A 72,089-nucleotide genomic window follows, 5' to 3' on the forward strand; every position below is an offset into this window, starting at 1 on the left:
CCACTGCGCCCACCTCTCTGGACATCGCCGCTGGTGGGTGCGGCGAGGCCTGTGAAAGGGTTGGCATTCTTATGAAGGAGGCGCTAGACAGCAGCAGCCGCCATCATTGGAGGATGTAGATAATGAGGAATATGGTCACGTCTGACCTGCAGGGAAGTGTGGAGCGACTAGATGCCCCGGCTCCAGAATTCTCCAGTAAGCGAAGCTTCCACCAACTGGACACAATAATCTCTCCTCTGAAGCGGAGAATTATTACAGCTTCTGACCGCCAGCCCCGAAGATATATCATCCCCCTACGAGGGTCAGAAGTACACCCTGGTGAGATGCAGCATGATCCACCACCAGCGGACAGCCATAGCACCTGAATGTGACCTGTCTGACCGCGTTCATTCACATTTTCATTTTCTGCCGTTTTAGAGGAACAATGAAAGGAAAAAAATTACGATCCAGTAAATGCTTTCAAAAATAAGTTTTTAATAATTTTTCCATATTTCTTGTAATAATATAACATTTAATTCATGTTCCTGGAGATTCATCCATCCACACTGACTCGTGGCTGGAACGTCAGACAGCAGCATCACAGAGACCACCCAGTGCTTAAAAAATGTGGTTAAAAATTTTTAAAAATTATGAAAAACGATTACAAAAACTTGAAAAATACATCTCATATATAAATAACAAAAAAATAATACTATAAAACTAGCGTGCGGCCATCAGGGGGCGCTCTGGGCAGAGTCTTTACTGCGCAGGAGGCTGGACTGCTTCTCCATCAGTTTACTGAACAGTCCGTTTGGGTTCTGTAGAAGTTGTGCGTGTTTCCCGCACTCCACCACTCTCCCCTGGTCCAGAACGGCCACCGCGTCTGCGTTCTGGATGGTGGACAGGCGATGGGCGATAATGAGAACCGTGCGTCCCTCCATCAGACGTTCCAGCGCCTCCTGAACAAGATACTCGTTTTCTGCATCCAGAGCGCTGGGCGGAAAGAAAAGCAAAAATGAAAATATGAAAATCACAGAAGAAGCAAAAATATTGGACGCACAGGATCCACATTGCCGTACTGCCGCGAGGCGGCCCAGCTAGTCCTCTGCCGTACTGCCGCAAGGCGGCCCAGCTAGTCCTCTGCCGTACCGCCACGAGGCGGCCCAGCTAGTCCTCTGCCGTACTGCCGCGAGGCGGCCCAGCTAGTCCTCTGCCGTACTGCCGCGAGGCGGCCCAGCTAGTCCTCTGCCGTACTGCCGTGAGGCGGCCCAGCTAGTCCTGTGCCGTACTGCCGCGAGGCGGCCCAGCTAGTCCTCTGCCGTACTGCCGCGAGGCGGCCCAGCTAGTCCTCTGCCGTACTGCCGCGAGGTGGCCCAGCTAGTCCTGTGCCGTACTGCCGCGAGGCGGCCCAGCTAGTCCTCTGCCGTACTGCCGCGAGGCGGCCCAGCTAGTCCTCTGCCGTACTGCCGCGAGGCGGCCCAGCTAGTCCTCTGCCGTACTGCCGTGAGGCGGCCCAGCTAGTCCTCTGCCGTACTGCCGCGAGGTGGCCCAGCTAGTCCTGTGCCGTACTGCCGCGAGGCGGCCCAGCTAGTCCTCTGCCGTACTGCCGCAAGGCGGCCCAGCTAGTCCTCTGCCGTGCTGCGGCTCAATGGTCAGTCTACCGTATTGCTGCAAAGACGAATCCAGTACTGCGGGCAGAGATCCCAGAGAGGGCCCGGCAGAGATCCCAGAGAGGGCCCGGCAGAGATCCCAGAGAGGGCCCGGCAGAGATCCCAGAGAGGGCCCGGCAGAGATCCCAGAGAGGGCCCAGACAGAGATCCCAGAGAGGGCCCAGACAGAGATCCCAGAGAGGGCCCAGACAGAGATCCCAGAGAGGGCCCAGACAGAGATCCCAGCGAGGGCCGGACAGAGATCAAACACGTCCACGGCTTTAACCCTTAACTCGTAGAAGACCAGCAATGATGAAAACTGTGTGCAGGACTGTGTAGATGACGAACCTTACCTTGTCGCTTCATCCAGGAGAAGGATTCGTGGGTTCTGAAGAAGAGAAAAATATGAAACAAACTATCAGTTCAGACTCCGAAATATGAAAGCTAAGATACTAAGTAATGTTATGTAGCTGCCTGATAATAAAGTGAATGAGACGGACTGCAATACCAGGCACAACCTGCAACCGGAGGGGCGCTGCTTCTGTAATAAAAGCAGAGCGCCTTGCTTCTAATCTCATACACATCACAGACACGGCCGACCCACCGTGAAAGTTTAAGGGCTGTGCAGGATCAAACACGTGGCTGATTTCTTGTAATAACAGCGCCCCTCCCTGACCACTGGTTGTGTCTGGTATTGCAGCTCAGCTCCACTACTGAGAATACTACTAATCCTCTTCACGAGCGCCTCCACCAAGATGATCTTCCTAATTAAAGAAACTCCAACCCCAACAACCTTTTGGTAATCAGATTGTGACCAGTCCTGAAACCTACAGGTGTTATCTGAAGACTCACCTTCAGTAACGCCCGGGCAATGGCAATTCTTTGTTTCTGTCCACCTGAAGAACAATACACGTGTACTTTAGCTCAACGCATGAAGGTAAAAAGGGGAACATGTCTCTTAATTTGCTTTGAAAGGGGCACCTCTCACCAAAATAAATTGTCCTGTTTTTCCTCCTATTTTATTCCCGTTGCTTGAGTATTTCACATTTGTTTATTCATTTTTAAAGATTTGTCATCCGGTTACAGAGATACAGGACTTTTCATGTATTACTAATTTATAGTGGGTGTGGCTCACAGATAAATTCACCTGAAGACACACCCCTGAGGATCCTGTGAGCCAATCAAGGGAGCATCGGGAATAAAATATCAGAAATAAAAAATGAAATTAAACAATATTAAAAAATATAAAATTAAAATGTAGGAGATACTGGAAACTATCAGTAACGCTCATGATAGGGAAATAAAAGAAACCTCCCAGGACAACCCTGAGCTCCTGATAAGATAATTCGTCCTCCCCGGACGCACTGGTTACGAGTAAATCCATATTGGTCGGTTCCTGGCAGGCGGCCGTACCTGACAGAAGGATGCCTTTCTCCCCAACCACAGTATTAAATCCTTCAGGAAAACTTTGAATAAATCCCATTGTGTTGGCGATCTCGGCCACCCTCCGGATCTGCTCTTGGGTGACTGTGGAGGGGTCTTCTGCCCCATAGGCGATGTTCTCGGAGATTGAGCAGGAGAACAACACTGGTTCCTGCACCAGAGGAAAGGCAAAGGCCATGAATCAGCAAAAACTTCTACGTGAACTTTGGTAATCTTTCAAATAAAAGATAAGAAAGTCACAAGCCGTGCACGGCTATAGGAGCCAAAGCCGCACAGCTAAAGGAGCCAACCAGCCGTGCACAGCTACAGGACCTAACCAGCCATACACAGCTACAGGACCTAACCAGCCATACACAGCTACAGGACCTAACCAGCCATACACAGCTACAGGACCTAACCAGCCATACACAGCTACAGGACCTAACCAGCCATACACAGCTACAGGACCTAACCAGCCATACACAGCTACAGGACCTAACCAGCCATACATAGCTACAGGACCTAACCAGCCATACACAGCTACAGAACCTAACCAGCCATACACAGCTACAGGACCTAACCAGCCATACACAGCTACAGGACCTAACCAGCCATACACAGCTACAGGACCTAACCAGCCATACACAGCTACAGGACCTAACCAGCCATACACAGCTACAGAACCTAACCAGCCATACACAGCTACAGAACCTAACCAGCCATACACAGCTACAGAACCTAACCAGCCATACACAGCTACAGGACCTAACCAGCCATACACAGCTACAGGACCTAACCAGCCATACACAGCTACAGGACCTAACCAGCCATACACAGCTACATAACCTAACCACCCATACACAGCTACAGGACCTAACCAGCCATACACAGCTACAGAACCTAACCAGCCATACACAGCTACAGAACCTAACCAGCCATACACAGCTACAGAACCTAACCAGCCATACACAGCTACAGAACCTAACCAGCCATACACAGCTACAGAACCTAACCAGCCATACACAGCTACAGAACCTAACCAGCCATACACAGCTACATAACCTAACCAGCCATACACAGCTACAGAACCTAACCAGCCATACACAGCTACAGAACCTAACCAGCCATACACAGCTACAGAACCTAACCAGCCATACACAGCTACATAACCTAACCAGCCATACACAGCTACAGAACCTAACCAGCCATACACAGCTACAGGACCTAACCAGCCATACACAGCTACAGAACCTAACCAGCCATACACAGATACAGAACCTAACCAGCCATACACAACTACAGGACCTAACAAGCCATACACAGCTACAGAACCTAACCAGCCATACACAACTACAGGACCTAACCAGCCATACACAGCTACAGGACCTAACCAGCCATACACAGCTACAGAACCTAACCAGCCATACACAGCTACAGGACCTAACCAGCCATACACAGCTACAGGACCTAACCAGCCATACACAGCTACAGGACCTAACCAGCCATACACAGCTACAGGACCTAACCAGCCATACACAGCTACAGAACCTAACCAGCCATACACAGCTACAGGACCTAACAAGCCATACACAGCTACAGAACCTAACCAGCCATACACAGCTACAGGACCTAACCAGTCGTACAAAGCTACAGGACCTAACCAGCCATACACAGCTACAGGACCTAACAAGCCATACACAGCTACAGAACCTAACAAGCCATACACAGCTACAGAACCTAACCAGCCATACACAGCTACAGGACCTAACCAGCCATACACAGATACAGAACCTAACAAGCCATACACAGCTACAGAACCTAACCAGCCATACACAGCTACAGGACCTAACCAGCCATACACAGCTACAGAACCTAACCAGCCATACACAGCTACAGGACCTAACCAGCCATACACAGCTACAGAACCTAACCAGCCATACACAACTACAGGACCTAACAAGCCATACACAGCTACAGAACCTAACCAGCCATACACAACTACAGGACCTAACCAGCCATACACAGCTACAGGACCTAACCAGCCATACACAGCTACATAACCTAACCAGCCATACACAGCTACAGGACCTAACCAGCCATACACAGCTACAGGACCTAACCAGCCATACACAGCTACAGGACCTAACCAGCCATACACAGCTACAGGACCTAACCAGCCATACACAGCTACAGAACCTAACCAGCCATACACAGCTACAGGACCTAACAAGCCATACACAGCTACAGAACCTAACCAGCCATACACAGCTACAGGACCTAACCAGTCGTACAAAGCTACAGGACCTAACCAGCCATACACAGCTACAGGACCTAACAAGCCATACACAGCTACAGAACCTAACAAGCCATACACAGCTACAGAACCTAACCAGCCATACACAGCTACAGGACCTAACCAGCCATACACAGATACAGAACCTAACAAGCCATACACAGCTACAGAACCTAACCAGCCATACAAAGCTACAGGACCTAACCAGCCATACAAAGCTACAGGACCTAACTAAACATACACAGCTAGAGGACCTAACCAGTCATGGGATTCTGGTCAATTCAAATTTGATTTGTTACAAATCCAATCGCTCATCTTTCGCCATGAGGTTAGTGGAGATTCCGCATTGTTTGGGTGGGTTATCATCAGTCTTATCAGCATTTCCATGCTCTACCTGTTTTTACGGTGACATATAGAAACTCATGGAAAGGACCGTCTCTGAGGAGCGTTAACATAAAGGGCGGACAGGTTACCTGGCTGACGGTGCCGATCTTCGACCGTAACCAGAGCGGGTTGAGGTTTTGCATGTTGTGGTCATCAATATGGATGGATCCTGGGAAAACAGATGGTGGATATTATCAGTGCTTGCAGGAGATTATGGTACGGCCGTGAAGAGCGTTCAGTGAGAGAAGACGACTATACCGGGCATTGCGGCCATCCCTGTTTGGTGGGAATAACACAACTAGACCCATAGGGACTGCTCACCCAGGCACTACCTGGCCATCCGGTCCTGCCAGTCTTGCAGTCAGTTATTACAGGATGTCCATTCCTGGATGGACCATTACCAGCCGCAGCAGGTCGTGATCCGTGAAGTGTCCAACATCTTACCTGTACTAGGATCATACAGCCTCAGCAGCAGCGAAACCAGGGTGGATTTTCCTGAACCACTTGGTCCCACCACGGCCATCACAGATCCAGACGGCACAGAGAGGTTCAACCCTTGGAAAATAGGAGCATCGGGCCGGCTGGGGTACATGAAGCCGACATCTCGGAAATCCAGGGCACCTCTAAACTTTTCTGGTGGGATCACTAATCCCTCTGGAATAAAAGAGAAACACGGCCCACCACCAGGATTATCAGAGATCGGTCATCACCAGTCACAGATCATCATACAACCATCATTCTCCATCATCATCCATCACTTCTCATCCAGATTCATCAGTGCATTATCATCATCGTCAATGACATCCGACTCATCATCCCTGTACTGGAGTGATCTTCATCCCTCCATCATCGCCTTCATCCAGCAGTCATCCTGCATGAACCATCTCCCACAATCATGATCCATCAGTATTCACCAACAGACGCCATTGTTTTTACAACACAGACCTGAGGAGGCTGCTGTACTTACTTGTGTGAAAATCCTTATTTGAATGGTCGTAAAATCCAGATATGAAGACAAGCATTTTCTGAGTCCAGTCAGAGAATGGGAAAACTCAAGTTTGAGTAGGTATGCTCAGTCCGCCTAGTCTGACTGACAGCTATTCAATATCCACCCACCCAACCTCACTGACAACTGCAGCTTGTACTGAGCAGTATAAGATCTCTGCATCAGTAGCAGGGAGGAGGGACACTGAGGAGCTGTCATTCAGGCTAGGTGGGCAGAGATTCAGCAGCAGGGAGGAGGGACACTGAGGAGCTGGCACTCAGGCTAGGTGGGCAGAGATTCAGCAGCAGGGAGGAGGGGCACTGAGGAGCTGGCACTCAGGCTAGGTTGGCAGAGATTCAGCAGCAGGGAGGAGGGATGCTGAGGAGCTGGCACAGACTAGGTGGGCACATATTCAGCAGGGAGGAGGGACACTGAGGAGCTGGTACTCAGGCTAGGTGGGCAGAGATTCAGCAGCAGGGAGGAGGGACACTGAGGAGCTGGCACTCAGGCTAGGTGGGCAGAAAATCTGCAGCAGGGAGGAGGGACACTGAGAAGCTGTCACTTGGGTCAGGGGTGCGGAGATCAAGTTAAAATTCCATAAAGCGCTATCCAGCCATTCTGACATGAATTTTTACAGAAAAGGATGCAGATTGCATTATGAAATCTGGAGACAGAACCACATTAGGCTATGTTCACACTTTGCGGGTTTTGCCGCGGATCCGCAGCGGATTTGACACTGCAGATCCGCAGCAGTTTTCCATGCAGGGTAAAGTACAATGTTACCCTATGGAAAACAAAACCCGCTGTGCACATGCTGCGGATTTCCGCGGAAAAAGCCGCGCGGCTTTTCTGCGGAAAAAAAGAAGGAGCATGTCACTTCTTGGTGCAGAATCGCAGCGATTCTGCACCCATAGAAATGCATTGATCCGCTAACTTCCCGCATGGGGCTGTGCCCACGTTGCGGGAAGTTAAGCGGATAATGTGCAGATGGTACCCGGGGTGGAGGAGAGGGTTGTTGTCCTGAACAGGACCTGTGGTGACGTCGCGGTCACATGACCGTGACGTCTCGAAGGTCCTTGTCGGCACAGCCGCTTGCAGCGCCGAGGAGATCGCGACGTCAGAGGGTGAGTATAGCCAATTTTTATTATTTTTTACATTACTATTGATGCTGCATATTGCTGCATATGCAGCATCAATAGTACAGGAGTAATCCCGCAGCGGAAACCGTGGAACAAACCGCGATAAATCTGCAGGGATAACCGCAGCGGTTTTGCCCTGCAGATTTATCAATTCCGCTGCGGGATTAACCCGCAGAGGAACCCGCAAAGTGTGAACGTGGCCTTAATCACAAGTCAGTTATCATCCATGATCCATAAATCGTCCCCCATCATCCAGCCGGTGATCATCCATCCCTCACGCTCCTCATACATGGCTACCGCCATATTACAGTCTCCTTCTTATCTTCTGTACTTTGATCTCACCATTAAAAGGCATCAGAGGTTTCCGGTCCAGCAGTTCCCAGATACGAGACCCTGCACCGAATCCCTTCATCAGCTCCGAATAGAAAGAGCTGAGCCCTGGAACACAAAGTGCGGCCATAAATACAGGATGTTCAGGTAATTACGGGCGCTGGAGATATGTGACCAAAGTATGTTCTGTATCTACGGGTCAGAGATTAATCTCCAGGGAGATCGGTCTAATGAAGGTAATTAACACTGCGCTCCTCAAAAATAAAGTCTCCAAGGACAGCCAGGACGCGGGGCAGCGAGATGCCGAACAAAAGTGATAATGTCCAATATTGCGAGTACCTCCAATGCTGATCCCCACCCAGAAGGCGTACATCAGGAAGGAGGACAGCTCGCCCACGGTCATGTGTGCCGCCCCGGTCAGGAGGCCGCCTTTATACAACACCGCCAACACAATGAGGTTTCCTGACAGGCCGGTCTGCAGAATAGAAGAAAGGATCTCAGGGTACAGGAGATGGAAGACCAGAGATGTCACAGTCATGGGTCAGAAAAGAAAACAGGGCACAATGTGGACATCGGGTCACTACTCACAAGACCAAAGAATCCGGCTCGGGCAAAGGCCTCCTTATAGGCCAAGTCAAGCACGTAGTCCACTTTACCATCATATTTCTCCATCTCCAGCATCTCTTTTCCAAAGGCTCGCACTGTCCGGATGTTCCCAATACGCTCCTCCGACAGCTGAAGACAGGAGAGCAAAGATCAGAACAGAAGGTGCAAAACTAAGGTCACGGACAAAAGGTCAGCACAAAAAGCTCACTAATGGGAGACCGCCACAGAGGGCAGCAAAAAAGAGTCATCAATAAAAGGACAGCGATAGAAGGACTGCATAAGGGTCACCAAGAAAGTCACCAATAAAAGGACAACGATAGAAGGACAGCACAAGGGTGACCAAAAAACGGACAACGATAGAAGGACAGGACAAGGGTCACCAAGAAAGGGACAGCGGTAGGAGGCCAGCACAAGGGTCACCCAAAAAGGAACAGTGCTAGAAGGACAGCACAAGAGTCACCAAAGAAGGGACAGCGATAGAAGGACAGGACAAGGGTCAACAAAATGGGGACAGCTACAGAAGGACTGCACAAGGGACACCAAGAAAGGGACAGGACAAAGGTCATCAAAAAAGGGACAGCTATAGAAGGACAGCACAAGGGTCACCAATAAAGTGATAAGAGATAGAAGGACAAGATAAGGGTCATCAAAAAAGGGACAGGGATAGAAGGACTGCACAAGGGTCACCAATAAAGTGATAAGAGATAGAAAGACAGAACAAGGTTGAACAATAAGGAGACAGCCATAGACGGACAGGACAAGGGTCAACAAGAAAGGGACAGCAATAGAAGGACAGGACAAGGGTCAACAAGAAAGTCACCAATAAAGGAACAAAAAACAGCACAAGGGTCAACAATGAAGGGTGAAGGATAGAACGTCAGCACAAAGGTCACCAACATATTGTCTAGAAAAAATAAATTCCTCAGCCAACAGGATTATACAAATTAGAGCATAAAAAGGAGGTGATGACGTTTAGCCGCTATGACGCATGCATGATCAAGCACGCATGCTGGTGGGTGAATGCTGTAGTGTAGGAAGTGATGGCATTGAAGCAAATACACGATGCACCAAACTGTAATGGGGCAATATTTTGCTCTTTTCTTTCTGGAGCGGGGAATGGGGCGCAGTGAGGCCCGTGAGCTAGATGAGTGGCGAAGACAGAAGCTGAGCTGGCATCTTGGCTGGTGCTACTGTGCTGCAAGTTTCTATGTAAAGCCTAGCAGTCACATGATTTTTCATCAGCTGCAGCGCTCTGCATAGGCAGTGACTGAAGACAAAGCCTGCACTCTGCTCTCTACAGGTCCCTATTTTTCATCTCACTTAGGATTTTTTGAGAAGAGAGGCAGAGAGCTCTGGACCGGTTAAATTGCAAGTAAATGTCAGATCTATTGCCACGTGTCCCACCGAGTTTTACTATTACCATGTGACTTGTGTCATAAATGGCGACAAACATGCGCCGGCCCCTGAACGTGGCAACACTTACTCCAGGACTCCCTTTATTAAGACTGACATAGAAGACACCAAACTTATTGATTCTGCGCCTAAGTTCTTTATATATTTTTTCTAACCCCCAACTGGGGTCATCATTAACGATAAAGGTAGAGCAACAAATTAGTAACAAATGTAAAAAAAATAGAAAAAGGTAAAAACATGAAACATTTTACTTTAGAAATTGTCTGACTTCAACAATAAGCAGAAAATTCCTGGAGGAGAAATTATATTCACATCAGTGTTTTCTTAATATACAAACCAAGTGGCAGCACCGGGAAAGAACCGAAACTACGTCACCAGCTGACATGAGCGGCAACAGGACCGCGCGGCAGCACCGGGAATGTACCAGCACTATGTCACCAGCTGACATGAGCGGCAACAGGACCGCGCGGCAGCACCGGGAATGTACCAGCACTATGTCACCAGCTGACATGAGCGGCAACAGGACCGCGCGGCAGCACCGGGAATGTACCAGCACTATGTCACCAGCTGACATGAGCGGCACCAGACCCGCGCGGCAGCACCGGGAATGTACCAGCACTATGTCACCAGCTGACATGAGCGGCACCAGACCCGCGCGGCAGCACCGGGAATGTACCAGCACTATGTCACCAGCTGACATGAGCGGCAACAGGACCGCGCGGCAGCACCGGGAATGTACCAGCACTATGTCACCAGCTGACATGAGCGGCACCAGACCCACGCGGCAGCACCGGGAATGTACCAGCACTATGTCACCAGCTGACATGAGCGGCAACAGGACCGCGCGGCAGCACCGGGAATGTACCAGCACTATGTCACCAGCTGACATGAGCGGCAACAGGACCGCGCGGCAGCACCGGGAATGTACCAGCACTATGTCACCAGCTGACATGAGCGGCAACAGGACCGCGCGGCAGCACCGGGAATGTACCAGCACTATGTCACCAGCTGACATGAGCGGCACCAGACCCGCGCGGCAGCACCGGGAATGTACCAGCACTATGTCACCAGCTGACATGAGCGGCACCAGACCCGCGCGGCAGCACCGGGAATGTACCAGCACTATGTCACCAGCTGACATGAGCGGCACCAGACCCACGCGGCAGCACTGGGAATGTACCAGCACTATGTCACCAGCTGACATGAGCGGCAACAGGACCGCGCGGCAGCACCGGGAATGTACCAGCACTATGTCACCAGCTGACATGAGCGGCAACAGGACCGCGCGGCAGCACCGGGAATGTACCAGCACTATGTCACCAGCTGACATGAGCGGCAACAGGACCGCGCGGCACCACCGGGAATGTACCAGCACTATGTCACCAGCTGACATGAGCGGCACCAGACCCGCGCGGCAGCACCGGGAATGTACCAGCACTATGTCACCAGCTGACATGAGCGGCACCAGACCCACGCGGCAGCACCGGGAATGTACCAGCACTATGTCACCAGCTGACATGAGCGGCACCAGACCCGCGCGGCAGCACCGGGAATGTACCAGCAGTATGTCACCAGCTGACATGAGCGGCACCAGACCCGCGCGGCAGCACCGGGAATGTACCAGCAGTATGTCACCAGCTGACATGAGCGGCAACAGGACCGCGCGGCACCCCAGGGAAAGTACCAACACTACATCACCAGCTGACATGAGCGGCACCAGACCTGCGCAGCACCACCAGGAACTCTCCAACACTACTTCACCAATTGATATGAGTGGCAACAGACCAGCATGGCAGGAGCATACCAACACTAAATCACCAGTTGGCATGAGTAGCACTAGCAGGAACGTACCAACACTACGTCACCAGCTGACATGAGCAGAACCAGACCCGCGTGGCACCACCAGGAACATACCAACACTACATCACCAGCTGTCATGAGTGGCACCAGACCCACGCGGCACCACCAGGAACATACCAACACTACGTCACCAGCTGTCATCAGTGGCACCAGACCCACGCGGCACCACCAGGAACGTACCAACACTACGTCACCAGCTGTCATCAGTGGCAACAGACCCACGCGGCACCACCAGGAACGTACCAACACTACGTCACCAGCTGTCATCAGTGGCAACAGACCCACGCGGCACCACCAGGAACGTACCAACACTACGTCACCAGCTGTCATGAGTGGCACCAGACCCACACGGCACCACCAGGAACATACCAACACTACGTCACCAGCTGACATGAGAGGCACCAGACCTGCGCAGCACCACCAGGAACGTACCAACACTACATCACCAGCTGACATGAGCTGAACCAGACCCATGCGGCACCACCAGGAACGTACCAACACTACGTCACCAGCTGACATGAGCTGCACCAGACCTGCGCAGCACCACCAGGAACGTACCAACACTACGTCACCAGCTGACATGAGAGGCACCAGACCTGCGCAGCACCACCAGGAACGTACCAACACTACATCACCAGCTGACATGAGCTGAACCAGACCCATGCGGCACCACCAGGAACGTACCAACACTACGTCACCAGCTGACATGACCTGCACCAGACCTGCGCAGCACCACCAGGAACGTACCAACACTACGTCGCCAGCTGACATGAGCTGCACCAGACCTGCGCAGCACCACCAGGAACGTACCAACACTACATCACTGTCAGGAAATATGAAGAATATCTGGTTGTCGCAATTACACTTCTGGAACTTTCCGCAGCATTCCCTGGTACAAGCCCAAAGAAGGCACCAGCCTGCATGTAATCCTGTCTCCCTCTACACAGACCTAATGGGGGAGGTAAAGTACACACGCTGCATCCCCGTACAGCCCCCTCAGTCTGCCTGTGTAATTCTCCCCACTCTCTTCCCCCTCCCTGTCTCTTGTTATGCAGCTGTGTAACCTGAGACCCCCAGTGTGACCAGTTAAATCCGGACTGCCGGAAACAAGTTCCTTTGTCTTTGAAAACGTATATATCCTGGCACCGATTATTGATATAGGTATGAAACTTACATTTTTGGCATTTGCTTCGATAGAGCTACCCACCCTTTAGTTTTCTAGACTCCAGCTTCAGCAGAATCTAAGAAATGGATTCCTACTTAACCGGGTCATACAGCTACCCCATGTTTAGACTTAAATGTAAGCTAACCTCTTGAGAAGACATGTAATACTTTTGTCATCACTTTACGAGCTTTCCAGCTTAAGTTATGACTGATGTGAGTTTGTAACAAGGTTTTGAGTCTCTTTGGAAGACGGGAGTGCACCCATAGCTCCGCCCACTCGGTAAGGTCACGAATCAGAGGGTATAAAATATGGAACCTCATTTTAGGAGTTGTCTTTTGCTAGGGGAACCAGCCAGAAGAGACTGTGCAATCTGACCTGATGATTTGGGGGGATGGTTCCCCTCCCACACCACATGGCAATCATGATATGAGATAACTGTAAGTGTTTTCATCTTAAGGGTATGTGCACACGCTGCGGATTTTGCTGCGGATCCGCAGCGGATTTGACACTGCGGATCCGCAGCAGTTTTCCCAAAGTTTACAGTACCATGTAAACCTATGGGAAAAAAAACCGCTGTGCGCATGCTGCGGAAAAATCCGCGCGGAAACGCAGCGGATTATTTTCCGCAGCATGTCAACTCTTTGTGCGGATTCCGCAGCGGTTTTCAACCAGCACCAATAGGAAAGTGCAGTTGAAAACCCGCAGAGGAATCCGCAGAAGAAACCGCGAAAAAATCCACAGTGAAAACCGCAGTGGTTTTGCACTGCGGATTTTCCAAATCCGCTGCGGAAAAATCCGCAGCAGAATCCGCAACGTGGGCACATACCCTTAATCTCTTTTCATTTGTAATTGTCTGTACATATTGTATTTGTCTCAATCTTTTTAAACTTTTGTAAACACTGCCTATTTCTTTTTGGAGTAAAAGTTATAATAATTACTAGTTAAGTTTTCCTTGCTCTAAAAAGCAGTCCCCAACGTCCTCTGAAGTAAATTACGCTACTGATTGAGTTGGCTGCTGACCCGCTATTAATCATAGCAATCGGAGCTGGTGGCAGCGAAGTGTACTGAGCTTTTGGGGAAACTGGCAGTGACGGACGGCGTTTGATAACTGCATTTCGCGCCTGAGCGGGAGTAGTTATATTGTCCTCGCTACAGTGTGCCCAATAGCCAGTACACAGCAAGGCAGCCTTTCTGGCGACTAATTACCCTAGGTGCAGTACCCTGACTGATCTGAGGATAAGGGGGCGCCAGAGACCTGCAAGTTCCAAACCGGGACTGGGAAGTGGGATATCAATAAATCCCCGATGAAGAACTGGGGGCAACCAAACAAACCCGGTTCATGACAGTCACCAGCTGACAGGAGAGGCACCAGACCCATGTGGCACCACCAGGAACGTACTGACACCGTCACCAGCTGACATGAGCGGCACCAGACCTGCGCGGCACTACTGGGAACGTGCCTACACTACGTCACCAGCTGACATGAGCGGCACCAGACCTGCGCGGCACCACACTGGGAACGTACCTACACTACGTCACCAGCTGACATGAGCGGCACCAGACCTGCGCGGCACCACTGGGAACGTACCTACACTACGTCACCAGCTGACATGAGCGGCACCGGACCACTCCTTTATCAAAAGGTCACTAGTGGGACCGGTCAGAGGCGAGCGGTGGAGCCTCCTCCAGAGAAGATTACCTGAGTAGCTGCAGCAAGCGAGTCCTGGGTCAGCATAGAAACTTTCCGTAAATATCTCCCATAAATCACAGCGACAACAGCGAGTGGAGGGACGATGCTCAGGACAAACATGGCCAGTTGCGGAGAGACGAAAAACTGCGCAGGAGGAGAAGAAAATCATGAGGAACAAAGGAGCAATATCTGTGCATGACTGTAGACGTGTGAGGAGACACAGGAGCGGATTCATGTAATGTTGTATCCAAACGATTTGAAAAAAAACCCCTGTTTTTCCCAGTATGCTGCTTCTCATAGCGGCAATTTTGCATTAACTCTAGATTGTTCTGAAGAGCGATCAGATGAATTTCAGCCCTGCCACAAAATTACCTGATGATATAATATCTGTGACCTTGCTAGCTCAGGAGGAAGTGTGAACAGGGACAAGGCAGCTGATGTCACTGCCAGGCTAACGTAAACTTTTTAAGTGTAGATTGGGTGTTTTAAAAAAGGATAAGGGGCTTCTCTTCCATGGAGGGGATCACTCACAATGTGCGGGGGCTTTTCATCCATGGGGGATCACTCACTATTACATCTAAGATCAAGGACATAAATACAGAACGGGATCTAATCCTCCCCCAAGAACAACTTCTCCCACCATCGGAACTGACGCTATGTGCCCGGACCCCGCACATCTATCCGGACTTATCCCCTCTTTCCTGGATGTCTACGGTGAGCGGTAATTACATATACTGCATACTATACACGTATTATACACTTGCAGGACGTGCGGCCATTACCATCATCCCCACTCCGACAGAAGCCTGCGCTACAGCTCTCAGTCCATCCGATAGATTCTCTGTGATCGATCTGCCAATCAAAACTGTGTCTGCCGACAATCGATTGATCAGCTCCCCGGTACGAGTCTGGTCAAAGAAGCCGACCTCCTGCCTGAGAAGCGAGGAGAAGAGCGAGGAGCGCAGTCTGCGGACGATCCGCTGTCCTGGGGGCAGAAACGTGTCCATTATGGAGACAATGTAACAAATTATGACATGTGATTCATTGTACGGTCACACGCTGGGTGCCAACTCGACGTACGGTCACACTCCGGGCGCCGTCTCATCATACGATCATACATTGGGTGCAGTATCACCGTACGGTCACATACTAGGCGACGTCTCGCCATATGGTCACACACTGGGCGCCGTCTCATCGTACGGTCCCACACCGAGCGCCGTCTCATCAAATGATCACACCCTGGGTGTCATCTCATCGTATGGTCAGACACTATGTGCCGTCTCATCGTACGGTCTCACATTGGGCGCAGTATCATCGTACGGTCACACACTGGCCGCAGTCTCATCGTACGGTCATACACTGGGCACCGTCTCATCATACGGTCACACATTGGATTAAGTATCATCGTACGGTCACACATTGGGCGCAGTATCATCATATGGTCACACACTGGCCGCAGTCTCATCGTACGGTCAGACACTAGGTGCCGTCTCATCGTACGGTCAGACACTAGGTGCCGTCTCATTGTATGGTCTCACATTGGGCGCAGTATCATCGTACGGTCACACACTGGCCGCAGTCTCATCGTACGGTCATACACTGGCACCGTCTCATCATACGGTCACACATTGGCTGAAGTATCAGCGTACGGTCACACACTGGGCACCGTACCATCGTATGGTCACACATTGGGCGCCGTCTCATTGTACGGTCACATACTAGGCGACGTCTCGCCATATGGTCACACACTGGGCGCCGTCTCATCGTACGGTCCCACACTGGCCGCAGTCTCATCGTGCGGTCATACACTGGGCACCGTCTCATCGTGCGGTCATTCACTGGGCACCGTCTCATCGTACGGTCTCACATTGGGCGCAGTATCATCGTACGGTCACACACTGGCCGCAGTCTCATCGTACGGTCATACACTGGGCACCGTCTCATCATACGGTCACACATTGGATGAAGTATCAGCGTACGGTCACACAATGGGCACCGTATCATCGTACGGTCACACATCGGGCGCCGTCTCATGGTACGGTCACACACTGGATGAAGTATCATCGTACGGTCTTACATTGGGCACCATCTCATCGTACGGTCACACTGGGCGGCAGTCTCATCATACGGTCATACACTGGGCGGCAGTCTCATCATACGGTCATACACTGGGCGCCATCTCACCGTACGGTCACACACTGGGCACAGTCTCATCATACTGTCACACACTGGGCACCATCTCATCGTATGGTCAAACATTGGAGGAAGTATCATCACATGGTCATATTCTCAGCACCGTACTTCATACCTGAGGTTTGCATGAGGTAGACGCGAATGCCGTTGGCCGCTGCCCCTAACAGGAAGACCCCGCTCAGTAAGGCACACAGTGATGTAAGGCTGGACGTCAGGTCCTGCGCGGGATTTGAGTAGATCACATCGATCACTTTTCCCAGGAAAAATGGAGCCGACATGGTGATGACACTGGAGACGGTGAGGAAGCCGACCGCGGCTGCAGGAATAAGGCAGAGAATAGGATTAATACTGAAGAGAACACAGATAGCTCTAGTTATCGGGGACTCTCCATAGGGGATCGCCTCGCCACCAGTTGATCATCTTTCCACTGGGGACTGGGGCTATCAGGGAATTGTCTTTGCATTGTACATTGGGGGATTGTCTCGTCTTCATGGATAGTCCAACATTTAATGCTGTAAACCTTTTCGACAAAGGCTACCGCTGCAGGGATCCTCCACGTCAAGGACAGGAACCCAAGCTCTCACCCTCACACGGGCAGCAGCTCTTCCCCAGATTAGGGGGTGGGTGACTGATGACTTTAGGACACAATTAGGGATAATGGAATCAATTGTTGATCATATTTACATGGACAGTGATGGATCCTTCATGAAAGTCATCACCCATGAGATCTGATCTGCCTGTGCTCCATATCTGATGTCCATGTGAAGGTCAGAAGATACGAGGCGCCTGTATACTGGGAGGGAAGCTGCTCGGTGGGGGGCACCAGGCTAGGGGTCTTCTAAGGATTACTGATCTCATCATAAAACTGAGTGTGAACATGGCTGACCAAACAGAATTTATTGCAACTCTTTCCAAAGCTGAAGATATCAGGGAGGAACAAAGATCTGCTCCTAGCAGACGCTGCAGACCACCCTTATCTCCAGAGCCAGGCACAAGCCCGCAAACTACATGCACAGCCTAATAAATGACGAGAATACTGGTCATAAAAAAAAGCAGGATGGAAAAACGAGCGCACATGAAATGTACAAAAATAAATATTCACTGGTAGAACAAAACTGAAAGATTAAAAACAGGTAAAACACAAGTAGCAAAATATAAAGGCAACAAAACAAGAGATGATACATGTAATCAGTACACAATGGAAACTCATGGAAAATGGTACAATAAACATCCACAGGTGAAGGTGTGAATCCCATACAGCTGGATACAGACGGGACAAGACCCCACTAATCGTACAGAGCGGTCATGGACGCCATATAATACCACAGGTGAGAGGGGCCGACCCTGCGTTGTGTGTCCAAGGGGCAAAGCCATACAGAATACACAAATACGGGAAATAGAACCAAAATATAAACAATCAGGTAATAATCAAAAATAGGAGAAAAGCAAAATCTAGTGAGAAGTCACAGCCCACATAGACCAGACAGTGTGATAATAGTAATACACCTTATATAAATCCTTAAGGAGCAACGCAAGTAAAGCGTATCCGACCCAAAGACATGGAAACACTCCCCACGCACATCGCTGGTCAGGCCAGATTAAGCAACTCATTTTTTTCAGTTTCTATTTTATTTCTCCCCACCCCTGATGAAGCTGGCATGACCAGCGAAACGCGCAGGGTATATGTCCACCTACGACTCCGGCAGCTCTGCTTACAATATCACATTGCTATGATCTCACTGCCCGGTGTATGACTGGTACATCACACCCCACATGTATCCTTGTTCTATTATTACCCCATTGGTTATTAAACATATTTGCGTATTTTCTTTGACTTTCCCCCTTGGACACAACATGGGTCGGCCCCTCTTATATGGCGTCTGTGACCGCTCTGTATTAGTAGGGTCTTGTATCCAGCTGTATGGGGGGTTCTCTCTTTATGTTCCTTATTTCACCGTTGTGTCGGCGCCCGGTGATCTCACCCGCGGCCTCCGCTGCTTTATCACCTTTACACCCGACACGTTGCTTTTATCTGACTCTCACACCAGTAAATATTTATTTATGTGCCCCTCGTTTCTGTTCTTCTTTTCTCCTTTTGCCCCCCATCTGCAGAAACAGAGGTCCTGGGGGAAGGCAGATATGGCCACGGAGGGAGATCCCATTGGAGGACACCATGAGGATCCTCCGTCCATCAGTCAAATAATCCAGACACTTCACATAGGAAGGAAAAGGCACAGAAATGTTCAAGAGAGAGATGGATCTCCAGCATTTCATACAGGATGGTAAAGAAGAGGATGACTGCTCTGGACACAGCGCCACTGCTGGGCACAGGTCATGTCTGGTATTGCAGCTCATTACCAGTTAATATAAATAATGCAATACCAGAGGGAACCTGTGAGCAACAGTGGCGCTGTGCCCGGATATTCTGTCAGGCTCTTGCTGTAAGACACACGGGTCACAAAGCTTTCTGTGCAGCTGTAAGGCGGACGCCGCTCCCTCCTCTGACACTGTACACGGGCAATGAATGAGCGAGTACCGCACATTATAGGGGGAGGGGGGAGATGAAGCTTCAGTTTTAAAAGTGCAATAATGTGACATAACAATCAGTTAACAAAACAATGTAACATCTGCAAGAATAACAAAACGCCGGACCCTGGAAGAGAAAGTCCAACACCCCCCATGGAGCGCAGGGTCCGCCGAGGAGGAGACTTTGGAGTTAGTGCAAAGGGCACCACAGAAGAAGACTAACAATGAGGCACTGCTGAGAGACAGGAGCAGCACAGGCCGGATCCTGCCGAGAGACAGGAGCAGCACAGGCCGGATCCTGCCGAGAGACAGAAGCAGCACAGGCCGGATCCTGCCGAGAGACAGGAGCAGCACAGGCCGGATCCTGCCGAGAGACAGGAGCAGCACAGGCCGGATCCTGCCGAGAGACAGGAGCAGCACAGGCCGGATCCTGCCGAGAGACAGGAGCAGCACAGGCCGGATCCTGCCGAGAGACAGGAGCAGCACAGGCCGGATCCTGCCGAGAGACAGGAGCAGCACAGGCCGGATCCTGCCGAGAGACAGGAGCAGCACAGGCCGGATCCTGCCGAGAGACAGGAGCAGCACAGGCCGGATCCTGCCGAGAGACAGGAGCAGCACAGGCCGGATCCTGCCGAGAGACAGGAGCAGCACAGGCCGGATCCTGCCGAGAGACAGGAGCAGCACAGGCCGGATCCTGCCGAGAGACAGGAGCAGCACAGGCCGGATCCTGCCGAGAGACAGGAGCAGCACAGGCCGGATCCTGCCGAGAGACAGGAGCAGCACAGGCCGGATCCTGCCGAGAGACAGGAGCAGCACAGGCCGGATCCTGCCGAGAGACAGGAGCAGCACAGGCCGGATCCTGCCGAGAGACAGGAGCAGCACAGGCCGGATCCTGCCGAGAGACAGGAGCAGCACAGGCCGGATCCTGCTGAGGCCTCAGACACCTCCACAAATCACAGCAGAAAGGTCTCGAACACAACCACGAAAAAGGTCCCCGAGGGCCGAGAACAGGGAGAATCAACGATGAGAGACACTGCACAGTGCCCATGTACACAGAAGAACAGCCAGGATATACAAAGAAGTGGTACTGTGCAGTGTATATATACAGGACGAGAGGAGTGGTACTGTGCAGTGTATATATACAGGACAGGAGGAATGGTACTGTGCAGTGTATATATACAGGACAGGAGGAATGGTACTGTGCAGTGTATATATACAGGATAGGAGGAGTGGTACTGTGCAGTGTATATATACAGGACAGGAGGAGTGGTACTGTGCAGTGTATATATACAGGAGGAGTGGTCCTGTGCGGTGTATATATACAGGAGGAGTGGTACTGTGCAGTGTATATATACAGGAGGAGTGGTACTGTGCAGTGTATATATACAGGACAGGAGGAATGGTACTGTGCAGTGTATATATACAGGACAGGAGGAGTGGTACTGTGCAGTGTATATATACAGGACAGGAGGAGTGGTACTGTGCAGTGTATATATACAGGACAGGAGGAATGGTACTGTGCAGTGTATATATACAGGACAGGAGGAATGGTACTGTGCAGTGTATATATACAGGAGGAGTGGTACTGTGCAGTGTATATATACAGGACAGGAGGAATGGTACTGTGCAGTGTATATATACAGGACAGGAGGAGTGGTACTGTGCAGTGTATATATACAGGACAGGAGGAGTGGTACTGTGCAGTGTATATATACAGGACAGGAGGAGTGGTACTGTGCAGTGTATATATACAGGAGGAGTGGTGCTGTGCGGTGTATATATACAGGAGGAGTGGTACTGTGCAGTGTATATATACAGGAGGAGTGGTACTGTGCAGTGTATATATACAGGACAGGAGGAATGGTACTGTGCAGTGTATATATACAGGACAGGAGGAGTGGTACTGTGCAGTGTATATATACAGGACAGGAGGAGTGGTACTGTGCAGTGTATATATACAGGACAGGAGGAGTGGTACTGTGCAGTGTATATATACAGGAGGAGTGGTCCTGTGCGGTGTATATATACAGGAGGAGTGGTACTGTGCAGTGTATATATACAGGAGGAGTGGTACTGTGCAGTGTATATATACAGGACAGGAGGAATGGTACTGTGCAGTGTATATATACAGGATAGGAGGAGTGGTACTGTGCAGTGTATATATACAGGAGGAGTGGTACTGTGCAGTGTATATATACAGGACAGGAGGAATGGTACTGTGCAGTGTATATATACAGGATAGGAGGAGTGGTACTGTGCAGTGTATATATACAGGACAGGAGGAATGGTACTGTGCAGTGTATATATACAGGACAGGAGGAATGGTACTGTGCAGTGTATATATACAGGACAGGAGGAATGGTACTGTGCAGTGTATATATACAGGACAGGAGGAATGGTACTGTGCAGTGTATATATACAGGATAGGAGGAGTGGTACTGTGCAGTGTATATATACAGGACAGGAGGAATGGTACTGTGCAGTGTATATATACAGGACAGGAGGAGTGGTACTGTGCAGTGTATATATACAGGAGGAGTGGTCCTGTGCGGTGTATATATACAGGAGTGGTACTGTGCAGTGTATATATACAGGAGGAGTGGTACTGTGCAGTGTATATATACAGGAGGAGTGGTACTGTGCAGTGTATATATACAGGACAGGAGGAGTGGTACTGTGCAGTGTAAATATACAGGAGGAGCGGTACTGTGCAGTGTATATATACAGGAGGAGCGGTACTGTGCAGTGTATATATACAGGAGGAGTGGTACTGTGCAGTGTATATATACAGGGGGAGTGGTACTGTGCAGTGTATATATACAGGACAGGAGGAGCGGTACTGTGCAGTGTATATATACAGGAGGAGTGGTACTGTGCAGTGTATATATACAGGACAGGAGGAATGGTACTGTGCAGTGTATATATACAGGACAGGAGGAATGGTACTGTGCAGTGTATATATACAGGATAGGAGGAGTGGTACTGTGCAGTGTATATATACAGGACAGGAGGAATGGTACTGTGCAGTGTATATATACAGGACAGGAGGAATGGTACTGTGCAGTGTATATATACACACAGGAGGAGTGGTACTGTGCAGTGTATATATACAGGATAGGAGGAGTGGTACTGTGCAGTGTATATATACAGGAGGAGTGGTACTGTGCAGTGTATATATACAGGACAGGAGGAATGGTACTGTGCAGTGTATATATACAGGACAGGAGGAATGGTACTGTGCAGTGTATATATACAGGATAGGAGGAGTGGTACTGTGCAGTGTATATATACAGGAGGAGTGGTACTGTGCAGTGTATATATACAGGACAGGAGGAGTGGTACTGTGCAGTGTATATATACAGGACACGAGGAGCGGTACTGTGCAGTGTATATATACAGGACAGGAGGAATGGTACTGTGCAGTGTATATATACAGGACAGGAGGAATGGTACTGTGCAGTGTATATATACAGGATAGGAGGAGTGGTACTGTGCAGTGTATATATACAGGAGGAGTGGTACTGTGCAGTGTATATATACAGGACAGGAGGAATGGTACTGTGCAGTGTATATATACAGGATAGGAGGAGTGGTACTGTGCAGTGTATATATACAGGAGGAGTGGTACTGTGCAGTGTATATATACAGGATAGGAGGAGTGGTACTGTGCAGTGTATATATACAGGACAGGAGGAATGGTACTGTGCAGTGTATATATACAGGACAGGAGGAATGGTACTGTGCAGTGTATATATACAGGACAGGAGGAATGGTACTGTGCAGTGTATATATACAGGATAGGAGGAGTGGTACTGTGCAGTGTATATATACAGGACAGGAGGAATGGTACTGTGCAGTGTATATATACAGGATAGGAGGAGTGGTACTGTGCAGTGTATATATACAGGAGGAGTGGTACTGTGCAGTGTATATATACAGGACAGGAGGAATGGTACTGTGCAGTGTATATATACAGGATAGGAGGAGTGGTACTGTGCAGTGTATATATACAGGACAGGAGGAATGGTACTGTGCAGTGTATATATACAGGACAGGAGGAATGGTACTGTGCAGTGTATATATACAGGACAGGAGGAATGGTACTGTGCAGTGTATATATACAGGACAGGAGGAGTGGTACTGTGCAGTGTATATATACAGGAGGAGTGGTACTGTGCAGTGTATATATACAGGACAGGAGGAATGGTACTGTGCAGTGTATATATACAGGATAGGAGGAGTGGTACTGTGCAGTGTATATATACAGGAGGAGTGGTACTGTGCAGTGTATATATACAGGATAGGAGGAGTGGTACTGTGCAGTGTATATATACAGGACAGGAGGAGTGGTACTGTGCAGTGTATATATACAGGACAGGAGGAATGGTACTGTGCAGTGTATATATACAGGACAGAAGGAGTGGTACTGTGCAGTCTATATATACAGGACAGGAGGAGTGGTACTGTGCAGTGTATATATACAGGACAGGAGGAGTGGTACTGTGCAGTGTATATATACAGGACAGGAGGAGTGGTACTGTGCAGTGTATATATACAGGATAGGAGGAGTGGTACTGTGCAGTGTATATATACAGGATAGGAGGAGTGGTACTGTGCAGTGTATATATACAGGACAGGAGGAGCGGTACTGTGCAGTGTATATATACAGGACAGGAGGAGTGGTACTGTGCAGTGTATATATACAGGGGGAGTGGTACTGTGCAGTGTATATATACAGGAGGAGTGGTACTGTGCAGTGTATATATATATACAGGACAGGAGGAGCGGTACTGTGCAGTGTATATATACAGGACAGGAGGAGCGGTACTGTGCAGTGTATATATACAGGATAGGAGGAGCGGTACTGTGCAGTGTATATATACAGGACAGGAGGAGTGGTACTGTGCAGTGTATATATACAGGATAGGAGTGGTACTGTGCAGTGTATATATACAGGACAGGAGGAGTGGTACTGTGCAGTGTATATATACAGGATAGGAGGAGTGGTACTGTGCAGTATATATATACAGGATAGGAGGAGTGGTACTGTGCAGTGTATATATACAGGAGGAGTGGTACTGTGCAGTGTATATATACAGGATAGGAGGAGTGGTACTGTGCAGTGTATATATACAGGATAGGAGGAGTGGTACTGTGCAGTGTATATATACAGGATAGGAGGAGTGGTACTGTGCAGTGTATATATACAGGATAGGAGGAGTGGTACTGTGCAGTGTATATATACAGGAGGAGTGGTACTGTGCAGTGTATATATACAGGACAGGAGGAGTGGTACTGTGCAGTGTATATATACAGGACAGGAGGAGTGGTACTGTGCAGTGTATATATACAGGATAGGAGGAGTGGTACTGTGCAGTGTATATATACAGGAGGAGTGGTACTGTGCAGTGTATATATACAGGATAGGAGGAGCGGTACTGTGCAGTGTATATATACAGGATAGGAGGAGCGGTACTGTGCAGTGTATATATACAGGACAGGAGGAGTGGTACTGTGCAGTGTATATATACAGGATAGGAGTGGTACTGTGCAGTGTATATATACAGGACAGGAGGAGTGGTACTGTGCAGTGTATATATACAGGATAGGAGGAGTGGTACTGTGCAGTGTATATATACAGGATAGGAGGAGTGGTACTGTGCAGTGTATATATACAGGACAGGAGGAGTGGTACTGTGCAGTGTATATATACAGGACAGGAGGAGTGGTACTGTGCAGTGTATATATACAGGACAGGAGGAGTGGTACTGTGCAGTGTATATATACAGGACAGGAGGAGTGGTACTGTGCAGTGTATATATACAGGATAGGAGGAGTGGTACTGTGCAGTGTATATATACAGGAGGAGTGGTACTGTGCAGTGTATATATACAGGACAGGAGGAATGGTACTGTGCAGTGTATATATACAGGATAGGAGGAGTGGTACTGTGCAGTGTATATATACAGGACAGGAGGAATGGTACTGTGCAGTGTATATATACAGGACAGGAGGAATGGTACTGTGCAGTGTATATATACAGGACAGGAGGAGTGGTACTGTGCAGTGTATATATACAGGACAGGAGGAGTGGTACTGTGCAGTGTATATATACAGGAGGAGTGGTACTGTGCAGTGTATATATACAGGACAGGAGGAATGGTACTGTGCAGTGTATATATACAGGAGGAGTGGTACTGTGCAGTGTATATATACAGGACAGGAGGAATGGTACTGTGCAGTGTATATATACAGGATAGGAGGAGTGGTACTGTGCAGTGTATATATACAGGAGGAGTGGTACTGTGCAGTGTATATATACAGGAGGAGTGGTACTGTGCAGTGTATATATACACAGGAGGAGTGGTACTGTGCAGTGTATATATACAGGACAGGAGGAGTGGTACTGTGCAGTGTATATATACAGGACAGGAGGAGTGGTACTGTGCAGTGTATATATACAGGACAGGAGGAATGGTACTGTGCAGTGTATATATACAGGACAGGAGGAGTGGTACTGTGCAGTCTATATATACAGGACAGGAGGAGTGGTACTGTGCAGTGTATATATACAGGACAGGAGGAGTGGTACTGTGCAGTGTATATATACAGGACAGGAGGAGTGGTACTGTGCAGTGTATATATACAGGATAGGAGGAGTGGTACTGTGCAGTGTATATATACAGGACAGGAGGAGCGGTACTGTGCAGTGTATATATACAGGACAGGAGGAGTGGTACTGTGCAGTGTATATATACAGGGGGAGTGGTACTGTGCAGTGTATATATACAGGAGGAGTGGTACTGTGCAGTGTATATATATATATATACAGGACAGGAGGAGCGGTACTGTGCAGTGTATATATACAGGACAGGAGCAGTGGTACTGTGCAGTGTATATATACAGGACAGGAGGAGTGGTACTGTGCAGTGTATATATACAGGATAGGAGTGGTACTGTGCAGTGTATATATACAGGACAGGAGGAGTGGTACTGTGCAGTGTATATATACAGGATAGGAGGAGTGGTACTGTGCAGTGTATATATACAGGATAGGAGGAGTGGTACTGTGCAGTATATATATACAGGACAGGAGGAGTGGTACTGTGCAGTGTATATATACAGGACAGCAGGAGTGGTACTGTGCAGTGTATATATACAGGAGGAGTGGTACTGTGCAGTGTATATATACAGGACAGGAGGAGTGGTACTGTGCAGTGTATATATACAGGACAGGAGGAGTGGTACTGTGCAGTGTATATATACAGGACAGGAGGAATGGTACTGTGCAGTGTATATATACAGGACAGGAGGAGTGGTACTGTGCAGTGTATATATACAGGACAGGAGGAGTGGTACTGTGCAGTGTATATATACAGGATAGGAGGAGTGGTACTGTGCAGTGTATATATACAGGATAGGAGGAGTGGTACTGTGCAGTGTATATATACAGGACAGGAGGAGTGGTACTGTGCAGTGTATATATACAGGACAGGAGGAGTGGTACTGTGCAGTGTATATATACAGGACAGGAGGAGTGGTACTGTGCAGTGTATATATACAGGACAGGAGGAATGGTACTGTGCAGTGTATATATACAGGACAGGAGGAGTGGTACTGTGCAGTGTATATATACAGGACAGGAGGAGTGGTACTGTGCAGTGTATATATACAGGATAGGAGGAGTGGTACTGTGCAGTGTATATATACAGGATAGGAGGAGTGGTACTGTGCAGTGTATATATACAGGACAGGAGGAGTGGTACTGTGCAGTGTATATATACAGGACAGGAGGAGTGGTACTGTGCAGTGTATATATACAGGATAGGAGGAGTGGTACTGTGCAGTGTATATATACAGGACAGGAGGAGTGGTACTGTGCAGTGTATATATACAGGACAGGAGGAATGGTACTGTGCAGTGTATATATACAGGACAGGAGGAGTGGTACTGTGCAGTGTATATATACAGGATAGGAGGAGTGGTACTGTGCAGTGTATATATACAGGACAGGAGGAGTGGTACTGTGCAGTGTATATATACAGGACAGGAGGAGTGGTACTGTGCAGTGTATATATACAGGACAGGAGGAGTGGTACTGTGCAGTGTATATATACAGGACAGGAGGAGTGGTACTGTGCAGTGTATATATACAGGACAGGAGGAGTGGTACTGTGCAGTGTATATATACAGGATAGGAGGAGTGGTACTGTGCAGTGTATATATACAGGACAGGAGGAGTGGTACTGTGCAGTGTATATATACAGGACAGGAGGAGTGGTACTGTGCAATGTTTATATACAGGAGGAGTGGTACTGTGCAGTGTATATATACAGGATAGGAGGAGTGGTACTGTGCAGTGTATATATACAGGACAGGAGGAGTGGTACTGTGCAGTGTATATATACAGGACAGGAGGAGTGGTACTGTGCAATGTTTATATACTGCTCCAAAAAATAATGGTAACACTAAAATCCCACATCCTAGATATCACTGAATGAAATACTCCAGTTGTTAATCTTTATTCATTACATAGTGGAATGTGTTGAGAACAATAAAACCTAAAAATTATCAACGTAAATCACAACTAATATCCCACGGAGGTCTGGAGTTGAAATGATGCTCAAAATCAAAGTGGTAAATGAAGATACAGGCTGATCCAACTTCAGTGGAAATGCCTCGAGACAAGGAAATGATGCTCAGTAGTGTGTGTGGCCTCCACGTGCCTGTATGACCTCCCTACAATGCAAGAGCATTCTCCTGATGAGGCGGCGGATGGTCTCCTGAGGGATCTCCTCCCAGACCTGGACTAAATCATCCGCCAACCCCTGGACAGTCTGTGGTGCAACGTGACGTTGGTGGATGGTGCGAGACATGATGTCCCAGATGTGTTCAATCGGATTCAGGTCTGGGGAACGGGCGGCCAGTCAATAGCTTCAATGTCTTCATCTTGCAGGAACTGCTGAGACACTCCAGCCACATGAGGTCTGGCATTGTCCTGCATTAGGAGGAACCCAGGGCCAACTGCACCAGCATATGGTCTCACAAGAGGTCTGAGGATCTCATCTCGGTACCTAATGGCAGTCAGGCTACCCCTGGCGAGCACATGGAGGGCTGTGTGGCCCTCCATAGAAATGCCACCCCACACCATTACTGACCCACTGCCAAAGCGGTCATGCTGAAGGATGTTGCAGGCAGCAGATCACGCTCCACAGCGTCTCCAGACTCTGTCACGTCTGTCACATGTGCTCAGTGTGAACCTGCTTTCATCTGTGAAGAGCACAGGGCGCCAATGGCAAATTTACCAATCCTGGTGTTCTGTGGCAAATGCCAAGCGTCCTGCACGGTGTTGGGCTGTGAGCACAACCCCCATCTGTGGACGTCGGGCACTCAGACCATCCTCATGGAGTCGGTTTCTAAGCGATTGTGCAGACACATGCACATTTGTGGCCTGCTGGAGGTCATTTTTCAGGGCTCTGGCAGTGCTCCTCCTGTTCCTCCTTGCACAAAGGCTGAGGTAGCGGTCCTACTGCTGGGTTGTTGCCCTCCTACAGCCCCCTCCACGTCTCCTGGTGTACTAGCCTGTCTTCTGGTAGCGCTTCCAGCCTCTGGACACTACGCTGACAGACACAGCAAACCTTCTTGATACAGCTCGCATTGATGTGCCATCCTGGATGAGCTGCACTACCTGAGCCACTTGTGTGGGTTGTAGAGTCTGTCTCATGCTACCACAAGAGTGAAAGCACAACCAACATTCAAAAGTGACCAAAACATCAGCCTGAACGCATTGGTACCGAGATGTGGTCTGTGGTCCCCACCTGCAGAACCACTCCTTTATTGAGGGGGTCTTGATAATTGCCAATAATTTCCATCTGTTGTCTATTCCATTTGCACAACAGCATGTGACATTGATTGTCAGCAGTGTTGCTTCCTAAGTGGACAGTGTGATTTCACAGAAGTGTGATTTACTTGGAGTTATATTCTGTTGTTCCCTTTATTGTTTTGTGCAGTGTATATATGTGTGTGTGGTGCTGTGCAGTATATATGTGTGTGGTGAAGTGTAGATAATGGGGGCAGTAGAGCAGCAGTGGGGGGGGGTCACGCAATATTTCGGTATCTGGGGACTTTGCTTTATGTCCACAGATGGCAAATATTGATGTTAGATTGTCAGTTTGTAACATGAGTGTAAATATTTACACCCCGTGGTATAAGCACCCCCCTCCCCCGGGTGATGTCGGCCCCTCAGTGACCCCAGTACCTGTCAGCCTCCAGCTCTCCGGTGCGGCGAGGCCCAGTAGCCTCCGGACGTCCTGGTTGGCCGGCCTCCTCTGCGGTGCGGTCTCTTCCCTCCGGACGTCCTGGTTGGCCGGCCTCCTCTGCGGTGCGGTCTCTTCCCTCCGGACGTCCTGGTTGGCCGGCCTCCTCTGCGGTGCGGTCTCTTCCCTCTGGGGGTCCGGCACAGACGCCCCCACTCCCTGGCTGCTGCTGCTACTGAAGCCCCTGGATCTGGCGGATGAGTGACAGGACCAAGCGCTGCCCAGACTGCAGGCTGCGGGGGTGGTCCGGGGGGCAGAGCGCGGGGGTCGGGTCCTGCTGACGGTTCTCTGGAGGTCTCTGCACAAAGTTCTATAGGAACAGGCAGTGGTATAGAGAGGAAGCCGGGAGAGCAGCCATAGCCGGCCCCCGACAGACCCCAGAGGGAGGCAGCGGGCCAGCATGGCGGGGGACAGCATGGAGGCAGCTCTCCCTCAGGTAGGGGACAGAACAGCGGCAGCTCTCCCTCAGACAGGAGCAGGTGACAGCACAGCGGCAGCTCTCCCTCAGGCTGGTGGCAGCTCTCCCTGCGCCCGGTAGCTCTCCCTCAGGCAGGAGCAGGGGACAGTTCTCCCTCAGGCAGGAGCAGGGGACAGTTCTCCCTCAGGCAGGAGCAGGGGACAGTTCTCCCTCAGGCAGGAGCAGGGGACAGTTCTCCCTCAGGCAGGAGCAGGGGACAGTTCTCCCTCAGGCAGGAGCAGGGGACAGTTCTCCCTCAGGCAGGAGCAGGGGACAGTTCTCCCTCAGGCAGGAGCAGGGGACAGTTCTCCCTCAGGCAGGAGCAGGGGACAGTTCTCCCTCAGGCAGGTGCAGGGGACAGCTCTCCCTCAGGCAGGTGACAGCTCCGGTCAGACAGGAGCAGGTGACAGCACGGCGGCAGCTCCGGTGAGGCGCTCGGCAGCACCTGAAGGTCACCCGCTGTGTCCCCTCCGGGCGCCGCGCTCCATGTGCAGTGAGGCCGGTGTCTGTGAGAGGCCCCGTGTGTGCGGCTGCGATAACGCTGCGGCCTCCGCCTCCTCCTCCCCGGGGGTGGGAGCCTCATATCTGCGCCGTCATCGCTGGGGCCGCGGGAGCTCCGAGCCGTCACCTCACCGTAGCCGGAGCCCAGCGCCGGCCCCAACAATCCCCGCCCCCAGACACTGCACGCCCCGCCCCCAGACACTGCACGCCCCGCCCCCCAGAGCAGGGCTTAACCCTCTCCTGACTGCAGGGAGGTCACAGGAACCGGAAACTGCCGCTGAGAGCGCGGTGTCCTCAGGTTAATGCCCCGGTGCTGTCCCCGGTGTGTGTATAGATATATATATATATACTGCCGCCTCATGTGAGGACGCTCGGTCCCTGCTCCGGCCTGACAGGTGCGGACAGCCGGGCGCGGACAGCCGGGCAGTGACGTCTCCGCTCCGTGCTGACACCTCAGTGCTCTCCGCTGTTCCGCGTCCTCCATAGACTTGTGTCAGTGCAAGAGTCCGATATCCAGTGCTAGTCCCAGCACATAGCGTCCCGGCAGCGCCCCACAGTGTAACATTAGGCCCAGCGCCATCTGAGGACCCCTCAGCACAATGATCAGCGAGCGTCAGACATAGTAACCTCGTTATCAAGGCCGGAAAAAGCCGCGTGTCCATCCAGCTCAGCCGATATTCCGCCACAGATCTACGTCCTTCTACAGAACCTAATAATTGTATGATACAATATTGTTCTGCTCCAGGAAGACATCCAGGCCTCTCCTGAACCCCTCGACTGAGTTCGCCATCACCACCTCCTCAGGCAAGCAATTCCAGATTCTCACTGCCCTAACAGTAAAGAATCCTCTTCTATGTTGGTGGAAAAACCTTCTCTCCTCCAGACGCAAAGAATGCCCCCTTGTGCCCGTCACCTTCCTTGGTATAAACAGATCCTCAGCGAGATATTTGTATTGTCCCCTTATCTATATCTATAATTGTCTAAGGGTCACTTCCGTCTGTCTGTCGGCAACTTCCGTCACGGTTATTCATTCGCTGATTGGTCTCGCCAGCTGCCTGTCATGGCTGCCGCGACCAATCAGCGACGGGCACAGTCCAATCAGTCCCTCCCTACTCCCCGCAGTCAGTGCCCGGCGCCCGCATACTCCCCGCAGTCACGGCTCACACAGGGTTAATGCCAGCGGTAACGGACCGCGTTATGCCGCGGGTAACTCACTCTGTTACCGCCGCTATTAACCCTGTGTGTCCAAGTTTTTACTATTGAGGCTGCCGATGCAGCTTCAATAGTAAAAACATCTAATGTTAAAAATAATAAAAATAACAAATCATTACATACTCACCTTCCGCCGCCTTTCCCGCTCCTCGCGACGCTCCGGTGACCGCTCCATGCAAGCGGCAGGTTCCGTTGCCAAGGATAGTCTGCGAGAAGGACCTGCCATGACGTCACGGTCATGTGACCGCGACGTCATCACACCCTGGGACCGGAAGCTGCCGCCTGCACCGCACACAGGCGACAGAACTACAAGCGGCCCTTGGAAGGTGGGTATTGGAGGACACGGGGTGCAGTCTTTACCTGGTTTACTGAGATGGTATTCAGCCTCAGTCCGGGGACCGGTAACAGGTGTAGCTGGAGTCCAGGCAGCCTGAGGACAGGAGGACTCCCCTACAGCCCACAGTCACCAAACAGCCACTTGAAGTAGTAGCTTTAGACCACGTGAAGCTACCTCCAGGCCGGTCAGGCTATGTCTATGCTCTGACCACTGTGGACCATTAATCCAGATTCCTGGTAGTCGTACCTGTCAAGGACCAGACAGCGAGGACAGCAGCCAAAGCCTCCCGGCAGCACTTCTGTAGACCACACGGATACCCAGAGAAGGTACTCACTGATCTAGGCCCAGCCTTTCAAGCGGAAGTGTTTCAAGAATTCTGCAACCTGTACGGATGCAAAAAGGTCAGAACAACACCGTACCACCCACAAACCAACGGAATGTGTGAAAAGATGAACCAAGTGGTGATTGACTTACTGAAGACCTTGCCTTTACATGAAAGAAACTGGTGGCCTGAATAGTTGCCAGACTTGGTAGACTTGTACAATCACATCCCAGTGAATTCCACCAACTGCACTCCAGCCTACCTGATGAGAGGAAGATCCAGCAAATTACCTGTTGATTCAGACATGGGAGTCCTAACCCCAGAAAGAACCTCACCAGATACAGATTGGGATACCGAGCGACAAGAAATACCGCCAAGTACAAGAGTGTAGAAAGAAGCTTGTCTCAGGAAAGACAAGAGAGAGACTATAACCAACGTGCCCCTGCAATTCCCTTGTCAACAGGTGAACAAGCGTTAATGTGAAAAAGGAGAATGCACAAACTCGATGACCAGTGGGAAGCAGAACCATATACTATCTTACCATCAAACTTTGACAATACTAAAGTCTGTCTAATCAGCAAAGATGGAGGAGAAACATCGACTGCAGTATCTAGAGGTCATCCCAAAGTATGCCCTGATAAACTGAGAGACAAGGAAAAGATCCAAGTACTACTCAACCAATGGCAGAAGAAGAGAAGAGAATCCATACTGTTCTTGGAGATTTTCCCCAGTCTTGGACTCAAGTACATCAGGCCATAGTGACACCTGTCTTGACTTTTCCCCAGCTGGAAATACCAGAACAAAATGTGATTCAAGACCTTCCTGAGACAGAAGAGACTTCACACCAGCGGGTTCAAGCAGCAAACGTCACCCCAGCAGTGTAACAAGAGAATCCACCCTCTGCTATCGATGAATCTGTCAGACCCATGGTGAATCTAAGAAGTCGCAGACATTTGCCCACTTTACCAATACGATGCAGGCCTAAAAGTAGCATAGACACTAGTGGGTTCACAACAGCACACATGTTAGACCAGGAACTACGCAGATCTATCCGTAGTACCAGAGGTCAGATCCCAGCCCGTTACAGGGACTGATGTCAATAACTGTTGTTATCTGTTTTAAAAATGTTTCTTATCCTTGTTGCAGGTTTAACCCCTTAATCCCATATGACGTACTATCCCGTCGAGGTGGGGTGGGCCCGTATGACCACCGACGGGATAGTACGTCATACGCGATCGGCCGCGCTCACGGGGGGAGCGCGGCCAGGTGTCAGCTGCATATCGCAGCTGACATCTGGCACTATGTGCCAGGAGCGGTCACGGACCGCCCCCGGCACATTAACCCCCGGCACACTGCGATCAAACATGATCGCGGTGTACCGGCGGTATAGGGAAGCATCGCGCAGGGAAGGGGCTCCCTGCGGGCTTCCCTGAGACCCCCGGAGCAACGCGATGTGATCGCGTTGCTCCGAGGGTCTCCTACCTCCCTCCTCGCCGCAGGTCCCGGATCCAATATGGCCGCGGCATCCGGGTCCTGCAGGGAGGGAGGTGGCTTACCGAGTGCCTGCTCAGAGCAGGCGCTGGTAAGCCTGCAGCCCTGCACAGCAGATCGCAGATCTGACAGAGTGCTGTGCACACTGCCAGATCAATGATCTGTGATGTCCCCCCCTGGGACAAAGTAAAAAAGTAAAAAAAAAATTCCCCACGTGTGTAAAAAAATAAATAAAAAAAATATCCTAAATAAAGAAAAAAAAAATATTATTCCCATAAATACATTTCTTTAGCTAAATAAAATAAAAAAACAATAAAAGTACACATATTTAGTATCGCCGTGTCCGTAACGACCCAACCTATAAAACTGCCCCACTAGTTAACCCCTTCAGTAAACACCGTAAGAAAAAAAAAAAAAGAGACAACAAACAACGCTTTATTATCATACCGCCGAACAAAAAGTGGAAAACGTCATCTTGTCCCGCAAAAAACGAGCCGCCATACAGCATCATAAGCAAAAAAATAAAAAAGGTATAGTCCTCAGAATAAAGCGATACCAAAATATTTTTTCTGTAAAATAGTTTTTATCGCATAAAAGCGCCAAAACATTAAAAAAATGATATAAATGAAGTATCGCTGTAATCGTACTGACCCAACGAATAAAACTGCTTTATCAATTTTACCAAACACGGAACGGTATAAACGCCTCCCCCAAAAGAAATTCATGAATAGCTGGTTTTTGATCACTCTGCCTCACAAAAATCGGAATAAAAAGCGATCAAAAAATGTCACATGTCCGAAAATGTTACCAATAAAAACGTGAACTCGTCCCGCAAAAAACAAGACCTCACATGACTCTGTGGACTCAAATATAGAAAAATTATAGCTCAAAATGTGGTAACGCAAAAAATATTTTTTGCAATGAAAAGCGTCTTTCAGTGTGTGACGGCTGCCAATCATAAAAATCTGCTAAAAAACTCGCTATAAAAGTAAATCAAACCCCCCTTCATCACCCCCTTAGGGAAAAATAAAAAAATTAAAAAATGTATTTATTTCCATTTTCCCATTAGGGTTAGAGTTAGGACTAGAGTTAGGGCTAGGGTTAGGGTTAGGGCAAGGGTTAGGGCTAGGGTTAGGGCTAGGGTTGGGGCTAGGGTTAGGGCTAGGGTTAGGGCTAGGGTTAGGGCTATGGTTAGGGTTGGGGCTAGGGTTGGGGCTAGTGTTACGGCTAGTGTTAGGGTTAGTGATAGGGCTAGGGTTGGGGCTAGGGTTGGGGCTAGGGTTAGGGCTAGAGTTACGGCTAGTGTTAGGGCTAGTGATAGGGCTAGGGTTATTGCTAGGGTTAGGGCTAGGGTTGGGAATAGGGTTGGGGCTAAAGATAGGGTTAGGGTTTGGATGACATTTACGGTTGGGAATAGGTTGGGTGTGTCTGGGTTAGAGGAGTGGTTAGGGTTACTGTTGGGATTAGGGTAAGGGGTGTGTTTGGATTAGGGTTTCAGTTATAATTGGGGGGTTTCCACTGTTCAGGCACATCAGGGGCTCTCCAAACGGGACATGGCATCCGATCTGAATTCCAGCCAATTCTGCGTTGAAAAAGGAAAACAGTGCTCCTTCCCTTCAGAGCTCTCCCATGCGCCCAAACAGGGGTTTACCCCAATATATGGGGTATCAGCGTACTTAGGACAAATTGGACATCATCTTTTGGGGTCCAATTTCTCCTGCTACCCTTGGGAAATTACAAAACTGGGGGCCAAAAAATAAGTTTTGTGGGAAAAAAAAGATTTTTTATTTTCAGGGCTCTGCGTTGTAAACTGTAGTGAAAAACTTGGGGGTTCAAAGTTCTCACAACACATCTAGATAAGTTCCTTGGGGGGTCTAGTTTCCAATATGGGGTCACTTGTGGGGGGTTTGTACTGTTTGGGTACATCAGGGGCTCTGCAAATGCAACGTGACGCCTGCAGACCAATCCATTTAAGTCTGCATTCCAAATGGCGCTCCTTCCCTTCCGAGCTCTGTCATGCGCCCAAACAGTGGTTCCCCCCACATATGGGGTATCAGCGTACTCAGGACAAATTGGACAACAACGTTTGGGGTCCAATTTATCCTGATACCCTTGTGAAAATACAAAACTGGGGGCTAAAAAATCATTTTTGTGAAAAAAAAAAAAGAATTTTTATTTTCACGGCTTTGCGTTATAAACTGTAGTGAAACACTTGGGGGTTCAAAGTTCTCACAACAGATCTAGATAAGTTCCTTAGGGGGTCTAATTTCCAAAATGGTGTCACTTGTAGGGAGTTTCAATGTTTAGGCACATCAGGGGCTCTCCAAACGCAACATGGCGTCCCATCTTAATTCCAGTCAATTTTGCATTGAAAAGTAAAATAGCGCTCCTTCCCTTCTGAGCTCTGCTATGCGCCCAAACAGTGGTTTACCCCCACATATGGGGTATCAGCGTACTCAGGACAAATTGCACAACAACTTTTGTGGTCTAATTTCTTCTCTTACCCTTGGGGAAATAAAAAAATGGGGGCGAAAAGATCATTTTTGTGAAAAAATATGATTTTTTATTTTTACGGCTCTGCATTATAAACTTCTGTGAAGCACTTGTTGGGTCAAAGTGCTCAACACACATCTAGATAAGTTCCTTAAGGGGTCTACTTTCCAAAATGGTGTCACTTGTGGGGGGTTTCAATGTTTAGGCACATCAGGGGCTCTCCAAATGCAACATGGCGTCCCATCTCAATTCCAGTCAATTTTGCATTGAAAAGTCAAATGGCGCTCCTTCCCTTCCGAGCTCTGCCATGCACCCAAACAATGGTTTACACCCACATCTGGGGTATCAGCGTACTCAGGACAAATTGTACAACAGCTTTTGGGGTCCATTTTCTCCTGTTACCCTTGGTAAAATAAAACAAATTGGAGCTGAAATAAATTTTGTGTGAAAAAAAGTTAAATGTTTATTTTTATTTAAACATTCCAAAAATTCCTGTGAAACACCTGAAGGGTTAATAAACTTATTGAATGTGGTTTTGAGCACCTTGAGGGGTGCATTTTTTAGAATGGTGTCACACTTGGGTATTTTCTATCACATAGACCCCTCAAAATGACTTCAAATGAGATGTGGTCCCTAAAAAAAAATGGTGTTGTAAAAATGAGAAATTGCTGGTCAACTTTTAACCCTTATAACTCCGTCACAAAAAAAAATTTTGGTTCCAAAATTGTGCTGATGTAAAGTAGACATGTGGGAAATGTTATTTATTAAGTATTTTGCGTGACATATGTCTGTGATTTAAGGGCATAAAAATTCAAAGTTGGAAAATTGCGAAATTTTCAAAATTTTCGCCAAATATTCGTTTTTTTCACAAATAAACGCAAGTTATATCGAAGAAATTTTAACTCTATCATGAAGTACAATATGTCACGAGAAAACAGTGTCAGAATCGCCAAGATCCGTTGAAGCGTTCCAGAGTTATAACCTCATAAAGGGACAGTGGTCAGAATTGTAAAAATTGGCCCGGTCATTAACGTGCAAACAACCCTCGGGGCTTAAGGGGTTAAAATGGACAATAGGGTAATGGACAGTGAATTGCCCAAAAACTGTTATTGTACATAGTTGGCACTCTCAAGGTGCACCCTGGTTGTGCCCACATTGCTGGTGTGGGTAGAGCCTTGTTACTTCACAGACCTGAAGCTAAAACCGTCTGGCGTGATGAACACCGGGTCTGGATATGCCTTGTAGCCCGCCTAAGAACTACGTTGGGGGTTTATGACGGATCCCCCGCATCGGTACTGTTGCTAATGAACAAGGACTCCCTGGTATAAGACCAGTTGTACTTTTGTAAATATGTTTGCAACGTTTAAGCCAAAAATGCCTCCCGTAAGGGAAGAATAAGTTTAAACCTGTTTTAAGTGTTTTAAAATGTTTTACACCTTTGTAACCTGTTGTTTGTTTCCTTTTCCCAGTCCGGAAGTACTGGATTTAATTGGGGGGGGGGGGGGGGGAATGTGGCACCCCAGGAGTTCAGGTACCACAGTGGTATTGCCTTCCTCTCAGGGAGGGTAATGCCATGCCTGGAGACAGGAGGAATCCCTTTGGCAGCTGACATTACATGCAACACGTTCTGACTCCAGGCCAGAAGGGGGAGCTCTACACCCGACTTGAGGGGAGCTTCTCTCTCTGGTCGCGAGGATGAGTCAGTTGCTAGGCAGACAAAGAGACAGTTGGTAGCAGACAGTGAAGGAGCACAGAGGTACTTAGGAGCTAGAGAAAGACTGCTACTGGGCCTCTCTAAGCTGAGCGCAGAAACCGGGCACCGAGAGCCCGAGGCTGAGGGGGACTGCAAGCCCCACAGCAGAACCGGAGGGCAGGAAACTAAAAGGGACTTGCCCACATAATACCTGAGGTACAGCAGCAATCAGAGTCCAGAGTCACCGTGAACAGAGACCCAAAAGAGACAGCTCAAGTTGACTACCGTGCAGGTACTGTCCCTGGACAGGGAAGAAAGAGGTCCTTGTTAAAGAGCTACAGGCAGCAAGGGACCACAGACCAGCGCATAGTGGAAGGCTCCCAAACTGACCTGTCAAGGGGATTTCCACCTGTCTTCAGGCTGCCTGGACTCCAGCTACACCTGTTACTGGTACCCTGGACTGAGGCTGAATACCATCTCAGTAAACCAGGTAAAGACTGCAACCCTGTGTCCTCCAATTATTTGCGGCATTCACGATCCCTGCCAAATACATCGGGAGCCCTGGGGACACCGCTTAACCTGTGGGAAGTGACACCATCTTTGCTGCAGCACCATTGCCCCCAGAGGACCCCTTTAAGCAGTGTTGGTCACCTCTGACCGAGAACCACAGTTGGTGTCACGAACTTTCCTTATTTCCACAACCCCTTTAAAGACCATCCCTTTTACTTGGGCGCACAGGGCCACGGACCGGGTCGCTGCCACCATGACCACCCCTTTAATTGCGACCGGACCCGGTACCAAGCACCCCACGGCCCTGATGGGCGACTCATATACATGGTTATTAGATTGCCTCTCAGTCATCTTTTTTCTAGACTAAATAATCCTAATTTTGCTAATCTCTCTGGGTATTGTAGTTCCTCCATCCCCTTTATTAATTTTGTTGCCCTCCTTTGTACTCTCTCTAGTTCCATTATATCCTTCCTGAGCACCGGTGCCCAAAACTGTACACAGTACTCCATGTGCGGTCTAACCAGGGATTTGTACAGAGGCAGTATAATGTTCTCATCATGAGTTATCTGAGCTTGCCCAGGCGTTATCAGAGTAAGGCCGGGGTCACACTTGCGAGTGCGATGTGAGAAACTCGAGCATCAATACCCAGCACTGCCCCCGGCACTCGGCATGGATTTCTATGCAGCTGAATGCTCCAGTCCGAACCGCTGGCGGCAGTGCTGGGTATTGATGCAAGACTCGCCCTAGTTTTTTGTATCGCACTCGCAAGTGTAACCCCGGCCTACCTCAGGCATGATTCACAGATGTATGTTATGTGTCTTCACATTTCGGTGCTCCATGATTCGCGGCTGTTAGACACCACACATGCGGGTATTGCCTGTTATTATCCCTGCTCTTGTAGTGGTCATGCAGCCTCAGAGACCCGAACCCTTTACTGGAGCCCGCACGAGCTACTTGAATAACACCGGAACGGCTCAGGTAGCACGGATCCAAGCACAATCACTCATCACTAAGAGTTATACGCTGGCTACTCACCAATGTGAGCCCTAATAGTTCTCCTGTGGACAGATTCTCCCCCTGTGGATCTGCGGCTCCTCCAGTGACCATCGGCCTCTCAGCTGCTTCTCTCATTACTGCTCTCCTTGTTAAATGGACAGCCATGTCTTGGTAGGTTTGCAGTTGGGCCATACTCCTATGTTTGGATGATGGATTGATGTTCCGTGAGATGCTCAGAGCTTGGGCTATTTTCTATAACCTAACCCTGCTTTCCTCTTCTACACTTTATCCTGGACCTGTCTGGTGGGCTCCTTGGTTTTCATGATTCTGTTTGATCTCTAATGTCCCCACACAAACCTCTGAGGTCTTCACAGAACATCTGTCGTTATACGGAGGAGAGATCACACCCAGGAGGACGCAGTGTACTAATTATGTGACTTCTGGGGGCGATTGTTCACTCAGGATTTTATTTAGGGGAATCAGTCTACAGGGGGCTGAATATTAATGCACAGAACAATTGTGAGAGTTACAGTTTTCAATAATAAAAAAAAATAAAAAACCCTGAATCATTTCCTTTACCCGTCACATACACATGTTACTTTGTATAATGAGCGTGTCGACCCCAATTCTAAAGCCTTTCTTCATTGTCAGGTGTCCCGTATTGCTAATTCCCAACCTCTTACATAAATCTCTTCCAGGTGGTGTAAATTAAAGACGTGTCAAATTTTTAAGGAGAATAAAGGAGAAATGGCGGCACTCACCCGATCTGAAGGTGAAGGAGCCCATTTTTATTGTAATTTCATCCTGGATGATAACATAGAGTGCGGTAATGATTACAATGGAGGTGCAGGAGTTTCAGAAGAAAACCACAGACATGGCGGACAACGACTGTTTCGCACTTCACTTGCACTTCTACAGGTCCATATAATATAATATGGACCCGCAGAAGTGCAAGTGAAGCATCCACCATGTCAGAGTTATCTGCAAATACTAGAGTCAAATTTGCACTCATCAGCCAAGAAGCTGCACATGGTGTATACTTGGACGTTCCAACATGACAACGATCCAAAACAAAAGGCCAAGTCGACCTGTCATTGGCTACAGCAGAATAAAGTGAAGGTTCTGGAGTGGCCATCTCAGTCTCCTGACCTCAATATCATTGAGCCATTCTGGGGAGATCTCAAGCGCGCAGTTCATGCTAGACAGCCCAGGAATTTACAGGAACTGGAGGCTTTCTGCCAAGAAGAGTGGGCAGCTTTACCATCTGAGAAAATAAAGACCCTCATCCACAACTACCACAAAAGACTTCAAGCTGTCATTGATGTTAGAGGGGGCAATACATGATATTGAGAAATGGGGTATGTGAACTTATGATCAGGGTCATTTCCATGTTTTGGGTTGTCATTATGATTTAAAAAGAAAAAACACAGGAGTTTGACAATAAATGGCTTCACCCAACCACTAACCATGAGTGGAGAAAAAGACTTGGTATTATCATCCATATTCTCTGAAAAAAGGCCAAGAAAGCAAGAATTCTGCCGGGGTATGTAAACTTTTGAGCACAACTGTATGTACAGTATAGTCACCTCTAGGGTCAGTGCAGGGAGTGTGCAGAGCTTCGGATGAGACTCTGGTAGCTTTTCTGCCGGAGATGGTTCCCGAGCTCTCGTTCTCCATGGTTCCGTGTTAGAGGAGCTGGTCGGATTCTGGTCCCTAGCTCTGACCCTTAATACCGAGTGATTTGTCGGCAGCACGTTGTGTTTGTGCCATTATTACGAGCCTCTTCATAAATTTGGTTACATTATATCTACATACAGCCCCAAATACATTATACAAAAACATTGACGGAGGCGTAAAATTAGCCAAAGTCACATTTATTGTGCTGACAGGTGTGCGTGATATTAATGACTTTTCTCACCACAGATCTTCCGCTCGGACTTCCCTACATTTCACCTATTGAGTCATAACTAAATATTTTTGGTCCAGTGAATACTATTTTGTATTTTTGGTTCCTCTGTGATAAGATGTTTTATTTAGGCAGAGCTCCCCCATATAAAGCTTCACGGCCCCGTCCCCACCTCCAATCACCTCCCTCGTCTTTCATTCCAGACATTATCTCTTATGGAAGAACTTGTGTAGAAACTTCTTGCGCTCCACTCTCTCTTTCCGGGGATTGCGTTCCTCTGACATCCTGAAGTTGACGTTCAGTAAGACTTTGTGGATCAGGTTCAGGAACTGCAGATGTCTCCCCAGGGTCTTCAGATTGTCCTCACCTGTGTAGTTCTCTACCGAGAAGATTTCTTCAGCCCCCATCCCTTCAAACATGTCACGGAATTTGGAGAAGGGGCCGCTGGTCTTGTGGGTGAGGACGATGATGGGGAAGATTCCTGTGTAGTGGACGAAAAACCATTACAATAAGGAGAAGTGAACGACCCCACAGTAAACATAGTGCAGCCAACCAGCAACACAAGGCAAGACGACAGATCCGGGAGATCTACCCACCGAGCGCCATGAGCTGCCTGGATCTACGGGGACCAATATTGGCCATACACTTCTCTATATGAGGGACCTAAGAGCATCTTCTACCCCTCTATACTGGGGGTTTATTTACACAATCTTTCTCTCTATATTGGGGTCTATATGCAACTTTTGATGGCTTCACTGGGGACATACTGTATATGTAACTTTTGCCTCTCTTTATCCTGGTGGTCTTTTTGCACCTTCTACTTCTATGTACTGGGGACCTATCTGTTCCTTCTGCCTCTCCATACTAAGGGTTTTTATGTACTCTTTTTCCTGTCTATACTGGGGGGTCTATATGTAGCTTTTAAAAAAAAAAAACTGACCGTCACATCCAAACATAAACTAGGTCTGAACAGGTGCTTACCTAGAGTCACCAACTCATATACAATCAAACAAATAAAGCAGCACTCTGTAGCACCATAGCAAATATGAAATATGGAAATTGAATTGCATTACTGCTCTAGAAATATGAAAAATTGAGAATGCTTAGCGCATAAATTGGCCAATTCATGTGTATCTGGCAGCCACGTTAAGGTGATTCTCGTTGCCAGAACCTAACAATGCCAATCCTCTCTTAGACTAAAATCTTCATCTGTCTGGGAACCTAATATGTATCCTCTCTGGACTAAAGTCTATATCTCAAAGGAATGGTAGAATCCTGCTGTGATTAAAAACACCTGAGGCTAAAGGGCGGAGTGCTCAGTCTAAGAGAGGATTCACATTAAATTCCCATACAGATGAAGACTTTCTTCTAAGAGAGGATTGGAATTAAGATAGGTCCTGGAAACGAGAATCGCCTGAACGTGGCTGCCAGATACACATGAATTGGCCAATTTATGCACTAAACTTTCTCAATTTTTCATATTTCTAGTGCAGTAATGCAATCTTTTTTTATATGTACCTTGTATCCCTCTATATTGGGGGTCCTTGTGTAGCTTCTCTTTAAATTGAGGGCCTATGTAGCTTCTGCCTCTATACTGGGATCTATAAGTCCCTTATATCTCTATACTGGGGTCTATATGTACCTTATATCTCTCTATACTGGGATCTATAAGTAACTTGTATCTCTATACTGGGGGTCTACAAGTACCTTGTATCCCTCTATATTGGGGTCCCTGTGTAGCTTCTCTTTATATTGGGGGCCTATGTAGCTTCTGCCTCTATATGGGGATCTATAAGCACCTTGAGCCTCTCTCTATACAGGGGGCCATTACCCACCATCCACGTGTCAGTCAAGCATAATGCTGCGCTCACTTCTTACCTGTTAGGTCTCGACAGGTTTTAAGGAACGTCTTGATTTCTTCCATCTCATTAGCGGCAATGTCCCTCTTCACGCTGTAACAACAGTAATTTTATGGTTTCCCATGTGTATCTGGTCACCCTGATATGTGTTCTCTTCAGCAGCGTTCGCCCCTCTATCCTCATAGTGTCCATGTTTGATGATGGTGCATGCAGTCGTTACCTCTGTTATTACTGACATTTACAGTATATATTCCCTCATATACAGACTCGATCTGCTGGAGATAGCAGATCCTGATAGTAATGGGCACTGTACATGAGCGGTGTCGTGCTTGGCCTTCACTAAGATGAAGATTCATCTCTTCATGTGTCATTGACACCAGACACAATTCCCAGATATTCTCCTACCTGTAAACGAACACCGGCACAATAACATTGCTGAAGTTTGGCTCGATTTCGGCATCTTCCAAGCGATTCAACACTTCATCAAACTCCTTTGTCCATTCCACTCCTTCGTTCAATGGAACAAAATTTGCTGGAGAATTAGAAAATAGAAACATAAGAAATAGATTTATACAGATAATAGTGATGCTGAAAATAAAATATCACATTCTAAAATAAGCCAAACAATGAGGAACAGACTATGGTGAAGAGAGGGCCACTAGAAGCAATCCATGCGTGAAAAGGCCCGCATGAGGAGAAGACTGTGGGGCCAAGAAGGACACGGAGAAGTCTGAGAAAGGGGGCAGCATGAAGAGAAGTCTGCGGGGCAAAGAAGGACACGGAGAAGTCTGAGGAAAGGCAGCATGAGGAGAAGTCTGTGGGGCAAAGAAGAACACAGAGAAGTCTGAGAAAAGGGGCAGCACGAGGAGAAGTCTGGGGCAAAGAAGGACATGGAGAAGTCTGAGAAAAGGGGCATCATGAGGGGAAGTCTGCGGGGCAAAGAAGGACATGGAGAAGTCTGAGAAAAGGAAAGCATGAGGAGAAGTCTGTGGAGCAAAGAAGGACATGGACAAGTCTGAGAAAAGGGAAGCATGAAGAGAAGTCTGTGGGGCAAGGAAGGACATGGAGAGGTCTGAGAAAAGGGGCAGCATGAGGAGAATTCTGCAGGGCAAAGAAGGACACGGAGAAGTCTGAGAAAAGGGAAGCATGAGAAGAAGTCTGTGGGGCAAAGAAGGACACGGAGAGGTCTGAGAAAAGGGGCATCATGAGGAGAAGTCTGCAGGGCAAAGAAGGACACAGAGAAGTCTGAGGAAAGAGAAGCATAAGGAGAAGTCTGCAGGACAAAGAAGGACACGGAGAAGTCTTAGAAAAGGCAAACATGGGGAGAAGTCTGCAGGGCAAAGAAGGACACGGAGATGTCTGAAAAAAGGCAAACACGGAGAAATCTGTGGGGCAAAGAAGGACATGGAGAGGACTGAGAAAAGGGAAGCATGGGGAGAAGTCTGCGGGGCAAAGAAGGACACGGAGAAGTCTGAGAAAAGGGAAACATGGGCAAAGTCTTTGGGGCAAGAAGAACACGGAGAAGTTTGATAAAAGGGAAGCATGAGGAGAAGTCGCAGGGCAGAGGACACAGAAGTCTGAGACATGTGCAGCATGAGAAGTCTGCGGGGCCAAGAAGGACACGGAGAGGTCTGAGAAAAGGGAAGCATGAGAAGAAGTCTGTGAGAAAAGGGCGGCATGATAGAGTAACTTTGGCCACAAGGAGCAATTGGCATGATAAAGTGGGCTCTGGGGGCAGCATGGAGGAAGAAAGAGTAACACAGGGAGCAGTCATCGTGACATAGCAGACAGCAGAGTAAAATCGTTTGTGTGAGAAAGTGGGCGATATGGGGAGAAATCTGTGTGGATAAGATGGTGGCACAGGGAGCAGACTGTCTGAGAACAAGAGCGACATGGGAATAACCTGTAAAGAAAGTGGAGAACAAGGTGTCCTGTGATATGTTTTGGAGCATGAGGGAGCAGTATGTGTGAGAACAAGAGAAGCATTGGACACCGACCATGGTATTATTTATGTGAAATTCCTCATTCACACAACACAAGGATTTTTAGCTCTTGCTGTCCGCCCGGTGGGTTCCTGGCTCTCGGTGATGTCGTCTTTTTGCTGTGCAGACACTTATCAATGATCAAGATTGCGTTTAGTAAGGGTTTAATTGATCGTGAATAGATTATATTTAAACCCTTCCTGAAATAGGATGCAATATTACATGATATTTATTGTGTGGGGGTGCATGGAGGATCTGAGTCCGCTCTGCAGTGGGTGCAGGCTTCATTATACAGCCGTCACCTTCCTCTAACAGCAGCGACTGAGCGACGCCCAACACAGATATTCAACCATTTACATGTAGCTGCCAATCTCTGACATCCGAAATTAGATTGCTGCAATCTATCTTTGTGCCCAGTGAGATCCTGTTGGCAGCCAGTGGCCTAACAAAGGCCTAACTCCATTGCCAAGTACATCAGTATAAAGTACAAGTAATCAAATGATCACAGGTTTTAGTCTCCAGGGGACAAGACACATTAACTAAAGGTATAAACAATAAAACAGAACAGATAAAATAAACCAATACTACTCCCTGAGGAAGCATTGCGAAACTCGTGGTGCAGGACAAGCAGTGAACTTTGATACTATGGGTTTATGGTCCTTTTATTATGGATGTGACGCCTTCTCTGTGATCTTTGTGTCATTTTAGGTTATTTACTCTTGGTATTCCATCATTCATTATGAGCTAATCTCTATATTATTGTGAAAGTTAATTTAAAAAGTTTTAACAATGAAATATAAAACGTAAGAGTTTAAATCACACCCCTCCTCCCAACTTAATAATGCAGAAATAAAATAATAAATAAAAAATAAACATATTTGGAATTTTTGTGTCCATAAGAGTACAATTTATTACATTTTATTTCTACTGCAAAATATTGTTAGTAAAAATTCCAGCCCCCCATAAAAAAACATCCCTCTGTGAAGGATCATCCTTCAGTCATATGTATAGCTTTAATGTGACGTAACTACATTTATGGAAAATTCTAGGGGGACGGAGGGGATAATCAGGAGACGTATCCATTAGGGTCTGCTGTGGGTCCCGTTTTTCCCATCCCGGACTTTGGCCTGATACTAAATTTGGGTTTTCTGTATTTTTCCCTTCATGAATGGGACTTACCCAGCTGGGTATAAAACTCTCCGGCCTCAAAGGGGTTTAGCGTGGCGCATCCTCGGTTGTCCACCATGGTGATGGTGTTGGTGAGTGGGTAGGTTCTCCTGACCGTGGTGAGGCCACCGTCGGCCGAGCCGGACTCAGCGTGGACTGTGAACTCCTTATCGTGGAGGGCATATTTACAGGAGTTGATTAGGGAGGATTTCCCGTGTCCCAGGAAGCCCATCAGCTGGATGAGGATCTGATTGTAGCCCTGGTTTCCCAGGGGACAGTTATTCAGGGTGTAAGATGCAATATATTCCTTCAGCTGGCCAATATCCATATCTGACCTAGGACCGAGCGTTCACACACACGAGGCGAAACAATAGAAGTGAAAGTAAATTAATTTCCAAGAAGAAGGAGGAGGCTCCTGTGAGGACAGGAAGGAGAGGGGGAATGTAGTAATGACAACGTCTGACTTGTTTTCCTTGTTTTATTAGTTATTAGTATATTTTCAGTGTCACCATCTATAGTAGAAATAGTAGAAATATTAGTTTGGCATCTGGTCAATAGGCAGAACATTGGGCTGGTACATGGTGATCTGTAGTGATCAAATCTCTGCAGTCATCTCGTTATCAGCACAGGCAGAATGACAGACGGGGTCCATGTGTATCACCCACAGCTGATATCTATAGGGAGAGGTATAGAGACTATATGGAGAGATGATATCTATAGGGAGAGGTATAGAGACTATATGGAGAGCTGACATCTATAGGGAGAGGTACAGAGACCATATGGAGAGCTGATATCTATAGGGAGAGGTATAGAGACTATATGGAGAGCTGACATCTATAGGGAGAGGTACAGAGACCATATGGAGAGCTGATATCTATAGGGAGAGGTATAGAGACTATATGGAGAGCTGACATCTATAGGGAGAGGCATAGAGACTATATGGCGAGCTGACATCTATAGGGAAAGGTATAGAGACTATACGGAGAGCTGACATCTGTAGGGAGAGATATAGAGACTATACGGAGAGCTGATATCTATAGGGAGAGGCATAGAGACTATAAGGAGAACTGACATCTGTAGGGAGAGGCATAGAGACTATACGGAGAGCTGATATCTGTAGGGAGAGGTATAGAGACTATATGGAGAGATTATATCTATAGGGAGAGGTAAAGAGACTATATGGAGAGCTGACATCTATAGGGAGAGGTACAGAGACCATATGGAGAGCTGATATCTATAGGGAGAGGTATAGAGACTATATGGAGAGCTGACATCTATAGGGAGAGGTACAGAGACCATATGGAGAGCTGATATCTATAGGGAGAGGTATAGAGACTATATGGAGAGCTGACATCTATAGGGAGAGGTATAGAGACTATACGGAGAGATGATATCTATAGGGAGAGGTATAGAGACCATATGGAGAGCTGATATCTATAGGGAGAGGTATAGAGACTATATGGAGATGATATCTATAGGGAGAGGTGTAGAGACTATACAGAGAGATGATATCTATAGGGAGAGGCATAGAGACTATATGGAGAGATGATATCTGTAGGGAGAGGTATAGAGACTATATGGAGAGCTGATATCTATAAGGAGAGGTATAGAGACTATATGGAGAGCTGATATCTATCGGGAGAGGCATAGAGACTATATGGAGAGCTGATATCTATCGGGAGAGGCATAGAGACTATATGGAGAGCTGATATCTATAGGGAGAGGTATAGAGACTATACGGAGAGCTGACATCTGTAGGGAGAGGTGTAGAGACTATACAGATAGATGATATCTATAGGGAGAGGTATATAGACTATGGAGAGATATCTGTAGGGAGAGATATAGAGACTATATGGAGAGACATCTGTAGGGAGAGGTATAGAGACTATATGGAGATGATATCTATAGGGAGAGGTATAGAGACTATATGGAGATGATATCTATAGGGAGAGGTATATAGACTATATGGAGAGACATCTGTAGGGAGAGGTATAGAGACTATATGGAGATGATATCTATAGGGAGAGGTATAGAGACTATATGAAGATGATATCTATAGGGAGAGGTATAGAGACTATACAGAGAGATGATATCTATAAGGAGAGGTATAGAGACTATATGGAGAGATGATATCTATAGGGAGAGGTATAGAGACTATATGGAGAGCTGACATCTATAGGGAGAGGTATAGAGACTATATGGAGAGCTGATATCTATAGGGAGAGGTACAAAGACCATATGGAGAGCTGATATCTATAGGGAGAGGTATAGAGACTATATGGAGATGATATCTGTAGGGAGAGGTATAGAGACTATACAGATAGATGATATCTATAGGGAGAGGTATAGAGACTATGCAGAGAGCTGAAATCTATAGGGAGAGGCACAGAGACTATATGGAGAGCTGATATCTATAGGGAGAGGTATAGAGACTATACGGAGAGCTGATATCTATAGGGAGAGGTATAGAGACTATACAGAGAGATGATATCTATAAGGAGAGGTATAGAGACTATATGGAGAGATTATACCTATAGGGAGAGGTATAGAGACTATACAGAGAGATGATACCTATAGGGAGAGGTATAGAGACTATGCAGAGAGCTGAAATCTATAGGGAGAGGCACAGAGACTATATGGAGAGCTGATATCTATAGGGAGAGGTATAGAGACTATACGGAGAGCTGATATCTATAGGGAGAGGTATAGAGACTATATGGAGAGCTGACATCTATAGGGAGAGGTATAGAGACTATACGGAGAGATGATATCTATAGGGAGAGGTATAGAGACTATATGGAGAGCTGACATCTATAGAGAGAGGTATAGAGACTATACAGAGAGATGATATCTATAAGGAGAGGTATAGAGACTATATGGAGAGATGATATCTGTAGGGAGAGGCATAGAGACTATACAGAGAGATGATACCTATAGGGAGAGGTATAGAGACTATGCAGAGAGCTGAAATCTATAGGGAGAGGCCCAGAGAATATATGGAGAGCTGATATCTATAGGGAGAGGTATAGAGACTATACGGAGAGCTGATATCTATAGGGAGAGGTATAGAGACTATATGGAGAGCTGACATCTATAGGGAGAGGTATAGAGACTATACGGAGAGATGATATCTATAGGGAGAGGTATAGAGACTATATGGAGAGCTGACATCTATAGGGAGAGCTATAGAGACTATATGGAGAGCTGAAATCTGTAGGGAGAGGCATAGAGACTATATGGAGAGCTGATATCTATAAGGAGAGGTATAGAGACTATATGGAGAGCTGATATCTATAGGGAGAGGTATAGAGACTATACAGAGAGCTGACATCTGTAGGGAGAGGTATAGAGGCTATACGGAGAGCTGATATCTGTAGGGTAAGGTATAGAGACTGTATGGAGAGCTGATATCTATAGGGAGATGCATAGAGATTATACAGATAGATGATATCTATAGGGAGAAGCACAGAGACTATATGGAGAGCTGATATCTATAGGGAGAGGTATAGAGACTATACGGAGAGCTGATATCTATAGGTAGAGGCATATAGAATACATGGAGAGCTGATATCTGTAGGGAGAGGTATAGAGACTATATGAAGAGCTGACATCTGTAGGGAGAGGTATAGAGACTATACGGAGAGCTGATATCTATAAGGAGAGGTATAGAGACTATATGGAGAGCTGATATCTATAAGGAGAGGTATAGAGACTATACGGAGAGCTGATATCTATAGGGAGAGGTATAGAGACTATACGGAGAGCTGACATCTGTAGGGAGAGGTATAGAGACTATACAGAGAGATGATATCTATAGGGAGAGGTATAGAGACTATACGGAGAGATGATACCTATAGGCAGAGGTATAGAGACTATATGGAGAGCTGATATCTATAGGGAGAGGTATAGAGACTATATGGAGATGATATCTGTAGGGAGAGGTATAGAGACTATACAGAGAGATGATACCTATAGGGAGAGGTATAGAGACTATGCAGAGAGCTGAAATCTATAGGGAGAAGCACAGAGACTATATGGAGAGCTGATATCTATCGGGAGAGGCATAGAGACTATATGGAGAGCTGATATCTATAGGGAGAGGTATAGAGACTATACGGAGAGCTGACATCTGTAGGGAGAGGTGTAGAGACTATACAGATAGATGATATCTATAGGGAGAGGTATAGAGACTATATGGAGAGCTGATATCTATAAGGAGAGGTATAGAGACTATACGGAGAGCTGACATCTGTAGGGAGAGGTATAGAGACTATATGGAGAGCTGATATCTATAAGGAGAGGTATGGAGACTACATGGAGAGCTGATATCTATAGGGAGAGGTATAGAGACTATACAGAGAGCTGATATCTATAGGGAGAGGCATAGAGACTATACGGAGAGATGATATCTATAGGGAGAGGTATAGAGACTATATGGAGAGCTGACATCTATAGGGAGAGGTATAGAGACTATATGGAGAGCTGATATCTATAGGGAGAGGTACAAAGACCATATGGAGAGCTGATATCTATAGGGAGAGGTATAGAGACTATATGGAGATGATATATGTAGGGAGAGGTACAGAGACTATACAGAGAGATGATACCTATAGGGAGAGGTATAGAGACTATGCAGAGAGCTGAAATCTATAGGGAGAGGCACAGATACTATATGGAGAGCTGATATCTATAGGGAGAGGTATAGAGACTATACGGAGAGCTGATATCTATAGGGAGAGGTATAGAGACTATATGGAGAGCTGACATCTATAGGGAGAGGTATAGAGACTATACGGAGAGATGATATCTATAGGGAGAGGTATAGAGACTATATGGAGAGCTGACATCTATAGGGAGAGGTATAGAGACTATACAGAGAGATGCCATCTATAGGGAGAGGTATAGAGACTATACGGAGAGATGATATCTATAGGGAGAGGTATAGAGACTATATGGAGAGCTGACATCTAAAGGGAGAGCTATAGAGACTATATGGAGAGCTGAAATCTGTAGGGAGAGGCATAGAGACTATATGGAGAGCTGATATCTATAAGGAGAGGTATAGAGACTATACAGAGAGATATCTATAGGGAGAGGTATAGAGACTATATGGAGAGCTGATATCTATAGTGAGATGCATAGAGACTATATGGAGAGCTGATATCTATAGGGAGAGGTATAGAGACTATATGGAGAGCTGATATCTATAGGGAGAGGTATAGAGGCTATACGGAGAGCTGATATCTGTAGGGTCAGGTATAGAGACTGTATGGAGAGCTGATATCTATAGGGAGATGCATAGAGATTATACAGATAGATGATATCTATAGGGAGAAGCACAGAGACTATATGGAGAGCTGATATCTATAGGGAGAGGTATAGAGACTATACGGAGAGCTGATATCTATAGGTAGAGGCATATAGAATATATGGAGAGCTGATATCTGTAGGGAGAGGTATAGGGACTATATGGAGAGCTGATATCTATAGGGAGGGGTATACAGACTATACGGAGAGCTGACATCTGTAGGGAGAGGTATAGAGACTATACAGAGAGATGATACCTATAGGGAGAGGTATAGAGACTATACGGAGAGCTGACATCTGTAGGGAAAGGTATAGAGACTATACAGAGAGATGATACCTATAGGGAGAGGTATAGAGACTATATGGAGAGCTGATATCTATAGGGAGAGGTATAGAGACTATGCAGAGAGCTGAAATCTATAGGGAGAGGTATAGAGACTATACGGACAGCTGACATCTGTAGGGAGAGATGTAGAGACTATACAGATAGATGATATCTATAGGGAGAGGTATAGAGACTATATGGAGAGCTGATATCTATAAGGAGAGGTATAGAGACTATACGGAGAGCTGACATCTGTAGGCAGAGGCATAGAGACTATACGGAGAGCTGACATCTGTAGGGAGAGGTATAGAGACTATATGGAGAGCTGATATCTATAAGGAGAGGTATAGAGACTACATGGAGAGCTGATATCTGTAGGGAGAGGTATAGAGACTATACAGAGAGATGATATCTATAGGGAGAGGCATAGAGACTATACGGAGAGCTGACATCTGTAGGGAGAGGTATAGAGACTATACAAAGAGATGATACCTATAGGGATAGGTATAGAGACTATACGGAGAGCTGACATATGTAGGGATAGGTATAGAGACTATACGGAGAGCTGACATCTGTAGGGAGAGGTATACAGACTATACAGAGAGATGATATCTATAGGGAGAGGCATAGAGACTATACGGAGAGATGATATCTATAGGGAGAGGTATAGAGACTATACGGAGAGCTGATATCTATAAGGAGAGGTATAGAGACTATACAGAGAGATGATATCTATAAGGAGAAGTATAGAGACTATACGGAGAGCTGACATCTGTAGGGAGAGGTATAGAGACTATACAGAGAGATGATATCTATAGGGAGAGGCATAGAGACTATACGGAGAGATGATATCTATAGGGAGAGGTATAGAGACTATACGGAGAGCTGATATCTATAAGGAGAGGTATAGAGACTATACAGAGAGATGATATCTATAAGGAGAAGTATAGAGACTATACGGAGAGCTGACATCTGTAGGGAGAGGTATAGAGACTATACAGAGAGATGATATCTATAGGGAGAGGCATAGAGACTATACGGAGAGATGATATCTATAGGGAGAGGTATAGAGACTATACGGAGAGCTGATATCTATAAGGAGAGGTATAGAGACTATACAGAGAGATGATATCTATAAGGAGAAGTATAGAGACTATACGGAGAGCTGACATCTGTAGGGAGAGGTATAGAGACTATACAGAGAGATGACATCTGTAGGGAGAGCTATAGAGACTATATGGAAAGCTGATATCTATAGGGAGAGGTACAGAGACCATATGGAGAGATGATATCTATAAAGAGAGGTATAGAGACTATACGGAGAGCTGACATCTATAGGGAGAGGTATAGAGACTATACGGAGAGATGATATCTATAGGGAGAGGTATAGAGACTATATGGAGAGCTGACATCTATAGGGAGAGGTATAGAGACTATACAGAGAGATGACATCTATAGGGAGAGGTATAGAGACTATACGGAGAGATGATATCTATAGGGAGAGGTATAGAGACTATATGGAGAGCTGAAATCTGTAGGGAGAGGCATAGAGACTATATGGAGAGCTGATATCTATAAGGAGAGGTATAGAGACTATACAGAGAGATATCTATAGGGAGAGGTATAGAGACTATATGGAGAGCTGATATCTATAGTGAGATGCATAGAGACTATATGGAGAGCTGATATCTATAGTGAGATGCATAGAGACTATATGGAGAGCTGATATCTATAGGGAGAGGTATAGAGACTATATGGAGAGCTGATATCTATAGGGAGAGGTATAGAGGCTATACGGAGAGCTGATATCTGTAGGGTCAGGTATAGATACTGTATGGAGAGCTGATATCTATAGGGAGATGCATAGAGATTATACAGATAGATGATATCTATAGGGAGAAGCACAGAGACTATATGGAGAGCTGATATCTATAGGGAGAGGTATAGAGACTATACGGAGAGCTGATATCTATAGGTAGAGGCATATAGAATATATGGAGAGCTGATATCTGTAGGGAGAGGTATAGGGACTATATGGAGAGCTGATATCTATAGGGAGAGGTATACAGACTATACGGAGAGCTGACATCTGTAGGGAGAGGTATAGAGACTATACAGAGAGATGATACCTATAGGGAGAGGTATAGAGACTATATGGAGAGCTGATATCTATAGGGAGAGGTATAGAGACTATGCAGAGAGCTGAAATATATAGGGAGAGGTATAGAGACTATACGGACAGCTGACATCTGTAGGGAGAGATGTAGAGACTATACAGATAGATGATATCTATAGGGAGAGGTATAGAGACTATATGGAGAGCTGATATCTATAAGGAGAGGTATAGAGACTATACGGAGAGCTGACATCTGTAGGGAGAGGCATAGAGACTATACGGAGAGCTGACATCTGTAGGGAGAGGTATAGAGACTATATGGAGAGCTGATATCTATAAGGAGAGGTATAGAGACTACATGGAGAGCTGATATCTGTAGGGAGAGGTATAGAGACTATACAGAGAGATGATATCTATAGGGAGAGGCATAGAGACTATACGGAGAGCTGACATCTGTAGGGAGAGGTATAGAGACTATACAAAGAGATGATACCTATAGGGATAGGTATAGAGACTATACGGAGAGCTGACATATGTAGGGATAGGTATAGAGACTATACGGAGAGCTGACATCTGTAGGGAGAGGTATAGAGACTATACAGAGAGATGATATCTATAGGGAGAGGCATAGAGACTATACGGAGAGATGATATCTATAGGGAGAGGTATAGAGACTATACGGAGAGCTGATATCTATAAGGAGAGGTATAGAGACTATACAGAGAGATGATATCTATAAGGAGAAGTATAGAGACTATACGGAGAGCTGACATCTGTAGGGAGAGGTATAGAGACTATACAGAGAGATGATATCTATAGGGAGAGGCATAGAGACTATACGGAGAGATGATATCTATAGGGAGAGGTATAGAGACTATACGGAGAGCTGATATCTATAAGGAGAGGTATAGAGACTATACAGAGAGATGATATCTATAAGGAGAAGTATAGAGACTATACGGAGAGCTGACATCTGTAGGGAGAGGTATAGAGACTATACAGAGAGATGATATCTATAGGGAGAGGCATAGAGACTATACGGAGAGATGATATCTATAGGGAGAGGTATAGAGACTATACGGAGAGCTGATATCTATAAGGAGAGGTATAGAGACTATACAGAGAGATGATATCTATAAGGAGAAGTATAGAGACTATACGGAGAGCTGACATCTGTAGGGAGAGGTATAGAGACTATACAGAGAGATGACATCTGTAGGGAGAGCTATAGAGACTATATGGAAAGCTGATATCTATAGGGAGAGGTACAGAGACCATATGGAGAGATGATATCTATAGAGAGAGGTATAGAGACTATATGGAGAGCTGACATCTATAGGGAGAAGTACAGAGACCATATGGAGAGATGATATCTACAGAGAGAGGTATAGAGACTATATGGAGAGCTGACATCTATAGGGAGAGGTATAGAGACCATATGGAGAGATGATATCTATAGAGAGAGGTATAGAGACTATATGGAGAGCTGACATCTGTAGGGAGAGGTGTAGAGACTATACAGAGAGATGATATCTATAGGGAGAGGTATAGAGACTATATGGAAAGCTGATATCTATAGGGAGAGGTATAGAGACTATATGGAGAGCTGATATCTGTAGGTAGAGGTATAGAGACTATATGGAGAGCTGATATCTGTAGGGAGAGGCATAGAGAATATGTGTTCTAGCACAATATGGTGGCTCAGTGATTAGCACTGTATGGTGGCTCAGTGGTTAGCATGGTATATTGGCTAAGGGGTTCGCATTATATGGTGGCTCAGTGAATCGCACTATATGGTGGCTGAGTGTTTAGCACTATATGGTGGCTCAGTGGATAGCACTGTTTTCTGCCTAAGTGGTTAGCACTGTATGCTGGCTGAGAGGTTAGCACTATATAGTGCCTAAGTGATTCGCTCTATATGGTGGCTAAGTTGTTAACACTGTATGGTGGCTTAGTGGTTAACACTATATAGTGGCTCAGTAGTTACCACTGTACGATGGCTCAGTAGTTACTACTTTATAGTGAGACGTGAGACGTGTATGCGGGCTTATGGGGGAATTGCTGCCTGCCATGCTGCATACCTGATTTGTTTATGTGTATTTTCTAATTAAGTTTTGTACATTTTGCATTAAGTGGACATTTTGACTACGTTTTTTCGGTGCTTTAGATTGATGTTATATGTCAGTGCAGTTGTCTATATATGGTCCAGTCTGCCTTAGTATACATAATGATTATATCTAAATAACTGGGTAACTAGGGCGGATCATGTATTCCATTGAATTTTGGTTTATAGTGGCTCAGTGGTTACTACTGTATGGTGGCTCAGTGGTTAGCACTATATATTGCATGAGTGGTTAGCACTATATGGTGTCTCAGTGGTTAGCACTATATGGTGGCTGAGTGGTTAGCAGTATATGGTGTCTCAGTGGTTAGTACTATATGGTGGCTCAGTGATTAGCACTATATGGTGGCTGAGTGGTTAGCACTATATGGTGGCTCAGTGGTTAGTACTATATGGTGGCTCAGTGGTTAGCACTATATGGTGGCTCAGTGGTTAGTACTATATGGTGGCTCAGTGGTTAGCAGTACATGGTAACTCAGTGGTTAGCACTATATGGTGGCTCAGTGGTTAGTACTATATGGTAGCTCAGTGGTTAGTACTATATGGTAGCTCAGTGGTTAGCACTATATGGTGGCTCAGTGGTTAGCACTATATGGTGGCTGAGTGGTTAGCAGTATATGGTGGCTCAGTGGTTAGTTCTATATGGTGGCTCAGTGGTTAGCACTACATGGTAGCTCAGTGGTTAGCACTATATGGTGGTTGAGTGGTTAGCACTATATGGTGGCTGAGTGGTTAGCAGTATATGGTGGCTCAGTGGTTAGCACTGGTGCTTTGCAGTGCTGGGGTCCTGGATTCAAATTCCAAGGAAATATCTGCAAGGAGATTGTGGGTTTCATCCGGTTTACTTCTAAATTCCAAAGACAAAGTGATAGAGAATGTGGATTGTGCGCTCCGGCGGTGACAGTGATCTCTGTACAGCTCTGCAGCGTATGTTGGCGCTATACAGGAGGACAACAGGTATAATTAGTGGATGACTTTTAATGTTCTGCAGCTGCTGGGAAATCTCTACTTGTCCGTTGGCGCCACCTGCAGTCGTAACTGAGAATCTCACCTCATCTTTGTTTTTTCAGTTATTTTTCATTATTTGGCACAATTTGGGGACGAACTAAATAGAATGAAGAAAAGGAATAAAGAAAAGAATGAACATAATAACTTATAGGTCCAAAGAGATGAAGAGGTGTTATAGATTCCTTATACATCATGGATATGGAATGAACATGATTAATATGTAGACAATTAGGAAATCAGCACAGATCCCATGTAAACAGGTGTATAGTATATTCCCTGAGCTTTATAGGTGGGGACTGAACATGTGATATACAGGGTGGGCCATTTACATGGATACACCTTTGGACCTATAAGTTATTATGTTCATTCTTTTTCTTTATTCCTTTTCTTCATTCTTTTTAGCACGTCCCGTGAATAGTGCAGATAAAGCTACAGGACATGGAGTATTGGGTCACAGCGCAGCTTCTGGACTGACTGCGGGTCTCCCTGCAGAGAACTGTTCACACCCTGCAGGTATTGTCACCAAGATCTCCGCAATACAATCTGATGAACTCTGGGAGAAGACACAAACTCCGAGCAGATGTTCCCCTGGTCAGATCTGAACCCCGGACCCCACACTGCAAAACAACCAGCAAATGTATGGAGACATTACATCAGAGGAAATGTGCAAAACCGAAAGAGAAACTGGAGTCTGATACCAGACAGCGACAGTGCAGGAGGGAAACTGCACCCAGTCCTGCCGGATTACCAGCCGTCCCCCCGGACTCAGGTCTGACCCCCTGAACTCGTCTTCTAGCATTTTCTCCTGAACCTGACGAGTGGAGCATGAGGAGGACGGTATGTACAGTCATTAGGTTTGTCGTGAAGCCCGGAGGGGAGAGAACCTCGGTGTACAGAGATTTATCACTTTTTCCTGTGTAAGTTAGAATCTGTTGTTTTATATGGTTTTCATCCAAGAGGGAACAATGAATGGTGGAGTCAGGTAGAAGATCTCTGAGCACGAAGAGCAGGCGATTATTATATAACACTAAAGTCAGGAAGGAGCGTTAATCATCAGATAAACAAGAAACATACATACCATCCTACACAACAACCAACACTACAGCCGTACATCAGGAAACATACATACCATCCTACATAACAACCAACACTACAGCTATACATCAGGAAACATACATACCATCCTACACAACCACCAACACTACAGCCGTACATCAGAATACATACATACCATCCTACACAACAACCGACACTACAGCCGTACATCAGGAAACATACATACCATCCTACACAACAACCAACACTACAGCCGTACATCAGGAAACATACATACCATCCTACATAACAACCAACACTACAGCTATACATCAGGAAACATACATACCATCCTACACAACCACCAACACTACAGCCGTACATCAGAATACATACATACCATCCTACACAACAACCGACACTACAGCCGTACATCAGGAAACATACATACCATCCTACACAACAACCAACACTACAGCCATACATCAGAAAACATACATACCATCCTACACAACAACCAACACTACAGCCGTACATCAGAATACATACATACCATCCTACACAACAACCAACACTACAGCCGTACATCAGGAAACATACATACCATCCTACACAACAACCAACACTACAGCCATACATCAGAATACATACATACCATCCTACACAACAACCAACACTACAGCCACACAGCAGGAAACATACATACCATCCTACACAACAACCAACACTACAGCCGTACATCAGGAAACATACATACCATCCTACACAACCACCAACACTACAGCCATACAACAGGAAACATACATACCATCCTACACAACAACCAGCACTACAGCCGTACATCAGGAAACATATATACCATCCTACACAACAACCAACACTACAGCCATACATCAGAAAACATACATACCATCCTACACAACAACCAACACTACAGCTGTACATCAGGAAACATACATACCATCCTACACAACAACCAGCACTACAGCCGTACATCAGAAAACATACATACCATCCTACACAACAACCAACACTACAGCCATACATCAGGAAACATACATACCATCCTACACAACAACCAACACTACAGCTGTACATCAGAAAACATACATACCATCCTACACAACAACCAACACTACAGCCGTACATCAGAAAACATATATACCATCATACACAACAACCAACACTACAGCCGTACATCAGGAAACATACATACCATCCTACACAACAACCAACACTACAGCCATACATCAGGAAACATACATACCATCCTACACAACAACCAACACTACAGCCATACATCAGAAAACATACATACCATCCTACACAACAACCAACACTACAGCCGTACATCAGGAAACATACATACCATCCTACACAACAACCAACACTACAGCCATACATCAGGAAACATACATACCATCCTACACAACAACCAACACTACAGCCATACAACAAGAAACATACATACCATCCTACACAACAACCAACACTACAGCCGTACATCAGGAAACATACATACCATCCTACACAACAACCAACACTACAGCGGTACATCAGGAAACATACATACCATCCTACACAACAACCAACACTACAGCCGTACATCAGGAAACATACATACCATCCTACACAACAACCAACACTACAGCCATACAACAAGAAACATACATACCATCCTACACAACAACCAACACTACAGCCATACATCAGGAAACATACATACCATCCTACACAACAACCAACACTACAGCCGTACATCAGGAAACATACATACCATCCTACACAACAACCAACACTACAGCCATACAACAAGAAACATACATACCATCCTACACAACAACCAACACTACAGCCATACATCAGGAAACATACATACCATCCTACACAACAACCAACACTACAGCCGTACATCAGGAAACATACATACCATCCTACACAACAACCAACACTACAGCCGTACATCAGGAAACATACATACCATCCTACACAACAACCAACACTACAGCCATACATCATGAAACATACATACCATCCTACACAACAACCAACACTACAGCCATACATCAGGAAACATACATACCATCCTACACAACAACCAACACTACAGCCATACATCAGGAAACATACATACCATCCTACACAACAACCAACACTACAGCCATACAACAAGAAACATACATACCATCCTACACAACAACCAACACTACAGCCATACATCAGGAAACATACATACCATCCTACACAACAACCAACACTACAGCCGTACATCAGGAAACATACATACCATCCTACACAACAACCAACACTACAGCCATACAACAAGAAACATACATACCATCCTACACAACAACCAACACTACAGCCATACATCAGGAAACATACATACCATCCTACACAACAACCAACACTACAGCCGTACATCAGGAAACATACATACCATCCTACACAACAACCAACACTACAGCCATACAACAAGAAACATACATACCATCCTACACAACAACCAACAATACAGCCATACATCAGAAAACATACATATCATCCTACACAACAACCAACACTACAGCCGTACATCAGAAAACATACATATCATCCTACACAACAACCAACACTACAGCCATACATCAGGAAACATACATACCATCCTACACAACAACCAACACTACAGCCATACATCAGAAAACATACATACCATCCTACACAACAACCAACACTACAACCATACATCAGGAAACATACATACCATCCTACACAACAACCAACACTACAGCCCTACATCAGAATACATACATACCATCCTACACAACAACCAACACTACAACCATACATCAGGAAACATATATACCATCCTACACAACAACCAACACTACAGCCATACATCAGGAAACATACATACCATCCTACACAACAACCAACACTACAACCATACATCAGGAAACATACATACCATCCTACACAACAGCCAACACTACAGCCGTACATCAGGAAACATACATACCATCCTACACAACAACCAACACTACAACCATACATCAGGAAACATACATACCATCCTACACAACAACCAACACTACAGCCATACATCAGAAAACATACATACCATCCTACACAACAACCAACACTACAGCCATACATCAGAAAACATACATACCATCCTACACAACAACCAACACTACAGCCGTACATCAGGAAACATACATACCATCCTACACAACAACCAACACTACAGCCGTACATCAGGAAACATACATACCATCCTACACAACAACCAACACTACAACCGTACATCAGGAAACATACATACCATCCTACACAACAACCAACACTACAGCCGTACATCAGAATACATACATACCATCCTACACAACAACCAACACTACAGCCATACATCAGAAAACATACATACCATCCTACACAACAACCAACACTACAGCCGTACATCAGGAAACGTACATACCATCCTACACAACAACCAGCACTACAGCCGTACATCAGGAAACATACATACCATCCTACACAACAACCAACACTACAGCCATACATCAGGAAACATACATACCATCCTACACAACAACCAACACTACAGCTGTACATCAGGAAACATACATACCATCCTACACAACAACCAACACTACAGCTGTACATCAGGAAACGTACATACCATCCTACACAACAACCAACACTACAGCCGTACATCATGAAACATACATACCATCCTACACAACAACCAACACTACAGCTGTACATCAGGAAACATACATACCATCCTACACAACAACCAACACTACAACCATACATCAGGAAACATACATACCATCCTACACAACAACCAACACTACAGCCGTACATCAGGAAACATACATACCATCCTACACAACAACCAACACTACAGCCGTACATCAGGAAACATACATACTATCCTACACAACAACCAACACTACAGCCATACATCAGAAAACATACATACCATCCTACACAACAACCAACACTACAGCCGTACATCAGGAAACGTACATACCATCCTACACAACAACCAGCACTACAGCCGTACATCAGGAAACATACATACCATCCTACACAACAACCAACACTACAGCCATACATCAGGAAACATACATACCATCCTACACAACAACCAACACTACAGCTGTACATCAGGAAACATACATACCATCCTACACAACAACCAACACTACAGCTGTACATCAGGAAACGTACATACCATCCTACACAACAACCAACACTACAGCCGTACATCATGAAACATACATACCATCCTACACAACAACCAACACTACAGCCATACATCAGAAAACATACATACCATCCTACACAACAACCAACACTACAGCCATACATCAGGAAACATACATACCATCATACACAACAACCAACACTACAGCCATACATCAGGAAACATACATACCATCATACACAACAACCAACACTACAGCCATACATCAGGAAACATACATACCATCATACACAACAACCAACACTACAGCCGTACATCAGGAAACATACATACCATCCTACACAACAACCAACAATACAGCCGTACATCAGGAAACATACATACCATCCTACACAACAACCAACACTACAGCCGTACATCAGGAAACATACATACTATCCTACACAACAACCAACACTACAGCCATACATCATGAAACATACATACCATCCTACACAACAACCAACACTACAGCCATACATCAGGAAACATACATACCATCCTACACAACAACCAACACTACAGCCGTACATCAGAAAACATACATACCATCCTACACAACAACCAACACTACAGCTATACATCAGAAATCATACATACCATCCTACACAACATCCAACAATACAGCCGTACATCAGGAAACATACATACCATCATACACAACAACCAACACTACAGCCATACATCAGGAAACATACATACCATCATACACAACAACCAACAATACAGCCGTACATCAGGAAACATACATACCATCCTACACAACAACCAACACTACAGCCATACATCAGGAAACATACATACCATCATACACAACAACCAACACTACAGCCATACATCAGGAAACATACATACCATCATACACAACAACCAACACTACAGCCGTACATCAGGAAATCATACATACCATCCTACACAACAACCAACACTACAGCCGTACATCAGGAAACATACATACCATCCTACACAACAACCAACACTACAGCCACACAGCAGGAAACATACATACCATCCTACACAACAACCAACACTACAGCCACACAGCAGGAAACATACATACCATCCTACACAACCACCAACACTACAGCCATACATCAGGAAACATACATACCATCCTACACAACAACCAACACTACAGCCACACAGCAGGAAATCATACATACCATCCTACACAACAACCAACACTACAGCCGTAAATCAGGAAACATACATACCATCCTACACAACAACCAACACTACAGCCATACATCAGGAAACATACATACCATCCTACACAACAACCAACACTACAGCCGTACATCAGAAAACATACATACCATCCTACACAACAACCAACACTACAGCCATACATCAGAAGACTGTGGAGACCTGGGTGTCGTAACCAGTGCCTTCCCCCCTCCCATCACTCCCGTAATGAAACACACACAGTCCTAGGTGGGTTGAACAGGTCGGTCACAGTTTATTAATTAAATAAGCTGAGAAGGGCAATTACATGTCGTAACGGCCGCTCGCGCCGAGCTCCTGTCCGTGATCGACAGGGGAATTGGACCAACGAGCGACTACGACCTTTGCCCTCCTCCGCTTCTTCCGCCATGGAGGATCCCGTGTATTACCTACGCGGGACTCCGACCCCACCCAACACTTTTAGGGCCTGTTCAACCCCCTCCTGTAAACCAGACAGAAAAATATCGAGGCCAATGTCCGTTAGGTGAACTCCGTCCGGTCTTAATTGTGGCGTGTTATTCCTTTGTAGGTATTGGTGATGAATCACGACACCGCCTCTTGCTCTCACATATTTTCCGATCCGAGCATTGAATTTCACCCTTGTCCGTTCTATGGCTTTTTTATCTCTTGCACCACGCCATTCGGCCCGTGGTGTTATCTCCGACCACACCAGAATCATGTTCCTGAACAGACTGCTGAACCGTTCCGTATCCGTTGTCACCCATTTGTACAATTCGGCCACCTTTTGTTTTCCCAGGTCATTGCCGCCCACGTGTAACACCAATATCACCGGGCGTTCCACCATCCTTGCTATGCCAACCATCTCCTTGAACACCTGGTTCCACCGGAGGCCCCTGATACCCCTCCAGTTAACTGTTATTCCCGGGATGTAGAGATTTGTTCCTCCTGGCCGCAATTTGGCCCTCTTTTCGGCCCAGTGTACGTAGGAATCTCCTACCACCCAAACTTCAACCCCTGTAAGAGACAACACATGTTAATTAAGCAAGTCGGGTCTTATGTATCTGGCGAAGCATGCGGACTTCCAACGACCCATTCTCTGAACTTCGGCCTCCGGCGCTCCCGCCCTAGCTGCCTCTGTGGCCGCCCCTATCCGGAAAGAATGTGTTCCGTACTCCTTTGGATTTGCGCCGGTTTTTTCCAAGCATAGCTTGAACATTGCCTGGAATTGGTACTTGGTCAGAGGGGACCCGTCTGTATGAGTGAAGAAAAATCTACCAGCGTGTCTACATACGGCCTATGTTTTAACCATTTTTAGTGGGCAAGCTGGGCCATCTGTAGAGTTAACCAGGACCCATGTGCCCCTACCGGTGGGATCGCATTTGGATTTTCTAACCCTGATGCGCAGGGCGTCGCTGCATATAACTATGTCCTCGTTAATTAGGCCTCCTTCCGCCGCGTTTTTTGACCGCGGTAACAATTCGCTAATACGCAGTGCTCCGAAAAAAACGGTTGCAAAAGCTGCTGATATGAGGGCCGCCTCATATTGCGATGAGCAGACTGACGGGGATATCGCAATCAGGTCCTGCAATAGTCTCAGAGAAATGGGGCGGCGACATTCTTGGCTTGGCTGTAGCCTTTTCCAACCTTTTATGGCTTGTCTTATACAGAAGGATTTAGTAACGTCTACCCATCCCAATAATTGAAAGAAAAATGCTAGCCCCGATAATTTCCGTTGCGCCGTGGTGCCCGACGCCCTGCCTTCCCTCATCCGTAATAGGAAATCAGTTGTCACTGCGCTCCGTCACTTTCGTTGACTGGCCTACCCTGAATTAGTGAGCACCACTCCTCCCAAGCCTTACCATACACCTGCCAGGTAGCTGGCGAAACGGAGGCCCGGATTAAGGGCATCAATGATTGGCCACTGTGTCCCACAGGGACAGTGGACACAGAATACCCCGGGTTTGCACGTTGGGCTGCTGGATTCTGAAAGCCTGCCAATTGGAAAATAATAGAGGGTTAATGATATCATCATCTACTTCCGCCACCACAGTGGCTCTACACCAAATATTGTTTTCAAGGCAAATCAGCGCTAGCCGGCGCAAGAGAGCGAGTATGGGCAGGGATGAAGAAGACATGTGATTTAAACTCTTTGCCGTTTTCGTATTTTTTGTTTGGAAACGAATGTTCGTGTTCCTCAACTGAACGGCCCATATCTCCAATGCTGCTACCACCGCAAACAATTCCCATAGGGCCGGGTCTTGCCCCCATTTTGTTGTCGTCCATCTCTCTGGCCAACCCGATTTGCACCATTGGTTTTTATAAATTGCTGCAAATCCCTCTTTTTTGTTCCACCCTACAGTCAGCCCTAAATCCTTGCTTGCGATCTCTCTTGCCATAACGCACGTGTGACCGTTGTACGATTGCAGGAACGTTTGCCATACTAGCAGATCTGCTTTCAGCGATCGAGTGAGCCTGATTCTATGGCCGGGCTGAGAAGAGCCTTTTGTTGCCAAGGATAATCTGCGCGAGAATGCTCTGCCGACCGGCATTACGCGACAAGCGAACGTTAGTAGGCCCAGTAATGCCTGCATTTGCTGGAGGGTTACCTTATTAACCACGCGGAAGCCTTTCAACATTTGTAGGGTTTTTAGTATTTTATCCTTTGGTAATCGGAAAACCATTGAAGTGGTATCTATTTCGATGCCCAAGAACGGCAATACATTACATGGTCCCTCCGTTTTTTCCGGTGACAATGGCACGCCGAATTCGAGTGGGATATGTTTGAATTTTTCAAGTAGCTCGGAGCAGAGTTTAGAGTTTCTGGGGCCGACGAACAGGAAATCATCGAGGTAGTGAATTAGGGATTTACTGCCCGTTTCGTACCGAACTACCCAATCTAGGAATGTGCTGAATAGCTCAAAATAGTGACAAGAGATGGAACATCCCATCGGGAGACACATGTCGAAGTAATACAGCTGGTCCACTTTGCAGCCCAGAAGGTGGAAACATTCGGGGTGCACGGGTAGTAAACGGAATGCCGATTCAATGTCGGATTTGGCTAGCAGGGCGCCGGGTCTGGCCGCCCGGACCAATTCTACCGCTTTATCGAAAGATGCATACGAGACGGAAGCTTCTTCTGGGGAAATTGCGTCGTTAACCGAATCGCCTTTTCCACTACAGCCGTACATCAGAAAACATACATACCATCATACACAACAACCAACACTACAGCCGTACATCAGGAAACATACATACCATCCTACACAACAACCAACACTACAGCCATACATCATGAAACATACATACCATCCTACACAACAACCAACACTACAGCCATACATCATGAAACATATATACCATCCTACACAACAACCAACACTACAGCCGTAAATCAGGAAACATACATACCATCCTACACAACAACCAACACTACAGCCATACATCAGAAAACATACATACCATCCTACACAACAGCCAACACTACAGCCATACATCAGAAAACAAACATACCATCCTACACAACAACCAACACTACAGCCGTACATCAGGAAACATACATACCATCCTACACAACAACCAACACTACAGCCATACATCAGAAAACATACATACCATCCTACACAACAACCAACACTACAGCCATACATCAGGAAACATACATACCATCCTACACAACAACCAACACCACAGCCGTACATCAGGAAACATACATACCATTCTAACCAACCACCAACACTACAGCTATACATCAGGAAACATACATACCATCCTACACAACAACCAACACTACAGCCATACATCAGGAAACATACATACCATCCTACACAACAACCAACACTACAGCCATACATCATGAAACATACATACCATTCTACACAACAACTAACACTACAGCCGTACATCAGAAAACATACATATCATCCTACACAACAGCCAACACTACAGCCATACATCAGAAAACATACATACCATCCTACACAACAGCCAACACTACAGCCATACATCAGAAAACAAACATACCATCCTACACAACAACCAACACTACAGCCGTACATCAGGAAACATACATACCATCCTACACAACAACCAACACTACAGCCATACATCATGAAACATACATACCATCCTACACAACAACCAACACTACAGCCATACATCATGAAACATACATACCATCCTACACAACAACCAACACTACAGCCATACATCAGAAAACATACATACCATCCTACACAACAACCAACACTACAGCCATACATCATGAAACATACATACCATTCTACACAACAACCAACACTACAGCCATACAGCAGGAAACATACATACCATCCTATAGAACAACCAACACTACAGCCGTACATCAGAAAACATACATACCATCCTACACAACAACCAACAATACAGCCGTACATCAGGAAACATACATACCATCCTACACAACCACCAACACTACAGCCGTACATCAGGAAACATACATACCATCCTACACAACAGCCAACACTACAGCCATACATCAGAAAACAAACATACCATCCTACACAACAACCAACACTACAGCCGTACATCAGGAAACATACATACCATCCTACACAACAACCAACACTACAGCCATACATCATGAAACATACATACCATCCTACACAACAACCAACACTACAGCCATACATCAGAAAACATACATACCATCCTACACAACAACCAACACTACAGCCATACATCATGAAACATACATACCATTCTACACAACAACCAACACTACAGCCATACAGCAGGAAACATACATACCATCCTATAGAACAACCAACACTACAGCCGTACATCAGAAAACATACATACCATCCTACACAACAACCAACAATACAGCCGTACATCAGGAAACATACATACCATCCTACACAACCACCAACACTACAGCCATACATCAGGAAACATACATACCATCCTACACAACAGCCAACACTACAGCCATACATCAGAAAACAAACATACCATCCTACACAACAACCAACACTACAGCCGTACATCAGGAAACATACATACCATCCTACACAACAACCAACACTACAGCCATACATCATGAAACATACATACCATCCTACACAACAACCAACACTACAGCCATACATCATGAAACATACATACCATCCTACACAACAACCAACACTACAGCCATACATCAGAAAACATACATACCATCCTACACAACAACCAACACTACAGCCATACATCATGAAACATACATACCATCCTACACAACAACCAGCACTACAGCCATACATCAGGAAACATACATACCATCCTATAGAACAACCAACACTACAGCCGTACATCAGAAAACATACATACCATCATACACAACAACCAACACTACAGCCGTACATCAGGAAACATACATACCATCCTACACAACAACCAACACTACAGCCATACATCATGAAACATACATACCATCCTACACAACAACCAACACTACAGCCGTAAATCAGGAAACATACATACCATCCTACACAACAACCAACACTACAGCCATACATCAGAAAACATACATACCATCCTACACAACAGCCAACACTACAGCCATACATCAGAAAACAAACATACCATCCTACACAACAACCAACGCTACAGCCGTACATCAGGAAACATACATACCATCCTACACAACAACCAACACTACAGCCATACATCATGAAACATACATACCATCCTACACAACAACCAACACTACAGCCATACATCAGAAAACATACATACCATCCTATACAACAACCAACACTACAGCCATACATCAGGAAACATACATACCATCCTACACAACAACCAACACTACAGCCATACATCATGAAACATACATACCATCCTACACAACAACCAACACTACAGCCATACATCAGAAAACATACATACCATCCTATACAACAACCAACACTACAGCCATACATCAGGAAACATACATACCATCCTACACAACAACCAACACTACAGCCACACAGCAGGAAACATACATACCATCCTACACAACAACCAGCACTACAGCCATACATCCTGAAACATACATACCATCCTACACAACAACCAACACTACAGCCGTAAATCAGGAAACATACATACCATCCTTCACAACAATCAACACTACAGCCATACATCAGGAAACATACATACCATCCTACACAACAACCAACACTACAGCCATACATCAGGAAACATACATACCATCCTACACAACAAACAACACTACAGCCGTACATCAGGAAACATACATACCATCCTACACAACAACCAACACTACAGCCGTACATCAGGAAACATACATACCATCCTACACAACAACCAACACTACAGCCATACATCATGAAACATACATACCATCCTACACAACAACCAGCACTACAGTTGTACATCAGAAAACATACATACCATCCTACACAACAACCAGCACTACAGTTGTACATCAGAAAACATACATACCATCCTACACAACAGCCAACACTACAGCCGTACATCAGGAAACATACATACCATCCTACACAACAAACAACACTACAGCCGTACATCAGGAAACATACATACCATCCTACACAACAACCAACACTACAGCCGTACATCAGGAAACATACATACCATCCTACACAACAGCCAACACTACAGCCGTACATCAGAAAACATACATACCATCCTACACAACAAACAACACTACAGCCGTACATCAGGAAACATACATACCATCCTACACAACAACCAACACTACAGCCGTACATCAGGAAACATACATACCATCCTACACAACAGCCAACACTACAGCCGTACATCAGAAAACATACATACCATCCTACACAACAGCCAACACTACAGCCATACATCAGGAAACATACATACCATCCTACACAACAACCAACACTACAGCCGTACATCAGGAAACATACATACCATCCTACACAACAACCAACACTACAGCCGTACATCAGGAAACATACATACCATCCTACACAACAACCAACACTACAGCCGTACATCAGAAAACATACATACCATCCTATAGAACAACCAACACTACAGCGGTACATCAGAAAACATACATACCATCCTACACAATAACCAACACTACAGCCATACATCAGGAAACATACATACCATCCTACACAACAACCACCACTACAGCCGTACATCAGAAAACATACATACCATCCTACACAACAACCAACACTACAGCCGTACATCAGGAAACATACATACCATCCTACACAACAACCAACACTACAGCCATACATCAGAAAACATACATACCATCCTACACAACAACCAACACTACAGCCATACATCAGGAAACATACATACCATCCTACACAACAACCAACACTACAACCATACATCAGGAAACATACATACCATCCTACACAACAACCAACACTACAGCCATACATCAGAAAACATACATACCATCCTACACAACAACCAGCACTACAGTTGTACATCAGAAAACATACATACCATCCTACACAACAGCCAACACTACAGCCGTACATCAGGAAACATACATACCATCCTACACAACAAACAACACTACAGCCGTACATCAGGAAACATACATACCATCCTACACAACAACCAACACTACAGCCGTACATCAGGAAACATACATACCATCCTACACAACAGCCAACACTACAGCCGTACATCAGAAAACATACATACCATCCTACACAACAAACAACACTACAGCCGTACATCAGGAAACATACATACCATCCTACACAACAACCAACACTACAGCCGTACATCAGGAAACATACATACCATCCTACACAACAGCCAACACTACAGCCGTACATCAGAAAACATACATACCATCCTACACAACAGCCAACACTACAGCCATAC

The 72,089-nt window shown here is 46.5% G+C and overlaps 3 protein-coding genes across 4 annotated transcripts in view; 1 reads left to right on the top strand and 2 right to left on the bottom strand.

Moving 5' to 3' along the window:
* Positions 1-454: 454 nt before the first annotated feature.
* Positions 455-30,964, bottom strand: ABCB10 (ATP binding cassette subfamily B member 10). The gene is made up of 13 exons (XM_077273715.1): positions 29,893-30,964; positions 17,224-17,424; positions 15,698-15,900; positions 14,925-15,059; positions 8,770-8,916; positions 8,521-8,656; positions 8,194-8,289; positions 6,172-6,381; positions 5,817-5,896; positions 3,042-3,222; positions 2,481-2,524; positions 1,982-2,016; positions 455-972 (listed from the first exon to the last, which is right to left on the bottom strand). Exons 1-13 carry the CDS (start codon positions 30,365-30,367, stop codon positions 714-716), a joined length of 2,202 nt encoding a protein of 733 aa, XP_077129830.1. The 5' UTR covers positions 30,368-30,964; the 3' UTR covers positions 455-713.
* Positions 30,965-41,489: 10,525 nt separating this feature from the next.
* On the bottom strand, positions 41,490-47,264 carry LOC143785056 (uncharacterized). The gene is made up of 4 exons (XM_077273719.1): positions 46,889-47,264; positions 44,133-44,259; positions 43,747-43,820; positions 41,490-42,349 (listed from the first exon to the last, which is right to left on the bottom strand). Exons 1-4 carry the CDS (start codon positions 47,202-47,204, stop codon positions 42,075-42,077), a joined length of 792 nt encoding a protein of 263 aa, XP_077129834.1. The 5' UTR covers positions 47,205-47,264; the 3' UTR covers positions 41,490-42,074.
* Positions 47,265-58,229: 10,965 nt separating this feature from the next.
* The window catches only part of LOC143785058 (uncharacterized), a 26,495-nt gene continuing 12,635 nt past the window's right edge, over positions 58,230-72,089 (top strand). Inside the window, exon 1 of one of the 2 annotated variants that reach the window (XM_077273721.1) lies at positions 58,230-58,591. In XM_077273721.1, coding sequence (XP_077129836.1) covers positions 58,580-58,591 — 12 coding nt within the window. In that variant the 5' untranslated portion in view covers positions 58,230-58,579. The remainder of the gene's footprint in view (positions 58,592-72,089) is intronic. The other variant, XM_077273720.1, reaches the window with a different exon arrangement.

This window comes from Ranitomeya variabilis, chromosome 7 (assembly GCF_051348905.1).
Source record: "Ranitomeya variabilis isolate aRanVar5 chromosome 7, aRanVar5.hap1, whole genome shotgun sequence".
NCBI lineage: Eukaryota > Metazoa > Chordata > Amphibia > Anura > Dendrobatidae > Ranitomeya > Ranitomeya variabilis.

What these genes read in the sequence shown, in the direction of transcription:
- ABCB10 (XM_077273715.1), bottom strand. Translation starts at nt 30,367, where the DNA reads ATGCTGTCCCCCGCCATGCTGGCCCGCTGCCTCCCTCTGGGGTCTGTC. An exon ending in CTGTCGGAGTGGGGATGATG is followed by an intron (nt 15,060 to 15,697) that starts GTAATGGCCGCA and finishes CCTCCTGCGCAG; the next exon opens with TTTTTCGTCTCTCCGCAACT. An exon ending in CTCCTGGATGAAGCGACAAG is followed by an intron (nt 973 to 1,981) that starts GTAAGGTTCGTC and finishes CTTTCCGCCCAG; the next exon opens with CGCTCTGGATGCAGAAAACG.
- LOC143785056 (XM_077273719.1), bottom strand. Translation starts at nt 47,204, where the DNA reads ATGGATATTGGCCAGCTGAAGGAATATATTGCATCTTACACCCTGAAT. An exon ending in GTGCCGGTGTTCGTTTACAG is followed by an intron (nt 43,821 to 44,132) that starts GTAGGAGAATAT and finishes CTGTTGTTACAG; the next exon opens with CGTGAAGAGGGACATTGCCG. An exon ending in AACCTGTCGAGACCTAACAG is followed by an intron (nt 42,350 to 43,746) that starts GTAAGAAGTGAG and finishes TCCACTACACAG; the next exon opens with GAATCTTCCCCATCATCGTC.